The sequence below is a fragment of the Papaver somniferum genome, chromosome 3, assembly GCF_003573695.1.
Source record: "Papaver somniferum cultivar HN1 chromosome 3, ASM357369v1, whole genome shotgun sequence".
Taxonomy (NCBI): domain Eukaryota; kingdom Viridiplantae; phylum Streptophyta; class Magnoliopsida; order Ranunculales; family Papaveraceae; genus Papaver; species Papaver somniferum.
In genome coordinates, this window is record NC_039360.1 from 76339894 (window position 1) to 76404404 (window position 64511).

Sequence of the window (64511 nt, forward strand, 5' to 3'; positions counted from 1 at the left end):
AGGTAACAATCTTGTTAGTTAATTGTTTTCCTGTTTAAGAAAAGCATGAGTTTATATTATATATATATATTTATTGCTTTTGCTTAACAAAATTTCGGTTTAATTGATGTTTATTCCATGATGTGTGTGTGGATGTGTGAGATTCAATTGGTTCCGGTTAAGAAAAACTATTGTTATCTTGCTTTATTGTGTGGTATCAATTCTTTAGGCTTACAAAACTTCGGTGCAATTGCGGTGCTTTTAATGTCTATGTTGTTTCAATTGCTTCCGGTTGAGGTGAATAATTATGCAAGTTGATTTATGTTAGTTTGTATGAATTATTTATGGCTTAACGAAATAAAAGGTGTACGGGATGAGTTGTTTAGTCCAATTCGATTCCGGATAAGAGAAACTAAGTTAATTATGATCTTAGTTAGACTTATCGAAGTGAGGTTTCGGTTATTCAAGTCTAATAGAATGCCTTAACAAGAAATGCTAGTTAACTAACCTAGTACTTGTCTTGTTTAAAATTGAAAGGTCTAAGTTTATGGATAATTAGAACCTGATGAGAAAAATAGAGTTATCTTTATTTTGGTCTTATCGAATTAAGCGGTTGTTTTTGAACAATCGGTTTAGCAAAGGGACTAAGGTGGTTAGTTGATTTTTGTTTTGCTCAACTAAATTTGAAAAATTGTCTCGTACAATTGTTTCCTTGGTAACATATCAAAATAAAACTACTTGTAGTTTCAGTTTTGATATTGGTTATCAGAACATGATGTGTGGAACCCTCGTGCCTAACTCTACAAGTTGCAAGTCTATTTTGAGATTTGTAAGATTCTTTTCGTGTTGTCCTTTATTTTTTTGTTTCTTTGTCATTTTATGACAAAAAGGGGGAGAAATATATGGATTAAACAAGTGATACTGGCATTGATTTTATATTGATTGGTATCGCTAAGGAAAAGAACATTGGTGCTTGAACATTTATCTAACGAAAGAGTGAAAGCACAGACTAAGGGGGAGTAACATGTCATATAAATTGGTATAACAAAGACGTGCGGATTGAATATCTACCTATCTTCCTTAGGGGGAGTATTAGCTTTGTTGTTATAATGTCAACAACGACATTTTCAAGGATTAAATGTAAGCAGTTTACTGTGCTGTTGAATTCGGGAATCAAGCGTATGTGTAATAAATTCTTGTAATTTGTTTATCCATATGATGTAAGAGTTTTATCACTAAAATTGACAAAGGGGGAGATTGTTAGATCATGGCTCGGTTGAACCCACCAAGCGTTGGTATGTCAAGTTTGGTTGTCATATTTTAGTGAATCAAAACTCATGTTAAGAGTCGCTTGATTATGTACTAGAGTCAACTTCGTATAGGTTAACTTGAAAGTATTAGGATATGAGATATTACAAGTATTGCGAAGTCTTGAAGATGTGAAGAAGCAAGGATCTACAACGACAACAATCATCCTTCCACTTGAGGTTAGTGATATTTGACTTGAACTGTTTCATTCCCTAACGTATCTTTCAAGTCATGGATATTGAAAAAAAAAACTGTGAAGCATATTTGAACTCTAGATAGACATAGTATTAAGGAATACAATACGAGGTTTATTGCTTAACCATTAAACTTTGTATATAAGACATCGTCATAATCATTTGAATACTATTGTGATTATGTATAGGTATGAGGTGAGGATTTCATCCTAGGGAACAATGTTTTACATCTGTTCTAAGGAAGTAAGTTCATAAACTTGGTTGTGAACCGAAAAGGAAATTTCTAGGTGTTATTGGTTTTGTTATTCATTGCATATCTTATGAACAACCAATATGTGTGATTGAGTATAACCGCTCACAACTTGTTTGTGTTCTTGGTAGAACTATTCACAAAGGCCTGACTTATGTATTGGTATGACTTTTATTAGTGAAACCGATCTTAAGTAATCACCTGAGATGGTATGATCGGGTTTGTGATTTTATGTCTGACTAAATATGGGAAAGGGGAACCGATCCTAGTAAGAGGTGCAGTACATCACAAAGGGGAACCGATCCTTGTATGGGGTGCAACAAGGTTTATAGCAGAAAGGGGAACCGATCCTATGGACATGTGCAACACATTCTTAGGAAAAGGGGAACCGATCTTATGGACATGTGCAACACATATAAGTTAGATACCATATATATGTGGGGAACCGATCCTAGTACCTAGTCAACCGAATTTTGGAAAGCTAGTGTGACTATACACAGTACTCACATGGAAGGTAGAACCGAAACTTGTTTCGGTAGAACCGTTAAACCCATGATTGTGATTGAATGTTTGTTTGATCAATCACATAGTTCTTGAAAGTCAGATGAACCAATTCTAAACTTGTTTGGAAGTGTAGCAAATCGGTTTCAAGGTTGTAAGTGTGAAAGAGAACTTACAAAGTAAGGATGTTGACATACTTTGAACACGTGCTATGAATGTTTATTTCTTTAATTGTTCAAAGTTATTCCTTAATAGCTAAGGGAAGAGAATCCCAGGATCGAAACATAAGTAAGTTAAGAATCTTTTAATTAAGGTTATTAATTTCATTTTGGAGGGAAATATAAGAATTAGTAATGTGCATTTACTAATTAGATTTTCCGAGAGATTTCGATCATTACTTTTGGACAGAGCATTTCCAGGAATTATGGAAACCGAATTTGTGCTTTAATGAATATCTTGATAATATTTTCAGTTTTGGAAATTCCTTGGTTTTCAAACTTCCTTGTCTATAATCCATTGTTAACAGACTCTGTTCTGTGCGTGATTGATCACAAGGGATTCAGGTTATTGTGTGCATGTTTTTATTGAAGATTTAAGAATATTTAAAGACAAAGAATATATTGAAGATCTGACTTGGGTTTATAATCTTTGGTGTGCACAATACTTGTTTCGGTAAAAAAGGATCCAATTAATAATCAGTTTATCCTTGTGATAGATTGGATTGATTAATTGAGTAGATCGGCATCAACACAATTCTTTGGATTAAGAGTGTTGTTGGCTTAATCTTAAACGATTACTTCGGTAATTGAATATAAGATAGATCTAAGGACCTGACGAAGGAGTTTATGTTAAGATAAACGGAAGAGCCTTTGTCCGACTCATATCACTTGGTTGAACAAAGTTGATACCAAACAGATTTGTTGTTCCTTTACTGTTTGGAATACGAACCAAAGGAATTGTTCCAAGTACATGACTTATTTATAAGTTGGAGGCGTGGAAATACAGACGGAACTAGGTGAACTATAGGTTTAGTTGCTTGGTTTCAACTATACGAAGTTAGATGTAATTTTGTGTAGCGGCTTAATCCCGAGAGTATTCAATTCTGGACAAGGTCCCGGGGTTTTTCTGCGTTTGCGATTTCCTCGTTAAAAAAATCTTGCCGTGTCATTTACTTTATATTTCCGCGTTATAATTGTTTTATTATAATTAAAGTAAATTACACAAACGTTAATTCCTATTTACTTGATAAGTGAATCCTATTATGTTTGGTTAAGTCCGAACCTTTTTATCAAGTAACATACTTCGTTGTTGTATTGTCTCGATCTCGTATTCATAGACGATCACACGAAGTGTGAACCGATTAGTTGTATTGTCTCGACTCCCTCCATAGACAATCACTTTCGGAGAAAGGACTTATAGGTAGGAAAAGTTTTAGCTTGAGTTATATTTGGGTACCCTCGCCTTTTCAATTGGTATCACAACAGGCAAACACGAAAAGAACTAACAATCTGTGTTTGGTGCGATCCAACCTATAAGAAGTGAATCTAATGGTCGATTCAGTTAACGTAGTTGCAGGCTTTGATTACTTTATAAGATCGTGGTGGAAATCACGTATGAAGTATGTAAAACTCTTATTCCTAAACATGTTAGGAGTTATACTTATGTATGTCTCGAGTGACTTACATAATCCTTTGGCAGACATAGGATTGTATTTCATTATGTTGAATAACAATGATACTAAGGCCTATGTAACAGGTTATATCTTGAAAATGCATAAGATTCCTCTTATGATTTGTATGATCCATGGCTATTGTGTTCTTGATAAATCTGGAACCTTAGATATATTTTGGATGACCTTCCAAAGTATATACATGTACATTTTTAGATGCAATTCTGTCAATGTTTCGCCATCTAGGATGCGATTTTGGAAAATACGTATTCCTACAAGGAATAAGTTTTCAGTTAATATTTCTATTAACAATGGATTGCTTTATGCACCTCACAACTGTTTTAATGAAGCAAGTGATCTTTTGAAATATTACATGGTTTATGATTCTGATGATATTTTTAACAAATATCATATTTTGTTCAATTTTATCTCTGTATACTCTAATAATTTCTTGAATAAATTTCAAGTAATATTATCACATTCTGGTAATAAAAGAATACACAGATTATTGGAAAAAAACTTGGAATCAACCCGAAATAAAGATCTAGTCCATAGAAAATCGGTTTTCCAAAAGAAAGACCTAGACACAAAATCAGAATTGTTTCCCCACAAGCCACGGTTTCCGATTTTGAGTGCTTTTCCTAAAACTAGTTATTTCCGGTTTTTGATATCAAGTCTTCCTATAAAAGATAATCTCTTTCTATGTGTTCAAACATATTGGGGAAGATTGCTCAAAACCGTAACTAGGGTTTTTTCATATTTTTGCAAATATGGGAAAGAGGAAAACAAGAGAAGAAATCTCTGGATTAGACAAGTTTGTTTTGAATCCTTTCATCCCTCCCGGGGAAGTTGAGAAAATCAAGTATCCTCACTTGATCAAAGGGAAGCATGCCCTTACAAACTTCGTGGATAACACATGTTATGAAAGATATCAAACTTTGAAGGAAGTAAGCTTCACTGAAGAGAAGAGATTCGATCCAGATGTTTCAGAAACCAATTATGTGAAGTTTGTTCTAGACCGAATCTGGGGAAATATGTTCGGATTTGAAAACTATTCACCTAAAATAGTAAGAATTTTTTATGGTAATATTCACAATACTAATCATGAAAAACTTACGTTTAACACCTTGGTTGGAAGTACTTTTCTTCATGTCAGCAGAAAGATGATATTAGAAATCATCAACTTCAATGAGAAGGGTCATATGATTACTGGTTTTGGAATTGAGCACAATAACATTTCAAAACTCATCACTGGAAAAATTGTTGAATGGAAAAAGGGAAGGATGATAACAAAAGAAGTACCCTTACACTTGAGGATTTTCGGTAAGCTCGCCGTACCTACTGTTGATGGTGGATTTTAGTTCAGGGATAAAATTATAAAACCAAATTTATGCGCTGACATCCTGCAAAGGATAAAGCCACTGATAAGTGATGAATACTTCTCCACTTTACTAATTCACCTAAAATGGAGCATGAAGCAACAATCCCATATACCTTGTGAATTTATAACATTATTAATATATGACCAGCCTTGTATTTCCTGTACTGCTCCATTCTCATTATTGGTGCGGCATGAAGACTGAGTGATCGCTCTCAGCAGAGAAACACGAATCTCCAAGCATTAAATAAGGAGGCATGTACGAAATACCCGTACAGGCTACAACTCTCGGGAGTGTTATACTAGCCCGATCGAGCATCTGGACTGTCCGTATCAGTATAGAAACAATCACGACCATCCAATTTCACCAGCATGATTGGATGGCTTAGATCGAATCCATAACCCTCAAGCAGGTATTGGAATGTTCAACACCGGACCAATGCGGATCCCGCATGGTCGGCCTCCCCAAAAAGGTAGCATGGCTTGCCAATTCGTCCAGCCAAAGCAGCGTGGACGAGAAACCCTAAATTAGGGTTTGCGGCACATTACATGGTCGCAAATTAGTCTCAACCATCCTGTAGATGGTGTATTTTCGACAAAGGCTAAAATCGTAAATCCATAATTGTACGAACCTCTGATCCAGCAATCAGATATGAGTATTGAGACACGGGTCTCTCATCGAATTCTCTAACTGGAGAGTACTTTCTCTCAGAGTACATGTAGATATGTAGTCTCACGACTGGACAACGACATATCTCATGAATACTAAACACTTTCGGTGATTATTTCTATATAGTATCATGAGATGGACGGCTCCTAGACAGCTTGCTCTGCTAGTATAGAGCGATAACGTCTTCAGGAACAAACAACGAGTTTACCCTGACTATATAAAGGATATGACTTACCGACAAGCTCATATCGGGATAATTGATGCTCCTAGACAGCTTGCTCTGCTAGTATAGAGCCACAAAGTTAATTATTCCTAATTAAGATTAATTCTGCCGTGACATTCACTATTGAATTCCCAGAATAATCTATTATTGCTCCTATTCCATGGTTGAATCCACGACTAGTCCCATGGAATGGCAATAACAATTGCTCCTATTCCATGGTCGAATCCACGACTGGTCCCATGGAATGGCAATAAACAATTGTTCTGATTCTATGATCGAATCCACGACTTGATCTCATAGAATAACAATAACTATATTATCTCATTACTCTGATTTCATGATCGAATCCACAATTGGTCTCATAAATGGTAATAGATAAATCTTAATTACTCCGATTCTATGGTCGAATCTACGAACCCATGGAATGGTAATGCTCACTTTATTATTCTGAATTCGTAGTCGAATCCTCAGCTGATCCTATGAATTAATAATAAACATCTTATTACTCAGTTTTGTGAATTATTCTCCACTGAATTCCACAATTAGTAATAAATAATCAACAACCGGGCGTCTGAGCTACCTCTAAGTAAGCCCCAATTCAAATGGTGAAAGTGTATTCAACGACGATGCACTAACATTCATCGCACGAACGAATGTTTCAAAAACGATGAACTTATGCAAAATAGGGAAGAAAATAATAAATAATTAAAAATATTGACCAAGGTGCTGGGAACACGGACACACGACCAACCGACCGTGTCGTGGTCAGTCCCACGCCATTTTTATATTTTTAATACATTTTTATTATTTTCCATGATTTGATGAAAATTCCGTCGTTTGATCAAATCTCCTTCGTCTCGAGGAAACTCCTCGGTTTCATGGTATTTTCATAAATCCGTAAAAAATAATATAAAATTGAGGAAAGGAGTGTGGGGCGTGACCATTGGCCAACCGGCCATGCCTTGGTCCAAGCTGGCCCCACACCTCATGGTTATTTTATTATTATTATTTCTCTAATTTCATAAAAAAAACTCCTTGATTTCATGGTATTTTGCACAAATCATCAAATAATAATAAAATAAAATAAATTATGAAAACTTGTGGGACCGGGCCTTGGCCGGCCGGCGATGCCCTAGCCGGTCCCACACGCCCCTTTGTTTTATTATTTTATTATTAGTTTTCCTTGAATTCATCAAATTCCTTGATTTCATGGTATTTCTCTCAAATTAGGAAAAATTCCCTCAATTCATCAAAATACATGAAAAATACACAAAAAATTAGGGAAACTCGTGGGACCGGGCCCAAGCCGGTCGGCCATGCCTTCCACGGTCCCACACGCCTTTGTTTTTATTATTTTAATATTTTTGCTTCCTTGAACTCATGAAAACTCTTTCAATTCATGGAAACTCCCTAAATTCATCAAATTTCTCAAAATTCATGAATTTTCATAAAATCATCAAAATATTATAAAATTAAGGAAAAGGCACCACGGGACCGTGGTCACGACCAGCCGACCATGCCTTGACCACAACGGTCCCACGCCTCCTCATTCCTTATTTTATAATTATTTCCCATCATCTCATGGTGTTTTCCTCAGTTTCGTCGAAACCCTAATTTTGACATATTTTGTCGAATGGATGCTCAATTGCAAGCCGGAAAATATCAAAATTCTCAGGACTGAGACGCGGACGCCTTGGGGACACAAGCACACTATCTTGACCGACCAAGATTAGCTCTTTGGCTTACAGAAGCCGGTCCCATCAAGTTTCACAGTTTTGACCTAATTTGCACAATTGCACGTATTAGGTCCAAGACTCTTCCAAACACTTTGGATTTTCATAAAGTGATCATCAGGAGGTCACGTGACTACCCAGGGCCGGTTTCATGACCCATGGTCGGTCCCTCACTCCGTCATAATTAATTAGGTTTTCTCACCTAAGGCTCAGACGAGCATTTTCGAATAAATGATTGAACCAGCATTTCATCATTCTTTCACCAACAAATCGTCAACTCTTCAGGAGTTCTTTGTATTTTCTCACGTGAGCATATGGACACTACATGGTTGATCGACGGTCCCATATAGTCGCTCCCTCCTTCGTCCCATGGTTAAACTTCTGACGAACCATGAATTGATCATCAATTGATCAAATTAGGGTTTCTGAATCCAAGGATCATCATTCCAGATTCCGACCTTAATAATTTTACGACGACCTCATGGTCATTAATTTTATTAGTTATTCTCGATTCAACGACCAGTATTCTAATTAATATTTTTGGTACGCTGCCAATAATCTATCAGATGAGCAACACATGCTCAGACGATCAAATATTCAACAATTCATCACATGAGAATCACTTGCTCAGATGATAAATATTTGCTCAAACCAAGGAATATTGGTCCAACAATCAATATTCAACGATCCATCGAATGACCAATACTTGATCACTTCATCGTAAGAACTATACCTCTGTCTCATGACATGTTCAATTCATGAGTTTCAGAACATCATGTTCAACTCAGCAACTACATGGACTCATCGTCCCATCAAACCACGAAGTCATCAATTGACTAACAAACCACGAGACGTCAATCGTGTCACTTTGGGGGGATATCACTTAAGGTTTTGGTCTGGCGGTCTACGGCACGTGTGTTCAAACACACGATGGAATGTGAGCAAGTCGTGCAATCAGTTGAAGGAATTCACGAGGTAGTGGGTGGAGAATCGACCAAGTCTCCACACGTTGAGCAACTGGTTTCAAACATGATCTCCACTTCCCCACTCCTTGATTCCATCAACTGTCACACTTCATGGGGTCATGGTGTCTAAAATTCCAACAATATAAATAAGTCTCTGAATCATGGTTGAATCATGGGCATCAACAGTATCATCAATCTCACGTCAAACTGACAACACGAGATCAACAACTCATCAATTGAGCAATTACTCTCAACTGAGCAATTTCAATCATTCAGAACTTATCGTATTTAGAATACACAACACATCTACAATCTTTGATTACCATTGATTCCACACATTCCTCAGCTTCCCTCCTACATATCAACCCATCATCTCTTGTCACCGAATTTACTCTGGAACGGTCATTGTCTTGATTTAGGCCGGAGTACTACAGATTGATCTCTCGAATCGAAAGAACCCCCTTTGCAGCGGTGCATATGTGTGAGGTTTAATATTTCGCTCGGTTCGAGGAGTCTCCTCCATACGGTCGTCTCCTCAATTCCTTAAAAACCAGAAAATCGTTTTTTCCCCATCTACAGATTGGAGACCACAGTGGGAGATCATTCTCTCAGTTGCAATATCACGATTTCACAAAGATGGTTGATCTTAGGTCAAGCTCAACTACGAATTTCAACGGTGCTAGAACTAGCAACAACAACGACGATCAAGACATCTCGGAAACAATTCCGGTCTCCAACATTGGCGGTGGTGATGTTACTCCCCCTCATGTCAACGCGGAAGGTCATCGTTTATTCCGTCGACACCCTGAGTAAGTCATAGGAAATCCACCACCTACTATTGCCGATCTCATCAAAGTGCAAGAGACTCTTGCAAAGAATCAAACTGATATGGCTACAACACAGAAGGAGTTATTAATGAACTGAAGGCTCTCACTGATATAATGTCAGGGAAGACCCAAGGAAAAGGAAAAGAGAAGGAAAAGTCCTTAGACGCTGATCCTGAGGTAATTCCAAGTCATATAGTAGATGATGATGAAGTCCGCAAAGCTGCAGACGATTCATCAGCGAAGGAATCATTAAATTTCATTACTCGGGAAGATTTGGAACGCATCTTGAAAAACCATGGAAAATACAAGACATCACATGTCCATCATCACCAGCCTCCATACCCTACTGCTACGCAAAGGATTCCTCTTCCAAGAGAGGAACGACGAACATCCCAAATGACTACGTGAAAAGATTCAGAGTCCAGGCCTTAGACTGTCATGATCCAAGCGTCACAGAGCAGCAACTGTAGACTTGTGTATCAATGGCATGATCCCGGTCTACAGAGCTTTATTGGAAAATCTTCATTTCCAGACCTTCTCAGAGCTTCATGAAGCGGCGAAGAGATCGGCAACTACTGCGCCCGCTTTACTGGAAAGAACAAAAGCTATAAAGGCTGAAGAACCACGAGGCGCTCGAGGTAGAAGGCGTCTGATAAACAAACTGTACAACCTCCAGCCTTCCATAAACGCTGTTGCAGAAGGGAGCAAACGAAAAGTCGAACCGCCGTGCAAGCATACCTCAGCTCCTTCAAAAGCACAAAGGAAGGATAACCAAGATGCACAAACCTCGACCTAGCATCAACGAACGGGAAATGATCAAACAGACTCAAACCTCCCTGAAGTGACCGAGTTACCCGAAGTCTGGGTTCAAGATAATACAATCAACTTGATGTTCATCAAACAGAGCCAACTGAAGCAAGATGGAGAATCCCAGGTACTGTCACCTTCATGGATTCATCAATCACCTGACAAGTAACTGCAATATTTTGAAGCACATCTTCAAAGAGAAGGTTGATCTACACAAGATTCAACTGGGGACTGAAGGAGTACACAAATCCTCTCCCAATCAATACCTCGACTCTCTGAACAACCTATCAAAGAGGCAGTTCAATCCTTGGTCGAACGTGGATTGCTATATTTGTCGAAGGCACAAAGGAGAGACATGTTCACAGCACTAAACCACATCGTGTCAAGAAGTTCATTCCGGAAATACTTCTTGAGCCTCCAGCCACAGATCAAGATATGTTCGACTGGGGACCGCTTACCACACTCAATCTCAGAAGAAACGAATTTGGAAGAACGTTGATCGATGCTGACACCACCATCAACAATATTCCACTGAAAACCATCGGATCCACAGGCATCACTCGAAAAGGAGCTACTCATGCTCCCATCTCAATCAGAGATCTAAGGAATGCTCGGAAATACTTATGGCTACATCACTCTCAAGGTGGACATAAGCTTAACCTGTACAGGAACCAAGTTTCACATAATCGGGATGATCCAGAATATGACATGTTCTTCAGACGTGCGTGGATCCATGCCGACAAAGCGTCTTTGGTTGCACATCTCTCCTACGAAGAAATTTCTGATCCAGAAGATTTTACGGCATCCCATCATCAGAGCACTTGGAGGAATTTCGAAATTTGACGAGATTGAAGCAAAAACCTGCAAAAGATGCATACACATTCATCAAGAGGTTCCACACTCAGGCAAGTCTCACTCCTCCCGTGTCTACGTCATTTATTTCCTCACATGCTATCCTAGCATGAGGACTTAATTCTTTTAGCAACTCTGCAAGACGTTATGAATGGTAACTTCACCGCATTAGTATTTTTCCAAGTGGTTGAATCTGACATTTCTCCGAATCGAGCATTGGACGTTCATTGCTGAGATGATGTCCAAACACGACAAAGAACACTTTGGGAGTTTCTACATAGCCTTGCAGGAGTGTCCGTGTGTGCCACAAAATTAGAAAGCTCTGATTTTTGCACAAGTGTTGAATCCCACTGCTACAACGAAAGGAATGTTGAATCAACAGAAGATAGTCGGGCCCAGACGATCAAGCCTAAGACATACTCAAGTGGTATGAAGCTTCAACTCTCAAGCATCTAAGAAGCCTTCAAAATTGTACTCCGAATCAAAGAGTACACCTTTGATAATGGCGCCTCTGGCTTCAACACAAATATCTCAACGCTGATTCAACACTAGCACGATCGACACTATATTTGATAAGTCTTCATTATATCATTATAAGACTTATGAAGCAGATGCAACATCATTCATACATGAATGTCACCAACTCCTTCAATATACAATGGGCAACTTGAGGTGATTCATGAAGCCTCATCAACGGGATTTTTCTACATCACAAGCCCCGCATGATTGAGGAACTTTCTCTCTTCACCAATCACATCCAGTATGAAGACTGCTGATGCTATCTACTACAACAATGTCGACTCACTGACAAAGCCAGTTCGTGGTAAATTTATGCTTTCAGGAGCATTCATGTTGAACTCTCAGTAGACCTTCATCTTACGGACGCTCAACTCATCAACTAGTTCGTAAATGTAAAAGGCTCACTGGATGAAGGAGCAAGGATTATATCTATAATCATGGTTCTAGCCTTTTCGGTTTTTGGAGCAACTTCAACCACGGTATCAACATTAACAATAATCTCTAGAGGAACACCATCCATGATCTCAGCATCGACAAGGATCTCTGGAGCATGATCATTCATGGTCTCAGCACCAACAACGGTCTCAGGAGCAACATCCTCAGGGCTTCATCAACTAATCATTCTCCGAAGTGTTACACATGAAGCGGACTTCTCTAAGAACCAATGATTCATATCAAGATGTGCAGACCTGATAACATGAAATTCATCCCAAAGCTGGCACGTCTTGTGGGCATAACCCAAAGTCTTCCACAAGATGTTCTCATCACCTCTACAAATGAGATACAACACACTCAAGGCCATGGGTCTGCAAAAACGTACCAATGGGTGAGGAATGAGAAAATGCTTCCTTGACAAAAGATGTTTGTCTATGTCTCTTCTACAACATACCAAAAGTGCGCATCAATTGGACATACGAGATGAAAGATACGGCCTTTACCGTCAGGTCTACAAAATCTGAAAAATTTGTACGGGATTACAAATTACAAATGTGCACGCTTCATTGGATGACCTCTACAACTCCAAATTGAGTGATTCTTTTCTCTTGTGATAAATCAGTCTCTTAGCTTCAAAGGTTGGGGTCAAGCATCGAATTCCGACGTCGTATGAGGTTTCTACAGCTTCCAGAGCATACAACGCGCAACCAGAGATTCGTGGACGGGATTCATAACTTCCACGGTCGATCGGTGTCCACCAGGTCTTTTCGCTAAGTCCTTCATCAAGGTACCTCCAATTTCGACCACCTAGGTCTTTACATCAATTTTTCTACCAGGGTCCTCTATCTAGGTATTGACAGAAGAAAGGAAACCGAAAGAGAGAGATTTAACAAAATACTGGGGACTGACGGTCCACTGATCATGACGATCATCTTCACAGTCCAAGACTCGTGGCACCAGAATCTCATGTGCTAATCATTCATCATAAAGTTAATTCTACCACCGGTACATGAAACCATGGTCATTACATCATCCCCTCTCGAGAGCAACCTCGGCTATGGTCCCGTGACCAGGGTTTCAGAAGTGATATTTCTAGGACTGACAGAAGCAAGATGGCACTGCAAGCACCATGCTCATATATAAATCAAGGGGTCCTGATATCAAACGAATCAATGACATTCAAATCCTTCATCAACCGTTCAAGACACAAGCGAATGGTCTAAATACGCAACAAGAGTATTTTACAACATGACGTCTGAGATAATTTTACACTGTCCTGTACAAACCAAAGATCTGGGAGCAATTGGTGAAGAATCTAGGGATGGGTCATATACCGTTATCTTTGTATGGATGTACTCTATAACATATCCAAAATTCACAACAATTGGAGAAACGAGCGAAGAGTTGTGGCCAAAACGTTGTACCACATGCCAGCTGTAAATTTTCTGAAGGTCTCCTGGAAGTTTACTGTTTCGTCGATTTCGGATCCTAAACATGCTCGAAACTCAAAAATATTCTGTGCTAACGCTTGGAAATTTCCTGGGCTTGAGGATGCATATGCAGTTGTCGAAAATCCGACCCCAAACGAGGATTCTACAGCGTTTTACTAAAAGGCTGAAGTCTGAAATTTCCTGGTGACGTATTTCGGCAAAATTACTCGTGTATTCACATGGGTTTTCATTCATTCACTCACAAATCAGAAATTTCATACTTCTATGAAGAGGTCACATGAGATATACTTACTATGGGAGTCTCTAAACCGTTTGAGGGCTCGACAATGTTGGAATCTCCGTTGGCAACTCCATTATCTTCATTCGGTTCGGGATTTCGGGAACTCTCCATATTCTCATATCCCAAAGAAGAGCACGCTTCATCAACATAATGCTTATATACAATGATTTCTTCCTGGGCATCAACAACAATTATTATTATTTCATTCAAGGAGATGCCACGATCACCTGCACGAAAAAGGGTACTTACATCGACTTCTCCATCAGTGATGGATTCATGAATTGTTTACCCGAGAACAAGTTGAAGACCGCCAATCGATGGAGCAAAAGTAGGAAAAGAAGTAACAAACCTTGATCTCATGATCCTAATTGCACGGGCAAAGTCATGACACAAGGAGCGCTAACAACTCACCAAAGAAACAGCTGGGGACTACACGTCATTTGCTAACATCATGTAGTCCTTACTTCTGGGTTCTCCACTCCCGTAGACTTTCTTCCATTTCCATGGAGTCTACATTGATCCAGGATCTCACTACACGATCATTCTATGGTAAAGCTAATGAAATAACCAGGAGTACAACTCAGTATAAAGGATCTCTCACCATCACCGAGAGGTTCCAGAAGTACCATTTCTTACTATGGAAACACTATCTTTGGAAGTATCATTGGGAGTCAGTCATTCTCGCAAAGTGGCTACTTCAGCACATCGTTCATACAAAGTGCAGGCTTCGACAGAACAATGAATCAATGGGATAAATGTGCTCACTTCAGAGTCTACAAAAATGGTAACCATCCAACTCTTACCTATTTACAATTTCACTAGCTATAGTGATTACAATCTCGAGAATTCGTTCGCTCCTTCAAACCTGCAAAGACGAACAAAATTCATTATTCAAAATCATGACTTGATTTTCATAAAACCGTGAACAACCCACGTAAAATTTTACTGAGTGAACATCCACTGGTTTTTCAAAAATTGGACAGGCCATTCTACAATTGTAAAAACCCACAGACATTATTTCACCATGTATAATTGTTTACTTTCAACAGTTGTTCAAAATCAAAACTTGATTTTACAAAATACGTAAATATTGAACGTGAAACTCACGTAAATTTGAAAATATATCTGTATATTTTACTCCCTCACCCGAGCTTCTGTCTTTGAAGCGAGAGTATATTTTCAAAAATTTGTGAACGCTCACATATCAATAAAAATTTCATGAAAGCTCATAGACAAAATTTTATTAACAAAAAAAAAAAAACTTTTCTCTCGTACGAGCATCCACCTTTGAAACGAGAGTTTATTCTACTTTGTGAAATCTCACATATTTAAAAATAAAACTTCGGTTTTTGTGAAAGCTCATAGACAAAGTTTTATATCATTAGACTCATGTCTATTTTGTTTGTTCCTTAAACTAACGAACGAACGAGCATCTATTCCTAAAACTGGGATTTCCTTATCGGGCCCGGCCCACGAATCCTAACCGACCAAGGACTCGTCGTCCAAACCAGCGGTTCAGCACCAATTCATGGTCATCAAGTGATGCTCTAATCATGACATTGAAGCCTTCATCAAGTCATGGTTTGCTCATGCTCTCTAAATCCGGTAACGTCTTAACTTACGACTAAGTTCAATTACTGTATTGTTTATGGCCGGAAAATCACCATTTAATGCTGACTGAGGAACACGGCTTTCCTCAGTAAGCAGGGGACTTAATGTAGATGGTGGATTTTCGACAAGGCTAAAATCGTAAACCTAATTATACGAACTCTGATCCAGCAATCAGACGTGAGTATTGAGACACGGGTCTCTCATCGAATTCTCTAACGGAGAGTACTTTCTCTCAGAGTACATGTAGATATGTAGTCTCACGACTGGACACGGCATATCTCATGAATACTGAACACTTTCAGTGATTATTTCTATATAGTATCACGAGATGGACGGCTCCTAGACAGCTTGCTCTGCTAGTATAGAGCGATAACGTCTTCAGGAACAAACAACGAGTTTACCCTGACTATATAAAGGATATGACTTACCGACAAGCTCATATCGGGATAATTAATGCTCCTAGACAGCTTGCTCTGCTAGTATAGAGCCACAAAGTTAATTATTCCTAATTAAGATTAATTCTGCCGTGACATTCACTACTGAATTCCCAGAATAATCTATTATTGCTCCTATTCCATGGTCGAATCCACGACTGGTCCCATGGAATGGCAATAACAATTGCTCCTATTCCATGGTCGAATCCACGACTGGTCCCATGGAATGGCAATAAACAATTGTTCTGATTCTATGATCGAATCCACGGCTTGATCTCATAGAATAACAATAACTATATTATCTCATTACTCCGATTTCATGATCGAATCCACAATGGTCTCATAAATGGTAATAGATAAATCTTAATTACTATTCTGATTCTATGGTCGAATCTACGATCCCATGGAATGGTAATGCTCACTTTATTATTCTGAATTCGTAGTCGAATCCTCAGTGGTCCTATGAATTAATAAAACATCTTATTACTCAGTTTTGTGAATTATTCTCCATGAATTCCACAATTAGTAATAAATAACACAACCGGGCGTCTGAGCTACCTCTAAGTAAGCCCCATTCAAATGGTGAAAGTGTATTCAACGACGATACACTAACAGTCACGCACGAACGAATGTTTCAAAAACGATGAACCTATGCAAAATAGGGAAGAAAATAATAAATAATTAAAAATATTGACCAAGGTGCTGGGAGCACGGACACACGACCGACCGTGTCGTGGTCAGTCCCACGCCATTTTATATTTTTAATGCATTTTTATTATTTTCCATGATTTGATGAAAATTCCCATTTTATCAAATCTCCTTCGTCTCGAGGAAACTCCTCGGTTTCATGGTATTTTCATAAATCCGTAAAAATAATATAAAATTAGGAAAGGAGTGTGGGGCGTGACCATTGGCCAACCGGCCATGCCTTGGTCCAAGGGCCCACACTCACGGTTTCTTATTATTTTATTATTATTTCTCTAATTTCATGAAAAACTCCTTGATTTCATGGTATTTTGCACAAATCATCAAATAATAATAAAATAAAATAAATTATGAAAACTTGTGGGACCGGGCCTTGGCGGCCGGCCATGCCCTAGCCGGTCCCACACCCCCTTTGTTTTATTATTTTATTATTAGTTTTCCTTGAATTCATCAAATTCCTTGATTTCATGGTATTTCTCTCAAATTAGGAAAAATTCCCTCAATCAATCATCAAATACATGAAAAATAAAAAAAATTAGGGAAACTCGTGGGACCGGCCCAGCCGGCCGGCCATGCCTTCCACGGTCCCACACGCCCTTGTTTTTATTATTTTAATATTTTTGCTTCCTTGAACTCATGAAAACTCCTTCAATTCATGGAAACTCCCTAAATTCATCAAATTTCTCAAAATTCATGAATTTTCATAAAATCATCAAAATTTATAAAATTAAGGAAAAGGCACCGGGACCGTGGTCACGACCGGCCGACCATGCCTTGACCACGGCGGTCCCACGCCTCCTCATTCCTTATTTTATAATTATTTTCATCATCTCATGGTGTTTTCCTCAGTTTCGTCGAAACCCTAATTTTGGCATATTTTCTCGAATGGATGCTCAATTGCACGCCGGAAAATATCAAAATTCTCAGGACTGAGACACGGACGCCTTGGGGACACGAGCACGCTATATTGACCGACCAAGATTAGCTCTTTGGCTTACAGAATCCGGTCCCATCAAGTTTCACAGTTTTGACCTAATTTGCACAATTGCACGTATTAGGTCCAAGACTCTTCCAAACACTTTGGATTTTCATAAAGTGATCATCAGGCGGTCACGTGACTACCCAGGGACGGTTTCATGACCCCATGATCGGTCCCTCACTCCGTCATAATTAATTAGGTTTTGTCACCTAAGGCTCAGACGAGCATTTTCGAATAAATGATTGAACCAGCATTTAATCATTCTTTCACCAACAAATCGTCAACTCTTCAGGAGTTCTTTGTATTTGCTCACGTGAGCATATGGAAACTACATGGTTGATCCACGGTCCCATGTAGTCGCTCCCTCCTTCGTCCCATGGTTAAACTTCTGACGAACCATGAATTGATAATCAATTGATCAAATTAGGGTTTCTGAATCCAAGGATCATCATTCCAGATTCCAACCTTAATAATTTTACGACGACCTCATGGTCATTAACTTTATTAATTATGCTTGGTTCAACGACCAGTATTCTAATTAATATTTTTGTACGCTGCCAATAATCCATCAGATGAGCAACACATGCTCAGACGATCAAATATTCAACAATTCATCACATGAGCAACACTTGCTCAGATGATAAATATTTTCTCATACCAAGGAATATTGGTCCAACAATCAATATTCAACGATCCATCGAATGAGAAATACTTGCTCACTTCATCGTAAGAACTATACCTCTGTCTCATGACATGTTCAATTCATGAGTTTCAGAACATCATGTTCAACTCAGCAACTACATGGACTCATCGTCCCATCAAACCACGAAGTCATCAATTGACTAACAAACCACGAGACGTCAATCGTGTCACTTTGGGGTATATCACTTAGGGTTTTGGTATGGAGGTCTACGGCACGTGTGTTCAAACACATGATGGAATGTGAGCAAGTCGTGCAATCAGTTGAAGGAATTCACGAGGTAGTGGGTGGAAAATCGACCAAGTCTCCACACGTTGAGCAACTGGTTTCAAACACGATCTCCACTTCTCCTTTCCTTGATTCCATCAACTGTCACACTTCATGGGGTCATGGTGTCTAAAATTCCAGCAATATAAATAAGTCTCTGAATCATGATTGAATCATGGGAATCAACAGTATCATCAATCTCACGTCAAACTGACAACACGAGATCAACAACTCATCAATTGAGCAGTCGGTTCGAGGAGTCTCCTCCGTACAGTCGTCTCCTCAATTCCTTAAAAACCAGCAAATCGTTTTTTCCCCATATACACATCCATCTTCGCAGGCATAGATGGAGGGTGTAGATGTAGATTCAAAAGGCCCAGAGCATGTCAACACAAACACCGTGGGCCGGCCTATATACATGACCGATCGGTAAGGACCAAACATGGATGGTCGTCCCAATTCGTGCGCCCAAATAAGGCATGACGCACGGCTGGCAAAACCCTAATTAGGGTTTTCGAAAACGAGCGTCCATTTTCACCTAACGCTCTCCGGTTCCTGCTCGCTCCAGAAGTTGCTCTAACGCTCTACAGGAACTCCTCGCTCCAGAAGCTGTTTCAACGCTCTCAGCGGGACCCACACCACGTTCGAACATACAAGGTTCACATTTGGGCAAAGAAAGCAGCCTTGGTCCCACGAGCAAAGGGAAGACCGATGTTGGTTAGCAAGACCGGTGTTAGTCAGCAAGATGTCACAGCAGCAAGGCCGGTGTCGGTCGAGGCAGCGATGTCTGTCAGCAAGGTCGGAGTTCGTCAAATCAGCAAGGCCGGTGTTGGTCAAGGAGAAAGTATGGTGTTGGGTGAGGCAACAGGTTTGGTGTCTGGTCAAAGCAGGCACGCGGAGGGTCCCACTTGATCAGGCACAGCTAACCCCAGATTGGTCAAAGCAGGCACCGCCGCCCCAAGCAAAACAGGCACGCGGCGGGTCCCACGTTCGGTCAAAGCAAACAAGGCTGGTATTGAGCCACGTCAGCAAACAAGGCCGATGTTGGTCGAATCATCGAAGTCGGAGTTGATCAAGGTCATAAGGCTGGTATTCGAATAAATAGGCGCACACAGCAGGGCCGGTTTTTAGTCGAAGCACAGGGCCGATGTTTGAAGCATGTACACGGTGGACCCGTGTTTAATTGAAGCATGCACATCTTCCATGTTCGAAGCAAGCATGCTTACATCGGGTCCCACGTTCGACTAAATCAGGCATAACAAGCCCACGTTCGATCAAGCAGACGCATGATGAGTCCCACGGTTGAGCGAAGTAGGCGGGCCCACTTTCCTATCAAACAGGTGCAACATGGTAACGTTTGGTCTAAGCATATACATGGTGGGGTCCACATCCGTTCAGGGTTACATGCACGGTTGTCTATGGGAAGAGGAGCATACAAGTTCTATTCACCAAGGTCGTCGTCACACCTGGCGTACTCCCACGAACGAAGCGGGCGAAGCAGTCCGTCGATTAGGCAGATCAAGCCCACGTTCGATCAAGAAGGCGCAATAGCCCCTCGACCGAAGCAGGCATAGCAAGGTCGATCGAAGCAGGCCAGACCAACATCATGCTAGGGGAACACTCGCATGGACGCCTCTTGAACGTGACATGCTCCAAGGACAAGACGACCCGTCTCTCCTGGTAACATCTAACTTTGTCTCATAAGTTTTATCTTTAACCGTCACCATCTCATGCCTACCCCACAATAATGCAACCATTATGCGCTAGGAAGGGGACTTAATGTTGATGGTGGATTTTAGTTCAGGGATAAAATTATAAAACCAAATTTATGCGCTGACATCCTGCAAAGGATAAAGCCACTGATAAGTGATGTATACTTCTCCACTTTACTAATTTACCTAAAATGGAGCATGTAGCAACAATCCCATATACCTTGTGAATTTATGACATTATTAATGTATGACCAGCCTTGTATTTCCTGTACTTCTCCATTCTCATTATTGGTGCGACATGAAGACTGAGTGATCACTCTCAGCAGAGCAACACGAATATTCAAGCATTAAATAAAGAGGCATGTACGAAAAACCCGTACAGGCTACAACTCTCGGAGTGTTATACTAGCCCGATCGAGCATCTGGACTGTCTGTATCAGTCTAGAAACAATCACGACCATCCAACTTCACCAGCATGATTGGATGGCTTAGATCGAATCCATAACCCTCAAGCAGGTATTGGAATGTTCAACACCGGACCAACGCGTACCTCGCACGGTCGGCCTCCCCAAAAGGGTAGCATGGCTTGCCAATTCGTCCAGCCAAAGCAGCGTGGACGAGAAACCCTAAATTAGAGTTTGCAGCACATTACATGTGTCGCAAATCAGTCTCAACCATCCATCTTCGCAGGCATAGATGGAGGGTGTAGATGTAGATTCAAAGGGCCCAGAGCATGTCAACACAAACACCGTGGGCCCGCCTACATACATGACCGATCGGTCAGGACCAAACATGGATGGTCGTCCCAATTCGTGCGCCCAAACAAGGCATGACGCACGGCTGGCAAAACCCTAATTAGGGTTTTCGATCACGAGCGTCCATTTTCACCTGATCGAATGAAGGGTCTAGGAGTCGATTAAGCAGGTCGAGTGAGTATCAACACGATCACTGTGGTCCCACATATCTCCACACCTGATAGGCCAAGGCATATCATGCCAAATCGTCTCGATTCGCACGCCCAAACTAGGCGTGGTCACACCTCCCAATTGCAAACTAATCTCGACCACTCAACTTTGCCGGACAAATTGAGTGGCTCAGATCACGTTTCTATGGGGTATTAAGGTATGGACGTGTACACCAGCCCACCGTCTATATACCAGACTAATCGACCAAGACCGACCAAGCTTGGTCGTCTCGAAATGCGCGCCCGAAGTTGGCATGACGCGCGGCTTTCGCGGCATCGGATTTCTATCGCAAATTGATCTCAACCACTCAACTTCGCCGGAAAAATTGAGTGGCTTAGATCACACTTTCACGAGACAATGAGGTATGGGCTCCTACACCGGCATGCCGTCTACACGCATGCACGATCGGCCCGGCCAAAATTGCGTCCCAAGCTTGGTTTCGACCAAGATGAAGAGTGATGCTTGCGCACCTCTTCATAAAACCTAATTCCACTAACGTTCGCATATGAGTGTCTCAAAGATCATATCGTCTGTTCAACTTCACCTGCTTGGTTATACAACCCTGGTCAGGAGTTAACTGGTCAATGAGGTGTTGTGGTGATTATCATCCGCCACTCTACCACACCAAGTGATCGGTCAAGTCAGAACTTACCTGTACAACCCCAAACGATCACTTGAAGATGGCTAGACATGCATCTATTTTAAGACACTTAATCGTGACTTACTCCATTAAGCCTTAAAACAGCGATGCTTCATACATGCTGAATATATTCGATGCATTACATGCATAAAATTCACGTGATATTTTACAAGTATCAAATTCCAAATAACTTAGTTATTTAACCTAGCATTACATGCTACCTTTTGTGGGTCCCACGATCCACACACTCGAGACATCAATCATGTCACAAATTGGGGGATACATACTGGGGTATTGGTATGGCGGTTTACAGTGTGCAGCGCACAACGCGCCATCACAAGAACGTGTCAGGAAGTCATGGACGGTTAGTGATGATGGGAGAAGTGGGCAAGACTGATCGTGTAACACTAACACCCGCAACTCCACTACTCCACTTTCTCCACTTCCCACGAGATACGTGAGTACGGCTCAATGACTTGTATAAATAGGTTCTCCTCCCTATTTTGACAAGACAAGACAACAGAAACCAAGTGTTGATACAATCGTATTCCAACACCAGAACTGATAGCTTTCATTCTGGAAGCCATTTCAGCTTTCTGATACAAGTCATACATAGCCAACACCTTCACAATCTCAACACCTTCTTCGCTTCCCTCCCTAAGATCAACCCCATCTCCTTCACTTTGTGACCGAAGCAAGTCTGGAACGGCCATTTCTTGGTTTAGGCCAGAATTGTACAGATTGATTTCTCGAATCACAAAGCATTCCCGTGCAGTGCATTTATTTAGGGTTTAGATTCATTCCTCATCCACACACCCCAAATTACCAAATTCGGCAGGAATAGTTTTCACCCATAAACACCTACACTCTTTCCCTGCTCAAGAGATTCCTCTCTATGGAATAGAGAATTTGCTGAAATGATATATTATCTTCTTGAAGGTAAGAAACGGATTGAAATGATTAAAATCATTGAATCCCTCAATGTCACAGGATTCCATAGAAACCTTGGATATCCCTGTGTTATCACCAAGTTGTGTGAAAAAAAATAGGGAACTGCCCTGGAGATAAGAAAGATACCAAAACTGTGTCTCAGGGAATTATTAATCGGATTAGTGGAACTCAAAAGGGATCAAGCATCTCATATGATCAAACCTATGGTAATGGAGATCTCATGTTTCACATTTTACGTCTTGGAAGACAATTGGACTGTATTCAGAAACAGTTGATGTTTGCTTACAGACATGATCCAAAAACTCTTGAACGAATCGTAACAATTAATAATAAGCTCCTTAAAGGAGAACAAGACGAAGACTCCGAGGATTCAAAGGTACAACCAAATGAAGTCTGACTTGACTTCAAGGAAAAAAAATATACATCAATTTTTGATTTCTTTCATTGATTGTATTGGTCTATTATGAATAAAATTATTTGATTTATAATTTTTCTTGTGATAGTTTTCGGTTTACATAGCATGTGCTTGAATGTTTTTATCTTATTCCTATGTATGTTTATGGGATGTTTGATTTCGGTTTTACTACCTTAATATTCGATCTCATATATTGTGAACCCTTGTGGTTTGGTGTACTTTTTGATTTAGCAGGATTAAGTTCTAGCCCATGTTGGTAGGCTTTATCAAAGAATCATGAGGGGTTCTGGTAGAAACAATATGTGAAAAAGTCACAATATGTTGAATCAGTTTTGGTTTAGTATAAAAGCATATGTGTTTCGAAGGTTTTCAACTTTTGCTTGCAATTGTTAAAACCGATTTTCAACCTTTCTCTGGTAAAGGTTGGTTGTTGTTATTCTTTTGTTTTTGCATAAGGATGACAACATGATGATATTTCGATATCAATTCTCCCTGGACGAAGATGCAAACATATTGGAGAAGTGGATGCGAAATTTGAGGTAACAATCTTGTTAGTTAATTGTTTTCTTGTTTAAGAAAAGCCTGAGTTTATATTATATATATTTATTGCTTTTTCTTAACAAAATTTCGGTTCAATTGATGTTTATTCCATGATGTGTGTGTGTGGATGTGTGTGATTCAATTGGTTCCGGTTAAAAAAAATTATTGTTATCTTGCTTTATTGTGTGGATCAATTGTTTAGGATTACAAAACTTCGGTGCAATTGCGGTGCTTTTAATGTCTATGTTGTTTCAATTGCTCCCGGTTGAGGTGAATAATTATGAAAGTTGATTTATGTTGGTTTGTATGAATTATTTATGGCTTAACGAAATAAAAGGTGTACGGGATGAGTTGTTTAGTCCAATTTGATTTCGGATAAGAGAAACTAAGTTAATTCTGATCTTAGTTAGACTTACCGAAGTGAGGTTTCAGTTATTCAAGTCTAATGCCTTAACAAGAAATGCTAGTTAAATAACCTAGTACTTGTCTTGTTTAAAATTGAAAGATCTAAGTTTATGGATAATTAGATCCTGATGAGAGAAATAGAGTTATATTTATTTTGGTCTTATCGAATTAAGCGGTTGTTTTTGAACAATCGGTTTAGGAAAGGGACTAATGTAGGATCAGAATCTCGCAACGATAATGTCTCAGCGAAATTATCAACTACCCAACACAATAGCGTCGCAGAACAATTTCAGAAATGATACGATAAACGACGTCAGCTAGGATCACGAGAAAGATGTGATAGTCCTGCGAAAATTAGAGAGCTTGCGAAATTAACATTTTTAAGGTTGCGAGAATGTCACAGACCATACCCGAAAATAAAGGACAGATTAGCTATCATCCACTATGTATTTCCCTATAAATAGTCGTTCAAGTTGTAAAGAAAGGGAGAGAGATCTTTTTGAGTAAGAAACAAGTAAATAGGAGAGAGAAAGTCTAGAACAGAGGTCATTCTTGATTCCTTTATCTTTTCTTGTAAGAACATTCAAAGATTGATTAATAAAATTAAGAGTGTAAATCTAAAAATGAGTTGAATAATAATGAAATCATATGAGGGGTGTAGTGTAGGATTTCCTACAACTACAACTAAGGTGCTTAGTTGATTTTTGTTTTGCTCAACTAAATTGGAAAAATTGTTTCAGACAATTGTTTCCTTGGTAACATATCAAAATAAAACTACTTGTAGTTTCAGTTTTGATATTGGTTATCAGAACATGATGTGTGGAACCCTCGTGCCTAACTCTACAGGTTGCAAGTCTATTTTGAGATTTGTAAGATTCTTTTCGTGTTGTCCTTTATTTTTTCGTTTCTTTTTCATTTTGTGACAAAAAGGGGGAGAAATATATGGAGTAAACAAGTGATACTGGCATTGATTTTATATTGATTGGTATCGCTAAGGAAAAGAACATTGGTGCTTGAACATTTATCTAATGAAAGAGTGAAAGCACAGACTAAGGGTGAGTAGCATGTCATATAAATTGGTATAACAAAGACGTGCGGATTGAATATCTACCTATCTTCCTTAGGGGGAGTATTAGCTTTGTTATTATAATGTCAACAACGACATTTTCAAGGATTGAATGTAAGCAGTTTACTGTGCTGTTGAATTCGGGAATCAAGCGTATGTGTAATGAATTCTTGTAATTTGTTCATCCATATGTTGTAAGAGTTTTGTCACTAAAATTGACAAAGGGGGAGATTGTTAGAGCGTGGCTCGGTTGAACCCACCAAGCGTTGGTATGTCAAGATTGGTTGTCATATTTTAGTAAATCAAAACTCATGTTAAGAGTCGCTTGATTATGTACTAGAGTCAACTTCGTATAGGTTAACTTGAAAGTATTAGGATATGAAACATTACAAGTATTGCGAAGTCTTGAATATGTGAAGAATCAAGGAGCTACAACGACAACAATCATCCTTCCACTTGAGGTTAGTGATATTTGACTTGAACTGTTTCATTCCCTAACGTATATTTCAATTCGTGCATATTGAAAACAGAACTACGAAGCATATTTGAACTCTAGATAGACATAGTATTAAGGATTACAATACGAGGTTTATTGCTTAACCATTAAACTTTGTAGATAAGACATCTCCATAATCATTTGAATGCTATTGTGATTATGTATGGGTATGAGGTGAGGATTTCATCCTAGGGAACAATGTTTTACATGTGTTCTAAGGAAGTAAGTTCATAAACTTGTTTGTGAACCTAAAAGGAAATTTCCAGGTGTTATTGGTTTTGTTATTCATTGCATATCTTATGAACAACCAATATGTGTGATTGAGTATAACTCACAACTTGTTTGTGTTCTTGGTAGAACTATTCACAAAGGCCTGACTTATGTATTGGTATGACTTTTATTATTGAATCCGATCTTAAGTAATCACCTGAGATGGTATGATCGGGTTTGTGAATTTATGTCTAACCAAATATGGGAAAGGGGAACCGATCCTAGTAAGAGGTGCAGTACATCACAAAGGGGAACCGATCCTTGTATGGGGTGCAACAAGGTTTATAGCAGAAAGGGGAACCGATCCTATGGACATGTGCAACACGTTTTTAGGAAAAGGGGAACCGATCTTATGGACATGTGCAACACATATAAGTTAGATACATATATATGTGGGGAACCGATCCTAGTACCTAGTCAAACGAATTTTCGAAAGCTAGTGTGACTATGCATAGTACTCACATGGAAGGTAGAACCGAAACTTGTTTTGGTAGAACCGTTAAACCCATGATTGTGATTGAATGTTTGTTTGATCAATTGCATAGTTCTTGAAAGTCAGATGAACCAATTCTAAACTTTTTTGGAAGTGTGGAAAATCGGTTTCAAGGTTGTAAGTGTGAAAGAGAACTTACAAAGTAAGGATGTCGACATACTTGAACACGTGCTATGAATGTTTATTTCTTTAATTGTTCAAAGTTATTCCTTAATAGCTAAGGGAAGAGAATCCCAGGATCAAAACATAAGTAAGTTAAGAATCTTTTAATTAAGGTTATTAATTTTATTTTGTAGGGAAATATAAGAATTAGTAATGTGCATTTAATAATTAGATTTTCCGAGAGATTTCGATCATTATTTTTGGACAGAGCATTTCCAGGAATTATGGAAACCGAATTTGTGCTTTAATGAATATCTTGAGAATATTTTCGGTTTTGGAAATTCTTTGGTGTTCAAACTTCCTTGTCTATAAATACTTGAAGTTTGCCTTTATAGCAAACTAATCCTTCGTAACAACAGACTTCCTCTTTTGTTGTTGTTACTGGTGTAGCCGCCTATTTGGAGAGGAGAGTAACCTAATTAGGCGAAATCTCTTACGACCGCTCAGTTTAAAGTTTTCTTTGGGATTGAGAATCTATAGCGTGTACTGTTGGTGGGAAACTAGATAATTGCGGTTTATCTTTTGTTTTCGATTGATTTGATTGACTAACGGTGGTTGAAATCTGATTGCACCTAGTTTGTTTATGCTTGAGAATCTTCTCTTCTGATATAAGATTCACTCAAACTAGATCAGAGTTTCGACAAGAATCTTTAGACTGTTGTTAGTTCTAAAGACGATCTTGTGATAATCTTCTTCTTTTTTTTTTCGGTTTTTTTTTTTCACTTAAACTTTTTATTAGAAAGGAAAAATTGGGAAAGTTACAAGATTAAAAGTAAATCAGAAAAAAGCCAACTTCATAGGCTGAAAAACACAAGCAAAGAATGACTAGCTAAAACTAACAAAATCTGTAGTATTCAATGTTTGGCATTTCAATTCTTGTTAGAAAATTAGGTCTTCCATAGTGCAGTTGCCTTTCCCCTGCTGCTAGTTTGGCACCTCTTTTTGCAGCTGTATCAGCAGAGAAGTTAACTTCTCTGAAACAGTGACAGAATGTTATTGAGTTGAGTTTCTTCACAGCCTTATGCCATCTTATTCTGACAAACCAGGGCATCTTATTCTCAGCAAACTCAGTGATTAATGTTTTAGAATATGAGTTAATGATTATATTCTTCAAATCCCAAGTCACTGCAAGCTCAGCTGCACAGATCACAACATATACTTCAGTTATGTAGTTGGATGCAACACCAATTCCACCAGAGAGGGTTCCCAGTACTTGGAAAAGGTGATCTCTAATTACAATTCCAAAACCAGCAGCCCCTGGATTCCCAAAAGAAGCACCATCACAACAAAAAAGAATAAAACCATCTTTTGGAGGAATCCAATAACAAGTTTTAATGTTCTGAAATCTTATCATCCTTGGACCCAAATTGAAGAATAGAATTATCTGATTGTCATAAGCTTGATCCCATTTATTACCCTTCATTCTAAGTCCTCCTTCACATACAGTTTTCTTGATTCTGCACTTAAAATTCTGAATATTGGGTCTGACTTGTTCAAATATCTTTTTATTATTCCCGAAACCAAAGCTCCTTGATAATTGAACTGGTTGTAGTGATCCAGCATTCTTTAACCAAAGGACTTTGTTTCTAGCACATCTCCACACATCTTCAAAATATTTTGGTTTTGTAAAGTTAAACACAGAGCATGCCCAATTCCAGACCTCAATACTGAATTTGTACTCCCATAAGAGATGGTTCATGTTATCTTGAGATTTTTCAGAAATGCAGCATCTTGAGACCATATCATATCCATTTTTAATCATTTTTAGGTCATCAACAAAAATTCCTTGAACTATTTTCCACAAATTGCTTGCAATGGTTGGATGAAGATAAGAATTCATATAAAATTATGCCCGTGTAACAGTGGTTCTTATTTCTGATAATGTTTATTGCTGAGGAAATTGAAAAAATACCTTTTATATCACCTCTCCAAACAAGATGGTCATGCTCTGCTCCAATTTCTGGCAAATTGTAGGATGAAAGAATTTGACTGATTTCTCCAGATATGCTCCATTATCCATCAAGAATTATATCTGCAACTTTCATATGCATATGCTCTTTAACATAATCTGTGTAACCAATATCCTCAATGAGAAGGGTATCATTGATCCAAGAGTCAAACCATAATGATACTTTTCTTCCATCACCTAAACACCATCTAATATTTTCCTTTAGATGATCCCAAGCCCATTTTAGCCCTGGCCAAATGGAAGATAATTGCCAATTGCTCTTCCATAGTCCATGCTTATCTTGATACTTTGCTTTTATAAATGATGCCCACTCTACATCAGAATTCATGATTCTCCATAATAACTTCATAAGCAGAGCTTTGTTAAGTACTTCCAGCCTTTGAATTCCCAAGCCACCTTCACTATAAGGAGTGCACACTTTCTTCCAAGAAAGAATTGTATATTTTCTAATTTCTCCATCTCCATCTCCAGACCATAAGAAATTTCTTATAATTTTTTCACAGGTCTTAATCACTGAAGAGGGACACTTATAGATTGACATATTGTAGATGGGAACACTACATAACACTGATTTTTATTAACATTAACCTGTCATGAAAAGATAGTAGCTTCCCTTTCCAATAAGCAAGCTTTTTCTGCATTAATTCAACCATGGGCCAAATGGTGGAAATTCTAACTCTCCCAGAATGAAGAATAACTCCCAAATATTTGTAAGGTAAAGTACTTAAATCCATTTGAATCAAATTTTGAATGTACCTCTTCCTTTCTTCAGTAGTGCCATCAATGAATAACTTGCTTTTGCTTTTATTGATAACTTGCCCTGAACTGAGTTGGTAGCTTTCTAGCAGCTTCATCAAATTCTCAATACTCTTCTTTGCTCCATTGCAAAAAATGAAAACATCATCTGCAAAGAACATGTGGGTGGGATGAATTCCATTTGTGATCACCATTGGAGCTATCTTTCCTTCCTAAACCATTTTTCAAATATTCCTACTAAGTACATCCTCCATGAGAACAAACAAAGTTGGAGATAATAGGTCTCCCTGTCTAAGTCCCCTTCCAACTGAAAAGAAGCCATTTGGCCCTCCATTAATCATGATAGATAACTTAGCAGATTCAAACAGAATACACAACCACTTGCACCAAGATTCTGAGAATCCATATTTTAATAATAGTTGACATAAGAAGTCCCAGCTGACAGAATCATATGCTTGGGAAATATCCAGTTTTAGCCCAATATCACCTCCTCTCCTTTTCTTCTTCATTTCATTTACCATCTCAGAAGCTAGAGCAATTTGATCTTGAATGTTTCTTCCTTTAATGTAGGCAACTTGTTGGGGAGAAATAAGTTTATGCATCAAAGTAGACATTCTTGAATTAATGATCTTAGTAAAGATTTTGAAACTTACATTGCTGAGCCCAATTGGTCTGAACTGATTAGGAGATCTAGCACCTTCAACTTTAGGAAGCAGAACAATGAAATTGGAGTTTAAGCCTTTTGGGATGAATCTTCTTCTCCATCAAAATTGAACTGCATTCACTACATCATCTTAAATTATGTGCCAACAAGCTTTGTAAAAACTTCCAGAGTACCCATCAGGTCCTGGAGAGCTATCAGGGTCCATTTCAAATAGAGTTTTCTTGATTTCCTCAGCTGATGGAATAACATCCAACATTTCTTGATCTTCTTCAGTTATAAGCTTTGGTATCACATCAAGTAATGAATCTGTTATCTCCACTTCTTTAAATTTAAACTTCTGCTCAAAATGGTTAATACGAACCTCAACAATTTTTCCTTGTTCAGTTATAATGTTATTGTTACCATCCTCCAATTCTCCAACAAAATTTTTGGCTTGCCTGATTTTAAAATTTGTATGGAAAAACCTGTATTTGCAGATCCCTCCTTTACCCATTTAATCCTAGCCTTCATTTTCATCATTGTATTTAACTGCACTTCCTTGGAGTTTAGCTCATTTTCTGCTTCCACAAGATTGTTTAACAGGTCCTCATTAAAAGGATCTTGATCAGAAGCTTCCATAGAATCTTGCACTCTTTTTTCAGCTTCTTTGATATTCACATGAACATTACCAAAAAAATTCCAGTTCCAGTCAGCTAGAACTTTCTTGAGCTTCTTAAGTTTACTTTGAAACACATAAGCTGGATCTACCAATATTTGTTCATCCCAACAATTAGTTACAACTTCTAAAAAACCAGGATGTTCAATCCAAATTTTCTGAAATTTTTGTGGCACATTTTTTGGTTTAGGAATACTTACATTACCACCCAAAAGAGGAGAGTGATCAGAAGCAATTCTAAGACCAACTTTATAACCCCATCCTTCATATTTTTGAATCCAAAGATTATTGTAAACTGCTCTATCCAAATTGCATAAAATCCTGCTTGTACCATGTTGGCAATTAGACCAAGAATGTTGAAGACTTGTCTTTGGAGCTTGTTGCAATTCACATTTATCTAAACAAGTAGTAAATTCAAGCAGTGTTCTTTTGTTTGCTTGTCTACCTCCAACTTTTTCTTCAATAGATGTGATAGCATTAAAGTCACCAATTGCAAGCCATGGAAGTTTTAATTCACTAACTGCTTCCATCTCAGCCCACACTGTACTGCTCCACCATGAGCATGAATACCAGAAATAAGAGCTCCCCCTATGTTTACAGTTATCATTTGACTTGACATAGAAACCACAAAAGGAGTAGGTAGATTTTTGTTCCAGAATAACCATATGTTGCCTTTTTGATTGTTGAATGAGTTATGAATGACCATATTTTTCATACCAGGAAGATTTAATTTGCTACAGAAACTTGCACTACAATTTTTTTTAGGTTATGCTAGAAAAACTAATGATGGATTAAATTGATTTACCAAAGACCACAAGTTATTTTGAGCCCTAGTCCTTCCAAGGCCCCTTAAGTTCCAAAAAAGTATCTTCATATTTGTGGATGGAGGCCTTTAGTGCCTCCCTTTCCTTGATTTTTCCTGAAATTGTATTTGTTGATAACTTGTAGAATTTTTACCTTTGGTTCTGCTTCTTGTTTTTGTGTTTCAGAAATAGATGCTGCATTTGAAGAAGCTGTTTTTTGAATTATTCTTGACCAAGAGGTTGATCTTGTGATAATCCATTGTTAACAGACTTCGTTCTGTGCGTGATTGATCACAAGAGATTCAAGTGATTGTGTGCATGTTTTTATTGAAGATTTAAGAAGATTTGAAGACAAAGAAGATATTGAAGATCTGACTTGGGTTTATAATCTTTGGTGTGCACAATACTTGTTTCGGTAAAAGAGGATCCAATTAATAATCGGTTTATCCTTGTGATAGATTGGATTGATTAATTGAGTAGATCGGAATCAACACAATTCTTTGTATTAAGAGTGTTGTTGGCTTAATCTTAAACGATTACTTAAGTAATTGAACATAAGATAGATCTAAGGACCTGACGAAGGAGTTTATGTTAAGATAAACGGAAGATCCTTTGTCCGACTCATATCACTTGGTTGAAGAGAGTTGATACCAAACAGATTTGTTGTTCCTTTACAGTTTGGAATACGAACCAAAGGAATTGTTCCAAGTACGTGACTTATTTATAAGTTGGAGGCGTAGGTGAACTATAGGTTTAGTTGTTTTGGTCTCAACTATACGAAGTTAGGTGTAATTTTATGTAGCGGCTTAATCCCGAGAGTATTCAATTCTGGACAAGGTCCCGGAGTTTTTCTGCATTTGCGGTTTCCTCGTTAACAAAATCTTAATGTGTCATTTACTTTATATTTCCGCATTATAATTGTTTTATTATAATTAAAGTAAATTACACAAACGTTAATTCCTATTTACTTGATAAGTGAATCCTATTGTGTTTGGTTAAGTCCGAACCTTTTTATCAAGTAACATACTTCGTTGTTGTATTTTCTCGATCTCGTATCCATAGACGATCACACGAAGTGTGAACCGATTAGTTGTATTGTCTCGACTCAGTCCATAGACAATCAGTTTCAGAGAAAGGACTTATAGATAGGAATTTTTTTAGCTTGAGGTATATTTGGGTCCCCTCGCCTTTTCAAAGAAGTTAAGAGAGGCCATCAACTCAACTCATTTATGTGTGATTCATTTAAATTTTCTTTGGATGAACCCACATCAACTCCTAAACTTTCTGGGTGATAAAATTTTCTCTAACTGTAACACAACAAAATTGCGAGGAAGAAAGAAGGCGGTTATTGTTAGGGGTAAACTAGTCAAACTAGCTTTATTTCTTAAAGAAAATTAGAAAAGAGAAAAATAACTTGGTCAACCGAAATATTTAACGGTCAGTCATTGGTCAAGGTACCAACTGATAATATTTCAAATATTGGGTACCAAAGCTAGGTGTTGGACATTTACTGGTACCAAACGTTAAATAGCCCATTATGGATTTGTAAAATAAAACAACTCTTGATTATTGTTTACATAAGTCGGAAAAATATACTTCAAAGAAAGTATGACATTTTTTTTTGATCATCAAGTAGTTAAGAGAGGCCATAATCGCAAGAGAATTTTAATCATCAAAGAGTTAAGAGCGTGTTTGATAACTATCTAAGAAGTTGGTTTTCAACTTCTAAAAGAAATAAATTATGGATTTGAACCACTTAGGGAAATTCCTACGGGTATTTGGGGATTTTCCAATTTTGATCCCACGCAAATGAGAAAAATGACTAGGAAAATGCGCAAAATAATTGGTTTTCACTTGTTTGCCCATTACGGTCCCATATTAACCGCTCGTCCTTAAGACGCGCGTCTCCCCATATTTTGCTAATGGTCTGGAGAAATCAATAACAGAAAAATGCCAGTGGAGAAAAATGTACCTGGCCACCTTGATGCTTGCTCCGGTGGGTGAAAAATAACTAGTGGTATTCTTATTCCACTGCCAAACGTTGGAGAGATCAATGGCAGGAAATATCTCTTGTTCTTATAGAGAGGTTACAATTTCGTTTTTGTTCTACTTGACCTCCCCATATTGATAACTTTGTGTTTATCCCTGGCCGTAAACATTTTATTTTTGTTAATTTCTATATTCGAGTATTTCCCATATAGTAGGAATTGTTGAGAACAGGACGGGCCCTACAATGCAACAAACCACCTTGATGCTTGTGCCTCATCTTCATCAAATAACTAGTGGTGTTCTTCTTCTACTGCCAAACGTTGGAGAGATCAATGATATAAGATATTTCTTGCTCTTGTATTTATAGGACCCGTCCACAATAACATCTTGAGATTGTACCAAGCTCATATAGGATTTTCATATGTTACAGAAGATTTCTACGGTTTATGGATGGCTTCAACCTCTCTATTCAGGAGACATTAACACTAAATTACCCCAAAAGAATCATGCGAAAGGCTCTCCAACTTAGATTCTATTATATTTTTCTTATTTGGGGTTTCTCTGATTCTTCTTTGAACAACCTGATGAACTACATAAACAATACATAAACAATATGAGAAATTTGAAGACATCGGCAGGATGGTGAAGAATAGTAGAGTCAGAGACTAACTAACCTTATAAGCTAAGACATTATTCGCTATAAGCGATATATATACTCTTTGTTGTCCAGGATACTAAAAGAATTTACTGGTCATTAGAATTTCGTTTTTAACCCCTCTCGGTATAGAGCTCCTTAGTTGGGAAATATAAAATGACACGTCCATAAGGGAGAAATGTGAAATTGGCCCGTCCCATTATGAATGATTCCTACCAAGAAAGAATATGATATAAAAAACAAGGATTTGAAAGGAAAAATCATTGAGTTGATTAAGAATAAAAGATATTATAACCATGTTTGAACCTTTTATCTTTTCAACATTTTTTCTTACTACTGGTGATTGAGGTTCCATCCACACCAGGTACTTAGGTTGCCTAGAGTCAGTAGGTAGAGTATATTTGCCACATATCATACACATGCATTTGATGGAAACCTTAAAAAGAAGTTCCACTGAAGGGTGTTACCTGTACTTATTGGTGAGATGAAAAACTGTTAGATAATTGTTTATAATTGTTTGGCGGTTTATTTTTAGATTTTCTTCATAATTGTTGATGTTAACTAACTAGTATAATTATTCTTTTTACAGGTTTGGTTTGCTGAGCATTCACTAACAATAACACCCAGGTGGAGAAAACAATAGAAGAGAAACTCTACCATCCAAGATTTGGAAGGTGGAACATCAATACCATTTGCAAACACTTGGAAATGAATATTGAAGATTATGGAAAGGTTAAAAAAAAACTTGAAGATGTTATTGTTATAAAAGCCGTAGTTTATTCCACAAAATTCTAAATGTTCGATAATGATGCAATTGGGAGTTCATTCCACAGAATGAACTCTGACTATTAATACAGATGCATATGAAGTTGGAGTTCATTATGTAGAATGATTCTAATCATAAATTCCCCATAATAAATGTTTAATAAGGATGCAATTCGGAGTTCATTGTGTGAAGTGAACTCTGATTGTTAATATAAATACTTATGGCTTTAAAAAAGTTGATAATGTCTGACTGCTTGTATTTGAAGTGTACAACTATCACGAAGATTCTTGGAAGAACATATTGATGCTGAAAATAAGCTACTCCAGCAATAAAATTCCAAAACGAAAGATGAATTGCTTGGAAAAAAAAATCATGAATATGACCAATCAGATAGAAAATTTGAAAGCTATAAACAACCTAAGAGATAAACATGCTCGATAGATCAAATATTCGACAGACAAACGTGCTACAGAGACGGGGAATCTTTTGTTGAAGCAAGAAGAACTAGAATTTTCACTTGCAAAAGCAACATGTGCAAGGAAAACTTTTGACTCAAATATGGAATGGCATGTTATATACTTGGCTTCAAAGCAAACTGAAGTTGATGAATTGTTAGAAAATGGAAGAAATGTGGCAAAATACATGACAAAAATGACGTCAGAATTCTTGCACACTGCTTTTATCTCTGAGTACAACAGTTCATTATTGGGTGACCAAATAAACAATATATTAAATGATGCAAAGGAAGATACTGAAATGCACTATGTTGAAAATCAAGCTGCTGAAATACCAGATGATGTGAATGAAGGAACGAGAGCTGATGAAATGGAAGCTGGTGAAGGTCCTGATTAGTTTGGGAATATTTTCTCCGTCTTATTACTTAAACTTTCTACTGGAATTGTTGTAAGTGTTGTTCAAACTAAGCTCCTAGATTTGATGAATGAAGAACAAGTTCTGTTTTTTTCGACAACCAGCACTACAAACGGAGTTCCTTTTGAAAATTATTAATGTGTGGATCTAGGTAAAAATTCAAAACATTTTTATTTCCTTCCGTAAATTCATTTATAGTAATTTTTTTATCCTTTAGAGTTTATTATGTGAAATGAACTCCGGCTGTTAATGTAGATGCTTCTAAAGTTGGAGTTTATTCTGTAGAATGAGCTATGACTGTTCATTTTATATATGCTTATGAACTCTGACTATAAAAATGTTGATAAGTTTATCATTTTATTTTCGTCTTCAATTATTTTTAACATCAAGTAACAAAGATGATAGATTCATGGATGAAGAGCATGTGAGTCTGCATCTTATACATCTCAAAAATCAGAACACTGATGATTTAAATGACAGTGAAGCTGATAAAATTATCAAGACTACAATAAACAAAATTAACTGTAGTAACCCTAATTTTGAAATTGGCATGTCAGAGTATCTAACCCCATCCGTGCCAGTAGAGAGAATTAGAGTGACTACAAGAGCAAAAAAAAAAACAAAGAAAACTGTTGTAAATGTAGAGACGACTTCACAAATAATTGTTGAACTGAACGAAAAGGTTTTTGTTCGTCATTGGAGTAGATTCAACACAAAATTGTACCATAAAAAGGAATTGGGTGACTACAAGAGCAAACAAAACAGTGAAACCAATAAGAAATGATTATACAAGTGGATCAAGTTCCAGTTTGATAAAATGATAAAAACAAGAATCGGATTGAAGTTGAACAAGGACAAAAAGGTAATGTCAAAACGGTCACCTACACCTAATATGATTTCAATGTATTCCTAAAATTCTTTGCAGATGAAAATACACCAAAGTTCAATGTCTCTGATGCTATGTTAAAACATAGATCTTTACGATTTTCTCCTTAAACAAAAACCCACCATCAACAATATTCTATAAGATAAACTACCCTAGCATCAAATGACAACAGGTAGCTGGTTTATGATTCCCGACCTTCTTACAATTTGAACACTTCATAGGCCTTCTAGCCTTCTCCAAAGTATTGCGAATACGATTTTTAGTAGGTCTTCCTAGAGGTGGCCTTGGAATACCATGACGAATTCCGTCTCCAGGATCATACATTTCATGCATGCCGTGATTGGGGATTAGTCGAATTGCAGGAGCATAAGACTGCTGGTAGTGATGTATACCAAAATAATGCTCAACATACTTCAACATCTCATCACCCTTGCAAGGAATAGTAGTAGTGGTATGAGCAGAAGGGAAACCGAACACTCGTTATATTTGACAAGTACACTTTATCTTCACCAAACTAAAAACATGAGAAGTGATCGTTGTCATAGGCGTCAAAAATAAATTACACTTTCTTACTAATCAAAATATATTATGAAGCAAGGGCAAGAAAGGATCGTTCCCACAAAGAGGTCTTAGGTTGTCAATATGTTTCGGTTTCTTATGTAAAGCCAGGGGGATTTTCTGATTTTTATATACTAAAATAAAATAATAGCAAAACAAATAAATAAAGCAAAATCAATAAGATTATAATATTGGTCAAGGATTGGTTTTCATTCACAAACATGTATTTGAAACAATAACTAGAATTGATATTTAATCTCAATTTATTAAAAGTCCTAGGATACATTGATCGCAAGAATATCCCGCTAATTTCCTCTTGTCATCAACAAACACATTAAAAGATGCGAATGTGAATTCTACCTAGAAAGCAACCTAAAGTGTAAAAACACAATTAAGTTTAACTCCCTAAGAGCACTAAGTTCTATGAAATAAGACTAATCAATGCAAACGAACGTGTAAAGGCACTAATCCGTTTTAACAAAGGTTATGATCCACTTGTGACTACTAGGATGTATCACTACAAGCAATACTCACAATTATGCTACTTGCAATCATGAATTATTACTTTTGCGTATAATAACCCTAATCTAGCAATAGAGATGAAAACTAATTCAATCGATTCGCGACTCGACTAAACTTGCATTCAAATCATATACCAATATTAAAAGTGAATCATAAGCAACAAAATATGGAGACAAAACTAATTCATTGCATAAATATCATGGATGGAACTCCAACTTATTCCTTAACCAAAAGAGAATTATCTAAACATGTGAGTGGAGTTCATAACAAAAAGGAAAAGAAAACCTATCATGTTTATAAATCCTAAAACACAAAAGTAGAAGTAAAGATAAGATTTTTTTTTAATAGAATAGAACTCTTCCTTTTTATAGCCCTGCCTTCACGATTTCCAAATGTAGGAATTACCAATAGGTACTATTATGGTAGTCTTAGTTAGTAGCAGGTCCACCCACTAAAGCCCAGTAACCAGAGGTCCATAATAAAAAGAAAAAGAGGAAATTGGACCAAATTTTTTATCCCCTGGTCCGTTACACGTGCGGGATGTCATAATCCACTTTTAAAAATACCCAGACTACCCATTCCATGATAATACATATATGTTTCTTAAAAAAAATCACCATTTTTTACAGATCCGAGTTCCGCTCTCCTCCTCTCTTTCTTCATCTTCTCAAATTTTGCTCCTGCTTTTGAATTACGAGGTAGAGTTTTTATAAAGATCTCTTTGAAGATTTACAGGTATGTTATGTAATATCTCTTTCTGCTGTTTTTTTTTTCAACTGAATCTGTGAAGATCGGATCGTTTTGATTACGTTTTCACCTTCTTCTTTCGATTTTTGTTTGTTTTTTGCATTTATTTTTGTTTTGGTTTGATTTTTATGAATCTTGATCGTAATTATTTAGTTTTTTGGCTATATTATGATGTTTTTAACATATTTGAACTTTTGATTTGATTATCTTGTTGTTTTCGCTTCTTCATTTTATCAAAATCGTGTTTATTTGTTGTTTCATGGGTATTATCCAACAGTACATATGTTGAATACTGATACAAATTGCTTTTGATTCTGTTTTGTTCTTAGTTTTATCACTTGTTGTTGTTTGATTCATAAGTACATATCTTCGATACTGAAATAAGACTCTCTCGATTTATGGTCTTCTTCAATATCTCTCGCTTCTACAAAATCAGATGAAAATTTCTTTGTTGCAATGTTTATATTAGGGTTTTCACGATCTAATCGTGGTTGTATTTGATTTAGTCTTTTATCTCCGTGTCTAATTTGTTGATTATTTTGCTAGATCTAGATGAATAATCAGATTGTTTGTTCATTTCGTTATTAGATCTGATTATACCAGTTCCATTTTTGTTGGTTTTAGATTTATTTCAGTTTGTTGTTGTGTATGAACCAGCAGTACGTATATCCCGTACTGACAGAAACCTAGTTTACTTTTAAGAAGAAGAAGAACAAGATGGTGCATCATTATGATTTACGAGGAGAATATTTGTTTTCTGTTTCCAGGTATGCTTTCTAATCATCTTGTTCGGTTTTTATTCTTTTGACTTGTTTTTTTATTGTATTATGATAATCAAATCGATTTGATTGACGCTTTTATGGTTTTTAGGTTTGTTACGGTTGTTTTTCGTGTATGAATTGACAGTACATATATGGCGTACTGATACAAAACTCTTCTAATTTTGTTTTATTTGAAGTTTTTCCAATTTTTTTGGTTCAATCCATGAGTATGTATGTATAATACTGATAGGAAGTGCTATTTGCTGTGTTTTTGCTCCTTTTTTAGTCTTACCCTTCAGTACTTATGTGAAATACTGTAATATGTCTTTCGATTCTCTTATTTTTCATAGATCTGTCACCTATTGTTGTCATACTGTTGATTTGTAGTTCATGAATCTTCAGTACATATATCGCATACTGATAGGAAGTGCTCCTTGTTATGTTTAAGGAGAAGTGAAGAAGATGCAGGCATACAGTGGAGCTGCAATAATGGGTGTTGCTGTACAACAACCCAATCTTTTTACTAAAGGTTCTTCAACTTTTTTTCCCAAGTTGGGTACTACTACTGCGGATAGATTACCTTCTCAAGTTAGGCATACCCTGAAGTACGTTCAATAATTGATAGTGAGAAGAATCGTCAGTTTAACAGCTTGGAGCTCATTGCTTCAGAGAATTTTACATCTCGCGCAGTGATGGAAGCTGTGGGTTCTTGTCTCACAAACAAGTATTCAGAAGGGCTTCATGGTAAAAGGTAAAGATGGTGCTTAATGTTGTATTTTTCCCTGTATTTGTATTGAAATGCATTTGATCATTTCATTCTGCAATGTAGGTACTATGGTCGCAATGAGTACATTGATGAGCTAGAGACACTTTGTCAACAAAGGGATTTGGCTGCATTTCACTTAGACCCAAAGAAATGGGGAGTTAATGTCCAACCTCTGTCTGGTTCTCCTGCTAACTTTGAAGTTTACACTGCACTTCTCAACCCACATGACCGTATTATGGTAAGTTGAGACCTCTTTCTCTTTCTCTCCAATTTTTTGAAATCAGTTTTGAACCCCTAAGGGATGTAATCAACTCTCCTTTCAAAATATGGGGCTGTATTAATTTGTTCATGTAACTGGCACAGGGTCTGGATCTTCCTCATGGAGGTCACTTGTCACATGGATTTATGACTCCTAAAAGACGGGTATCTGGGACTTCGATTTATTTTGAATCGATGCCCTACCGTCTTGATGAATCAACAGGTGCTTCTCTGCATTCTTATATTGTGTAATGACTATGTGGTCTATTGTTGTTCATTTATAATTCGTTGATAATTTGCATTCATTACCAAATTCACTTGCAGGCCTTATTGATTATGATATGCTTGAGAAAACTGCCACCCTCCTTCGACCAAAACTCATCATTGTTGGTGTTAGTGCTTATCCTCGTGATTTCGATTATCCTCGAATGAGAAAGGTATACACATATCTTTTGATTGTCAACAGTTGTGATTCTTAGTGATCAGAGAATCAGACTAGTTAACCCATTACACACACCTAATTCCCTTTCCTGCTATGTTTCTTGAAGATTGCAGATTCTGTTGGGGCTTTTCTCATGATGGATATGGCTCACATAAGTGGTCTCGTTGCTGCATCTGTACTTTCCGACCCATTTGAATACTGTGATGTTGTAACAACCACCACTCACAAGGTACACCTAGTCCCATTCATGGAGTCTGTAAGACTGCAACTACTGACACCAACACAAGCAGCATTTGTTTTTATTGGTTTAGGTTCAAGGGTCATGTTGTTTACTATGTCTTTTGTTTCAATTTGCAGTCATTACGAGGTCCCAGAGGTGGCATGATTTTCTTCAAGAAAGATCCTGTTCTTTGGGTTGATATGGAATCTGCGATTAACAATGCTGTTTTCCCAGGGTTACAGGTAACTAAAACTGCAGCGGTTATTTGTTATTTATCATTGGTTCAACATTGTAACATTTTTAGGTTTGTTACAGTTGTTTTTCGTGTATGAATTGACAATACATATATGGCGTACTGATACAAAACTCTTCTAATTTTGTTTTATTTGAAGTTTTTCCAATTTTTTTGGTTCGATCCATGAGTATGTATGTATAATACTGATAGGAAGTGCTATTTGATGTGTTTTTGCTCCTTTTTTAGTCTTACCCTTCAGTACTTATGTGAAATACTGTAATATGTCTTTCGATTCTCTTATGTTTCATAGATCTGTCACCTGTTGTTGTCATACTGTTGATTTGTAGTTCATGAATCTTCAGTACATATATCGCATACTGATAGGAAGTGCTCCTTGTTATGTTTGATTTAGTACGTATATGAAATACTGAAATAGATGCTCTTTGTTACGTTTGATTCAATACTGGAATTGGATTTGGAGATGATCTGGAGCTGCAGTTCAGAACTTATTGCAAGAAATGATAGATTTTGAATGATAGGAACATGAGTTGTTGTTGATTCAGATTTGCAAGCTTGTGAAATTGGTGGTGGTCTTGATGAAGTTACAAATTGGTTGTGACGTGTGTTTGAAAGAAGGTGTGCTGCAAATGGATTTGGAGGAACATAGAAGGTTGGGTTGCTACATTGTATGATCCTACAATGTATGTGATGTAATACGTTTTCTAATTTATTTATCATTGATTCTTACAGATTTGTACTCTACTTGGAAGCAGTGCAGCAAATATGTACTCGAATTTGTAAGCATTCAGATATATAATCGGATTTGTAAGCACTACGACAGATATGTACTCAGACAGATATGTACTCAAATTTGTAAGCAGTGTAACAAATATGTACTCGAATTTTTAAGCAGTGTACCAGATATGTACTCAAATTTGTAAGCAGTGTAGACACACACGTTTGGTAGTAATGGGCATTATGGACATTTCCATGTTTTAATTAATTTTGGACCTCCGGATAAAAAAAAATTCCGGTTGGACCCTACTATAAATAACTATATGGGCCTAGGACCAAACAAAAATTTTTCCTTTCCAAATATGAGCCATCTCCAACCGCATAGGCTCCTGTTGCTTCTGCTACCTAAGAGCCCAAATATCAGAGCCCAAGTCCATCTGAGTAAGCAACTGAATCGGTGAGTCGACTCGGTTGACTCCGATTCAGCAAGGGTTATGTCTGTTCTGCCATGTTTCCGGCACATTCAGGCCATTAGTTCTTCCCTGCAATTTTGATTCATTCACAGTCCTAACATACACCTATTGCAGCACTTCCATTCTCTTCTTAAAGCCACCACCAGATCAACTTCACATTCACCAGCTCAATTAAGCTCAACTTCTCTTTGTCTGAAGTCTGAACTTGACAACATCCTTTCTTTCTCTATTCACCGCTTGTGTTTCAGCCATATCCTCATTGCAAGCAACATACAATCTCAGCTCATTCTTCCCTGTAAAGCAGCAACGAACAATCACAAATGCCAGACGCTGCACCCTTTTACAGCTCAATGCATTTCAAACATTCTAACACCACAGACCAGCACCTATTTGATTCAGTTCATTTGTACCATATGCAACTCAAATAATTTCCATTCACTGACCACCCATGAATCTCCACCATTAACCTCCGCAAGACATAACCAAAGCAGTGAACTCATTAATTCAAAACCCATCTCAATTGCAGCAGCAACTTGCCACTTCTACTGCACCAATTCTTCATTCCCATACTCCTACTCATCTCACAAACCTTGTTCATCTGTCACCATCGGCTTCAGCCAAGACCTATTCAACCACCAAACCAGAAGCAGTACTTGCACACAACACCAACAAAATCATCTCAATTCCACAGACCCATTAACTCAATCAATCTCTACAATTTCATACATAACACATTCCATTCTGTTTCATTTCCACTTGCAACCATAGCTTTAACCACCTGAAGCAATATTTCTTGCAGCACGCTTCCACTGCTCTATAACTCCCCTTGGCAGGAACCACCAGTACCAGCTGCAACCAACCACTGCAAAACCTAGGCATACATCTATTCAATTCAGACAGCAGCATCATTCCTTAATCACATTCTTCCCTGCAACTTCAGTTCAACAAACACAACTCATCTAACATCATGCCTGCACACTCCATCTTCTTCTACCTGTATCCATGATTCATAAGCGCACAGTTTCCTTCTTTGCTCACAGTACTCGAATCATTCTCCCAACTGCAATTGCTCCTGCATCTTCTTGTAAACAATCATGTACTGCAGCTGCAACATCAACCAATGCACCTGCAACAGCTGCTTGCAATCCAACACTCAACTGCACTAGCTCCAATTCCAGACTTCATTTGTAGCTCTGTCACAGCCATTCCATTTCAGCAGCACAACAACCATTCTAGACCTGCAAATTGCATTTCAGCTCCATTAACTCAGATTTCTGTAACATGACTAGAACTTCAATCCTGCAATTGCTAGCCTTGCCAAGTTCCATGTAACCTCAAATTACACAGCTAACTCATTCCATGCACTTCATACATACTGCTTCTAGATTCTTCATCTCTTTACAGTCTCTGTAGTACCATGGCAACCAACACCACAGCATCTCCCTGAACTCAACAAATCCTGCAATCTGCAAGACCCTTGTACAACCACAGTAAATCAAACTCTAGTTCTTCTTAGCTTCATTCCTCTGTGCTATTCACCGTCTCTTCTTGTAATCTTGGCTTCAAAATCATCTGCAGCAAACCCTAAATAATCCATTTCCAACTTCAATTTCTTCTCTTAACTCGAATTAAATCCAAATTCAACCAAAACCCATTCATATGAACACTTCCTGACTTCTAATAGACAGAGATCTTCTCCATTCATCTCCGATTTCTACCATTGATAAGTCAATTTCTATTCCCAGTTCTTCTCGACAGATCCCTGGTTTCATCATCTTTTTGCCAGTAGCAGCATCAATCTCTTCACCCGATCCTTGAGTTGCTCTCTTGACAACGCCTCCATAATCTCTCTCAATCACCATCATTTTCTCTGAGGAACTGCGCCTCTATTTCCTTCCATCTCTAAATTTCATACAGACAGAATAATGAGAAGAGAAGATATTATTTCTCTGGGTTCTAGGGCTGTAATGAGTGAAATAATTATAGACGCCCAACAATCGGATAAGGGCCACCAAATAGTCTTCTTGTACTGTCAGTTCCCTAGAAATGACAAGTTCAATCATTGGCTTTCGCTCATAATTTCCTCATGCAACGTCGATATGACCTCGCTCTTTCACCGTTAGCTTCGTCTTCTTGTTCTCCACAAGATAATGAGAATAAATCCTGGATTTGAGCTAGTTCCACTTTCTTTTTGCTCCAGTGACTCCATTGCACTTAATAAACTCAAAAGCAAACATAAGAGATGCAACTTAAAAGGATAATAGCAAAGAAAGCATAAATACTAGATAAAAAATTAGGTGTTTTACAACACCTATCAAGAAGTAGGATATGGTACTTCATATATGTCATCATATGACTCGGTAACATCCCATGTACTACCTATATCGATATGCTCCTTAACCGCAGCTTAAAAGATAATAGGAGAACCATGTGAAAAAGTTTTACCAAGATCACGCCTTTCTGCATTCATTCTCATAACCTTTATCCTAATATCATCAACAAGAGCGTATGAAGGTATATTCCTTTTATGCCGAATCCAACTATCGAAAGATTCAGCAATACTTGATGAGCGTTGCCTATACATGCATCCCACAAAGTAAGCATTTTCCCAATGCTTGGGATTGATTTCTCTAAGATACTTGGCAACAAACCCACATCCAATAATATGCATCTCATTCAAAGAAGACTCGTATTTAGCAACGCTATAACAATGCACAACTTTATGAAACAAATCATTAACTTGTTTGAATTTCTCATGACCTTTGTTGATAGGGAGGTTATTCTTTAAATGATAAAGGCAATAACCTTGATGGAAATCAGGAAATACCTTAGGAATGCCTTGCTTCAGCCTTTCATGACGATCAATAATAAAAGTAATAGGGCGAGCGTCAGTACTATTCTATGGAATGAACTCTGACTATAATATAAAAGTTGGAGTCCCGTCACAAGTGCGAATTCTTTTACCCTTAACTTCAAGGTATGGCTTCCAACCTCGAAGTTCATTCAAAATGGATCATCATCGTCTTGTTTCACAATTTTTCGTGAGAATAGATAATACACAATTTTAGTATTGTTTCGGACAGCAGGCATTTCTAGAAAGTGGACAACTGCCACTGAAGTAAATATTGCTTTAGCCTTATCGCGTAAACGACCCCTAATCGTGGTCACCAGTTTCAAGCTTGAGTGATTTGTTACTCTCGGTTATTTATCCCGATACTTTTGTAGGTTGAAAAACTTGCTACACACATGTGATGCTTCAAGTTAGTTTCTACAAGAGATATGCAACAACTACAATATTTTGAATGGAAGGAGGATTCTTTGACATGGTTATTCTCAAACCATCTCACAATTTCAACACCAATTTAGTAGAACACAAATAGTAATGAATCTAAATGACTAAAATAATTTTTGACAATATGTTCAGGGTTCATTATCAACAAAGGAACTTCAAATTCATTACCGTTTAGTTTTTATAACATAGAATAATCATATTAATGAATCTTTTCTCTTTAAAGTTTTATCTATAAACAATAATCTGCGAGAAAACACTTTTGGAGAACAAATAAAACAAACATACTATGGTTTGGTTCCTGATGAATTACATGCCGACGATTCAACAACTGCAGAAGTTGTCTCTAAATATTCTTTAGACTTGACATCATCTTGGATGTTAGTATGTATTGCACCTCCATTTGTACAAGTAGACATCTTTTTCTAACACCATGGGGAAATGATCAATTTAGGCTCTACACGAAATGTTATAAAATCCGGTCCAAAATTTCTTTTCATTTTGCTCTCTTACTCTTCTGAGGTACGATAACTTCGGAAGGCGCTGGAATATCCTTACTTTGGTGAGTTGGAGCAGAAAGCTCATCATTGTTATCAGTCTCAACAGGTTTTGGACTGTATAACAATGATTTTCAGTGGGTTGGTGTTGATAAATACACATACTTAAGTTTGTAAAAAATTCTACACCTAAAGGTGTCAAAAGACTTGATCTGTATATAAAATATTTAATCTTTTTTATTGTGAGGCTTCCTAACAAACCATCTAACTACAAACTACTCAATTACTAAATTAATAAGTGAAATCCCTGTTCACGAGACGACACCTAAAAGTAAAAAAAAAAAGATAAAAAAGAGTAGAAAAGAATCAACGCCTTGTTTCGTCCAATCGACTGATTTTAAACCAAGCCACAAAACTTATCTAAGACCTCAGAACAAGCCTGAGGTCAGCTCGCCTCGCCTTGCCTCACTTTTTTCAGCATGACACATCGCAGGATTCAAACCGCTATGCGTAGGTTTCATCTCATGGTAATACGGGGCCTTTGGAAGCAGTCACGGTGGTTGTAATTTATAATGAACATTTCCCCCCTCAGGATGGAAGCTATTAGACTTGCATATCTATTCTATTTTCACAGGTGATGTCAAACTTGAAATTTGAAGAAACTCTCCAGCCAATTCTTTTTTTTTCTTTTTTGAAGCATATAAAATTTGTTGTTAAGTGCTAGGTTTAGTGACATAGTTGACAACACATAATATATCAATTACAAAAATTACAAAAATTCTTTACAAACAACGAAAAAAACCGGAAAAAAAAACCCCGCCTCCGCCCGTCTTCTCTTACAAATACCGGCCCCCATGTTGTCCTCTGCGGGTACACCGGAACCCACAAGGAAAAATTAAGTCTGGCGGTTTTGTCGTAGTCAATTTTCTCGGTCCGTAAAGAATTACTGTATCAATTAAGTAATCCACCGAGAGCATTAAGGTTAGGTAAACCTAAACTCATTGTCTCAGTCAGTCCCTCTCTTAAATGCAGTTTAGACATAACCATGTAAAATACTTTTTCCGAGGAAGTTGTCACTTGACATTGATATCTTTTTTTCTTCAATCAAATCGATATTTTTTTCAATATAAATAACAGGTGTTTTCACCAGCCACAAAGTCTTCCATCTTAAACCCTCACGTACGTTTCTCTAGAGACGACGACGGTCAGAGAGACAAGAGAATCCCGATCCAGCTTTTCGTACCGTACGTTTCTTTTGACCTTCTATACTTTCACATGGAGGTTATTTCGGTCACTCGAAAAATGTCACTATCTAGTTATTAGATGTAGAAACTCTCTTAGGCAGATAAATTTATTGTATGACGTTAAAATTTTCCAGATTAAAACAAACCGGTGTTCTTGTAAAATCCAACCACTTACTCTCTCTATCTGTCCATCATCAAAACCAATTTTCTCGTTCCTTCTAGACATTCTAAAGTTCATGATTCGGAATTAGTCTGTATATTCACATATAGATCTCGGATTGATCTCACGGATTGAATTTCAAGCTCAATCATGGTATTTTTTTCCTGTAAATTTCATAGATTTCGTGATGAATTTTTCATAAAACAACATCACAGAGTTTCAGATTTGTAGAGATTCTTCAATTTACAGATTTTTTTTTAAATTTTCTTACAGAGAGTTTACAGGATTTCATTTGAGGTATAGATTGGAAATATTATATTGATTGATGTTGTTGTCTGAGGGTTTGGATTTAACAGAGTGATGATGAATTTTGGAGTAACACAAAAAGGAGGTGGTTCAGGGTTTCCTGTAATGCCTAAATCACTTACATCAATTGTAGTTTCAGTTGGTGGATTAGCTTTGTTTGTCATTTTTGCTTCATGGCTTTTGATATCTAACCCTGCTAGTACTCCTGTTAATGGTTCTTCTTTATTTAGCATTAGTAATAATTCAACTAAATCTGGTTTCGATTCGTCGCCTTTGGTAGGTCTTGACAATAACAATGAGACTGTAACTTTGCTTACTCAGAAACCACCTTCAGATAGTGTTGATGATGAGAAATTACCCTCGATTAGTTCTGATAAGATAGATTCAGATGCAAGTGGTGAGATTAAAGAAAAGGGTGTTGAAACAGGACCAATTGATAACAAATCACCTGATGTTTCTTCTGATAAGCCAGAGGAGATACTTCCCAAGGATTCTGACAAGATTGATTTAGGAGAAAAAGGAAAACAAGAGATAACTTCTAACATTCCAGATGAGATTTCAGTTCCATCACCTCCATTAGCTGATGTTACTAATAAAATTGATTCAGGAGAAAAGGGTTTTGAAACGGGAGGCCATGACAAGATAACTGATTCTGAATTGCCTTCGAATACAAAAGAGGAAATTACAGTTCCTTCTCCTCCATTGGCGAAGGATTTTGGAGAAGAGGGAGTAAAACAGGAGATATCGGATTCTACTTCTTATACACCAGAGGAAATTTCAGTTCCTTCACCTCCAGTATCTATTGTATCTAACGAAACTGATTCAGGAAACAAGGGGTTTGAAAAAGAAATTGATACAGGAAATAAGGGTTTTGAAACCGAAGGCAATGGCGGGGTATCTGATTCAAGTTCGCCTTCTAAAACAGAAGAGGAAATTCCAACTCCTTCTCCTCCATTATCAAAGGACTCTAGCAAGACCACTTCAGGTAACTTTCTCTCATTAAGTATGAATTGTTATTTAATAGTTCCTGATTTTATTTATGACATTTTGCAACCTAAAACCAGATAGTTAGGGAAGCAATTGAACATTGGTATCACATTTAGGATGACTCTTTATCATAAAAGGTAACCTCATTATTGAAGTCATGCTGAATTGTGTCTAGTAACTGAAGACATGCTTGGTGACAGCAAAGGAATGTAGCAGGGGATCAGCTTAAGTTTTAGGGTGACCAAAGTGACAAAACAATGCAGTCCGGGTCAGAAGCCGATATCTGCTGGATAGAGACACTCTTTTCCTTGTGAAATAGGTCCGTAAATTGATAAATAAAACTACTTAAGAGAACTGACTGATCACCAACTTATATTCTCAACTTTTTAGCATTGTTCTCTGCTCAAAAGATTATATTAACAGAAAAACTGAAGATTCGTTACACTGAATATAATTCTGATCAAAACTAGAACTGAAAAGCTAATTATCCCAGTATGATATTTTTTGGTCCCTCAGTTTTTCTTTGAGATCCAGGCATTAAACACAGTGGCGGAGCCACCTTAGGACTAGGGAGGACAGTTGTCCTCCCTAGAATCCCAAATTCATATAATCAGCCTTTGTTTTTAGGTGTTTTTAAGATTTGTCCCCCCTTAGGTTTAAGCAAAATGAAGTAATATAAGCCTAGATTGTAAATTTACAAACACAAGTCTTACAAAATGTCTCAAAGAAGGTAGTGATAGATGTGATTGGTATTAAAATTTGCTTATGGGTATCAAATTTAGTGATGATATATGATGAATATAGGAAATCTAGTAACAAAAACGTCCAAAAATTTTGGGCAGCCTTCGGCCGCATACATTTGTCCCCCCAATCAATATTTCTTGGCTTCGCCACTGATTAAACACTTTGGGTTAACAATATGTTGTTAGTTTATGCTGGTACCTTCGTTGTGGGGCTGACGAGTTCGCTCATCGGTTGTCTGTTTATTTCATACTCATCAAGTGGTTTTGGCATTAGAGGCTGGTCAGTGATAGCTTCTGTTATCCTAGCTAATTAGGCTGACCTTATACAATGTTAGGCCTAATCCTCTCTAGGACGCCTTTTTGCAACAGAATTCCTCGTGCTGTAAGCATAAGATCCTTCTGATTTTGTCTTTTTAGTGTAAAAGACTAGAAGCATTAGATGCAACTTCGAGTAAAATCACAAAGCAGCTTATATGTCTACTTCAGCCTTTCATTACTATGAATTTGTGTTTTAGTTAAGAAAATCACATGCCTCCTTTTGCACTATTTGATAGAGCCCATTGTTACTTTAGTTCTTCTCGATAATCTATGTGGTAGCCTAACCTCTATGTAGTTTTACTTTTCTTTGGGGTATAACCTTCAATCTAATTGAAATCCAACTATAGTTCTACTTATGAAGGGAAAATTAGTAAGTGCTGAATGCAAGTTAAATAATGTACTATGTCCACAAGCTTTCTGGTCTAGATGGGTACAAGTACAGGGAAGTGGAACATTGAGATCTTGTGATGAAATGAATGTGACATTCTGAAGCCTTCACTATTGTACGTATCTGAAAATGATGAAGTCTATGAATACAAATAAGTACGTAAATACTCTTCAATCATTTGATAGGAATTCCGAGAGTTATAAGACTAGATGTTGGAGTATGTTCATACTACATATGATACAAATTTTTGTATATTAATGGAAATGGTTAAAGATTATAAACTAGAAACAGCACTAAACAAATTTGTGTCTTCTGCCGGACTGTAATGTAAGCTGCATCATTTCATATTTTATCTTATTTTTTGATTCGTGTACTATGCTGCATCAGTCACCAACTTTGTTGTGTAGATAAAACGTTGCAGATTCAATTGAATCGTCACCACTAGAAAAATATGTGGAATGTTACATATCACAATGTAATTTGCTGAATTTTACTCTTTACATATCATTTACAAGATCCCTTCTAATGTAAGTTCCTGGAGATCAACTTTTATGTGGAGCATCATATAATAAGGTCCTTTGTTGATTTTCGGTGTAGGTGACTGTGATCTCTTCCATGGAAAATGGTTTTATGATCCAGAAGGCCCTCTTTATACAAACAACTCATGTCCAGTCATAACACAGATGCAGAATTGCCAGGGAAATGGTAGGCCTGACAAGGAATATGAAAGTTGGCGATGGAAGCCATCACAGTGCGACCTCCCACGATTTGATGGCAAAAAATTCTTAGAATTGATGAGAGGGAAGACACTTGCTTTCATTGGCGACTCAGTTGCGCGGAACCAGATGGAATCTATGCTATGCCTTCTTTGGCAGGTAACAGTTCTTTTTCCTTTTTCTCGGATTACACTAGAACCTTTTTTCTTTTTGTGAAACGTTAATTATGAAATCAGTGAAAAATTTTAAGCAATGATATTCCCGTAGCATTATATTATCTTCCAATCAATACTTTTTTCTCAGAATTACATTATTAAACTTTATCAAAGGAAAATGAAGAACACATCCACTTTCATTATATATATGCTGAACATACATCGTGCATCCAATGGCTCACCAATTTCTTTTTTCTTCTTGTACAGAGGGCAATGTACTTATTGACCTTTTTCTTTCCTAAAATATGTAGATGTTATTTCTGCTTTTGCAGTTGGACATATTTTTTCAGAAGACCAGCATTATGCTTTGTAAGAATTCAAAGTAATAGGCTCTGCCTGTTTTTGCCTTTTAAGAATAAAATTTTTGCCTTTTAGGAACAAACTTCCGTAGTTGAAAATTCAATCAATGCTGTAATGTAAGGTAAAAAAAATGGAAACTAAAAACACAATTGGCTTTTAGTGCCGGTGTGCCACTCTTATACCTAGAAACCTCTTGACAATCATGGTAGGTTTGTAGTCATAAAATAACTCTTTAAACTGCATCAATATTTCTGTATCTTGGAAGCCAGTTTGCTCGTCAGAATGGGGTCCCAAACCCTGCTTGTCTATAAATCGTGTCTCCTTACTGATCAATAGTTAAACTGAAATTCACTGTTTGTTTTTATAGAGCTGTAGATCTTTACATGTTTTCTTCTTGGTTCATTTTTAGGTGGAAGTTCCAAAGAATCGTGGGAACAAGCATATGCAACGTTGGTACTTCAGGTCAACCTCTGTCATGATTGTCCGAATATGGTCATCTTGGCTCGTTGGTAGGTCAGCAGAGCCCGTCAATGTTGCCCCTGCTTCAGTTGTCAAACTCCACCTAGATTCTCCAGATGAAGACTTTTTCCAATACCTCCCAAGTTTTGACGTGGTTGTCCTCTCATCTGGCCATTGGTTTGCGAAGCAATCTGTCTACATGCTCAATAATGAAGTTGTTGGTGGGCAGCTATGGTGGCCTGACAAAAGGCGCCCAATGAAAGTCAACAATATAGAAGCATTTGGTATCTCTACAGAGACAATTCTCATAGCTATGTCAACTTATCCCAACTACACTGGCTTAACAATAGTCCGTGCATTTTCACCTGATCATTATGAAGGTGGGGCTTGGAACACAGGTGGATCTTGCACTGGGAAGGTGAAACCTGCAACCGAATTGGTAGAAAACGGGTTTACAAATATAATGCATGAGAAACAGGTGACGGGATTTAAACGAGCAGTTGAAAAGTCGAAAAATGGGTCAAAGTTGAGGTTAATGGACATCACAGAAGCTTTTGGTTACCGACATGATGGCCATCCAGGACCATACAGGAGTCCTGACCCAAACAAGAAAACAAAACGTGGCCCAAATGGAGAGCCGCCGCCACAGGATTGCTTGCACTGGTGCATGCCAGGTCCAGTTGATACATGGAATGAGATTGTTCTTGAGATCATACGCAGAGAATTTGAGGACAATGTTACTTCCCCTGCATAAGATGCATGTCCATGTAACTTCGTCAATCTGCATCTTGTTGTTGTAATTTAAAAGGGAAAATTTGTTTAATTCTTGATCACAGGTATATTTAATTGTTGAGCAACTTGCGCTGGACCTGCTAATCTTTCGTCGAGAGACGGATACCATTGGCAGCAAAAGATTGTAGTCTTAACATCAGGCATGGCAGGTAGATATTAGATCTTTGTTGTTGTTTAGTAAATTTTTTTGGTGAAATCAGTGAAATATATATGTTTTTGAGTTTTGAGTACCTTTAGTTGCTATGTGAAAACTTAGTCCGTCTTTCCGAAGCTCAAGGCACTAGCATATCTCCCTTTTTTTTCTCTTTTTTTTTTTTTTTGCTTTATTGAAAATGAAATGTAGAAACAAAATTTGCACATGAATACAATTTGAAAAGAAAAGTTATTTGCATTGGTGTTAATTTACAGGAAACCGGAAAAAAAAATGGAAAAATAAAGAAAAGGAAACAAAAAGAAGTTTCTAAACTAGCGCCCCTTCTAAATTTGAAATCCCTGGAATCTATAAATATGGGTACAACTCAAGTTCTCTAACATATCTGTGCTTCCTTCTAGACTCTAGCCCAGAAGTTCCAGCGAGTTGTTTTTGAGATGACCGAGTTGTTAGGAGATGATGATGGGGTTCTATTCGTTGAGATGGAAACTAAGAAAATGAGTAAGAGGTTTCCTTCAGATATACCAATTTGTAGTGCTCGTGGATGTGGTATTCTTGTCAAGTACACCTACAGATGTGCATGCGGGAAGATGTATTTAGTTCACAACACCCGCGACAAGCAACCCGGCGGCGGTCCTAGGGTGTATGTAACTTGTTGCCCATGTGGTGCCCGAGATCGAATCATATTTCGGGACCACTGAATTTATTTTACCATTAAATAAATCCTAAATAAAGAAGGCTGTTATTGGGGCATCACACTCCTTTAGAGGGGCGTCACCTAATAAGATAAAAACGGGTCACCTATAAGTAATATCAAAAACCCCTTATCTTATATAATTTTGTGATGACCAAAGTCCAAACAACTCTTGTTTGGCTAATTTTAATTTAGGGTGTTAGTCCTCAAGAGAGTTGGGGGAGTTGGGTGTAGTTTGGTTTTTTCCTGTTAGTCGTGGGGGAGTTCAAAGGAGTCTCTCGAAATCTCTGTTAGTCGTGGGAGAATTTAGAAGAGTCTCCCAAACTCCCTAGAAAACCCTGTTAGTCGTGGGGGAGTTTGAAAGAAACTCTCAAACTCCCTGTTAGTCGTTAAAATTAGAATGCTAGGGAGTTGGTGTTTTTGGGGGAGTTCTGGGGAGTTCTAGAGAGTTTATAGTGTATTTTTCCTCACTCCAAATCTCTCAAAAAAGTAGAGATTTCTGGAGAGTCTCTCAAACTCCCCACACTCAAAACACCAAACTCTCTCAAACTCCCCACACTCTCTTACACTCCCTCAAAATCCCCAAGATTCAAAATACATTAAACTCCCCCAAACTCACTCGTGGACTAACCCCCTATAATAGGCTAGTTTAATTAATTACGCCTAGGTTGGACATATATCAAACCTAGGCGTAAAATTGGAGTTACGCCTGAAAATCAACTAAACCTAGGCGTAAAATTGGAATTACGCCTGGATATCAACTAAACCTAGGCGTAAATTGGAATTACGCCTGGAAATCAACTAAACCTAGACGTGAACGACATGCAAATCAAAGTTTACGCTTGAATTGAACTAAACCTAGGCGTAAGTTCTTCAAAAACTAAATTACGATTGAAAAATCTAGTACCGTACCCAGGCGTAACACTAGCAGAAAGTAAATAAAATCCTAATTTTACTTTGATTTCATTCGATTTAAGCACAAAAACGAGTACAAAAAGATGGGTTTGTTCGATTATTACCTTTATACACCATGGGTTGTTGTTGAGGAGTTTGAAAAATTCGTTCTTCAATTGATTGAATCGGTGGAATGAGTTGAGGATGAAGTTGAGGTTGATTTGAGATGTTGATTACCATCACTAGGATCAGTATGCTTCTTCCTCATCTGTTTTTATTAGTTTTAATTGAAGAGTCATTTTGGACAAATTGTTATTGAATCAAAAGTATCCCTTAACCAGATTTTTGGTCACCAGATATCCAAGTGACGCCCTTCTAAAGGAGTGTGACGCCCCAATAACAGCCTTCAAAATAAAAGAGGAGGTTGTCTATTTATTTTACTTTTCTTCATCTGCCAATTTGAGTAAATTTTTTTCCTGTGTATGTATTTATTCTAAGCTCAATGAAAAGTGTTTGTCATTTGATGTCTCCTCCTCTTCTTTCTGTTTTACATACCAGCCTAAATCACCCTTGGTTCCCTCATGAAACTGGAGAAATACAGAAACAGAACAAAGAGTTTTCTTAACATAAACAGAAAAAATAGCTTGTCAGGAAAAAAAACAAACTACCGAACTGGAATAGTGATCGGGTGTTAACTTCTCAGCTCAGTTCTAGTGTTTTTGGACCTCAATAGTTTTTACAAAGACTAAACAAGTATAATGATAGCCTACAGAAGTACAAAATTTACTTGAAACAATTCTTACATGTTTATCAACTGTGAAGACGATACTTTGGAATGGCACATAGATGATTGGCTCTCGGCATCACCACACCAAACACTTCGTTTGTATCTAAATCAGCCGGCGACATATTATTTGGAAGCTCCCAATCGAAGCAATGTACCAATTGCGCCACAACCAATCGAACCACTAAAAAGCCTAGCGTCAATCCAGGGCAACGTCAACGACCTGATCCAAATGGAAGGAGTTCAAAATCATATCCTCGAACATCTACATTGCTCCCCAGGAACCTCTCAGGGATGAATTTTTCTGGATCAGTCCAGGTTTGTGGATCACGTCCAATTGCCCAACTGTTGATTATTACTCTAGATTTTTTGGGTATGAAGAAGCCGTTAACTTGACAGTCTTCAATGGATTCATGAGGGAGTAGAAGTGGTCCAACTGGATGAAGCCTGAAGCTCTCCTTAATGACCATATCCAAATACTCTAGTTTCGGCAGATCTGATTCTTTGACCAGACGGTCCAAACCGGCCTCTCTCTCCAGCTCATCCTGGATTTTTCGCATCACTCTTGGATTCTTGATTAATTCTGTCAGGGTCCATTCAATTGCAGTTGCTGAAGTGTCCATTGCTCCTAGGAGTATGCCCTGCAACAGATAAACAAAATGAATGACTCTAAAAGAATTGTGAAAATTGGAGAACTGACACTATTAAAATTACATTTTCTGCTATGCCACATTATTAAAAATGGAAGTTAAAAAGATTCTGCACTTACCAAAGCAATGGCTTTGATATTGGATCGATCGATTGGAAAGTCTGTATCATTAGATTCCATACAGTCCAACAAGACATCGATGAAGTCCTTAAGATTATCCTTATCAAATACCTCTAAATGTTCATCAATAACGTTATCTAACATTTTATCAAAAACTTCACTAACTGCCTTCATCCCTTTCACCAGACCTTGAAGATCAAATTGACCAATAAAAGGAATATGCTCAGCCAAATTAGGAACTGCAGCAAGCCTCATTCCTTCTAGCACGACTTCATGAAACGACTTTTTATCATGGTCGCTTTCCACGCGCTTCTTTCCGAACACCATCAAGCACGACATATCTTTATTCAGAGCAAATACCTTACTAGTAATATCTACCACTTCATGTAAATTTGCAGCATCTTGCAGTGACCTAATCAATAACCCAATCTCCGAACTTCTCATGGACTCAAAAGACTCAATTTTCTTTTGATTAAGCAGTTTTAACGAACTTAATTTACGAAGATTTAGCCAATATGGACCGTATTCAGTGAAAAAGCTTTTACGATCATAAGTTATATACTTGGCAGCTGCAGTAAAAGGTCTACTAGCAAAATTGAGATCATGTGTTTTGAGAAAAAGTGCTGCAGCTTCAGCGGAAGAGACAACAATAACTGGGACAGAACCAAGACGCAGATACATAATCGGACCATATTGGGTCGACAATCGGTGGAGATCTCTATGAACGGCTTTACCTGACATAAAAAAGTTGCCTACAATTGGAAGGCCTTTTGGACCAGGAGGTAAGCGTTTAAGTTTGTTACTGGATTTTGATATAAAAATGTGGATGGGATAATAAGCTAGCAGGAGAAATAAGAGAAGAGTGGAAATCCAATTAACAGCTATGGAAGAAGACATTGAAAGATATCTTAGCATAAATTTCAACTGTTATGGGTTTTAATTCTTGTTTTCTGTACAGTGCAATGACAAGGATAAAAATAGAAGAAATGTATTTCTGCTTGTACTAATCAAAGGTGAATACTACGATATGCAATTCAATGTAACAAATTATGAACTTGCAGTAACTCAAATCTCAGACAGATAAACAAAGAATCCCTAGGAGAAGAATATAAAAGAATTTTTTCTGACCTGATTGAAATCAAATCTCAATTCACCTGCTAGGAGGAGTTAGAGTTCCAAGCATAAAGTTGTTTAAAGAATTCATGACGCTTTACCAGTACTCTTGACAAGTTTTTCGTAACTTGAAACCCTATTTCAGATTCTTTTTCATTGCCGCTTGTTTTTGATGCTTTTCTGCTCTCAGATGTCATTGTTGGGGAAAGATAGAATCTTGCCAACACGAGTTTGGTTAGTTAGAGGCTGAGTTTGGTTAGTTAGGGCAATTCGTTACGGTAATGTGCAAGCCAAAATTTTTGTTGAGCCAGATGGTTTCTCCACTATTGGAATAAAAGTGGGCGGTTGACCATTAAACGCCAGGACTGGGATATTCGCCCGTGTATAGGTCGGTGCGTGAAGGATAGACTCGACGTTTGAAGCCCAAACGCGGGCGTGAGAAGCAAAAATGCCAATGATCAAATATCCACGTCCATATTTCCAACGGTATAATTTTTAAAACTTAGAAATTCCTTCAATTCAATTCATTTTCACTCAAACTACGACTGTCCATTCTTCTAAAATTCTTCTTCTTCTTCACTAATTTTCAAAACCTATAAATTTCCTTCTTCTAAACCAATTTTTTTGATACAATATGAGCAACTTCATAAGAAAAGCGGTCAATAATATAAAGAAGAAAAGAGATCAAAGACATGACCCGGTACCTGCCACATATGTAAAATATACTCAAAATCGAGAAGCAGAGTTTGCTTCGCCGAGTGTCGTTGCTGCTCCATTTTTTGTCCAAGATCATGTGTCGGGGCATCAAGAGCGGTCTGAGAGTTTTTATAGAATGAGAGGTGGATTTTATGAATGAAAGGGTATTCATGATGGTCTACCCTTGCAGTCCGAGAAAGAGTTGACAGATCCCTTGCGTGCGCTTTATAATGTGAAGCCTAGAATACACAACAATCAAATTCCGACAGTATTGGTAGAAAGGTGATGGCCGACGACGCACGCGTTCCATTTTATGGATTTTGAAATTGGTAAGTTTGTTTAACTTAACCTAAATTTTATTTTTCAAATAATTATTAAATAATCAAAAGAATTAATCATAGTTGATATCATTCTTGTAATAGAAATTAGGTCCCTTAATTTGTATTTTATTTGTGGGATCCCAAGTGGAGTGGGAGATCCTGTACCATACTACCAAAAAGAATGGATATCAAATAATAAATGGCAGACGCTTCTTCCATCGTTTATGGAATCACATATACGTGAAGATCATAAATATTTGAAAGGAGGTGGTGTATTATGTTCAGCGTTGAAGTTTCACCTTAACCAAAACAGATACCCAGAAAATGTTAATGACTATCCTGAATTCGAAAGGGTGTTTATCTTATGGGTACTGCGTCAGACGTTCTTTACAACCTCAAGTTCTGTTTCTCATGTTGGTTGGCTTGAAGCGTTAGATTATCTGACAAAACACCAGATTATGACTGGGCCCTGCAATTTTAGCAGAAATGTACCGTGGGCTGTATCAAGCATCGATTGTTATAGCTAACTTCACTGGTTTCTGAGGCATTATAAAGGTAAATATCAAAATTATTATTTTTAAATTTAAATAATTTTGTTAACAAATGTGGATTAAGTCAAAATACTAAAATTATGGAGTAATTTGTATTATTGGTGGTATACCTCTTCAGTGTTGGTAAACAATCCTTAAAGACGATATCCATATATTTCCAATCTTGGACATGTACCTCTCGACCAACTGGACGAAGGACACTGGCAGCGACGTCTCGGGTTCCAGTTTTGTTCATACAGATGACTCAGAGCCATAATAATGTTGTTGTTCACCCTTACCTTGATTTTCCTGAGTATGGTGGTAATGATGTAGAACGTATTCCCGATTATTCTCTATGTAGAGTTGTTTTTTACACTACAAAACTGGATATAGGTGTTTGGTACCTCAGATAAAGACTGTTGCACCACTTACAAGGTATATATGCAATTGCATTTAACCCGCCACCACAGATGCAAACCTCAGCATCAGCTTTTGAACGGCTGAGAATAATCTAGTGGGAGAGGTATGAACTAAATACAAAGAGGAATATTGATGAAGCACAGTATGTTACCTGGTACAGGTCGATTTCGAAGCCTGTAATTGGGAGATACAACATGCACATATATGGGTTTGATTTCCCAGGGTTATCAAGCCCATCTCATGATGCAAATATTGTTCCTGCGCTGCCTCCAAAAGATCCATGATGTATGACTTACCCCGCCACAGGTGCAAGTTCTTCATCATCTTCGTCAAATATGCTCAAAATTCGTTGGGAGATGCCAAGTATTACTTCACAAGGTGAGCCAACGACGATCCCCATTGTTTCCAAAGCTATGGAACATGATTATCTTTACTACAATGTGGCTGCCAGTAACGAAGACTTGAAGAGACAACTGAACGAAATGTATTGGCTGAATCGGCAAATGGAGGCCATACACTTAGGTGTGTGTCGGAAATGGTAGACGGACACAATGTTTAGATTGAGTCCAACTGTAAATGCTGATTCACAATATTCCGATTTTACCAGCAATAGATCATGGCACAAGAGTGATACATGTTAGTATATGCACAAACTACAAATACCATTTGAAAAGGCGAGGGTACCCAAATATATTTTCCTACCTATAAGTCCTTTCTCCGAAAGTGATTGTCTATGGACAGAGTCGAGATAATACAACAAGTCGGTTCACACTTCGTGTGATCTTCTATGGATACGAGATCAAAACAATACAACAACGAAGTATGCTTACTTTATAAAAAGGTTCGTACTTAACCAAACACAGTAGGATTACTTATCAAGTAAATAGGAATTAACGTTTGTGTATTTTGCTTCTAATTATAATAAAAATAATTATAATTGCGGAAATAGAAAAGTAAAAGACACAACAAGATTTCGTTAACGAGGAAACCACAAATGCATAAAAATCCCGGGACCTTGTCCAGAATTGAATACTCTCAGGATTAAGCTGCTATAAAAAATTAAACCAACTTCGTATAGTTGAGACCAAGAAACTATAACTATAGTTCACCTAGTTCCGTCTTTATTCCCACGCCTCCAACTTATGAATAAGTCACGTACTTGGAACAATTCCTTTGGTTCGTATTCGAAACAGAAAAGGATCAACAAATCTGTTTGGTAGCAACTCTCTTCAACCAAGTGATATGAGTTCGACAAAGGCTATTCTGTTTACCTCAATAAACTCATTCTCTAGGTTCTTAGATTTATCTTATTCTCAACTACCGAAGTAATTGTTAAGATTTTTCAATCAATACTTTTAATCACAAAGAATTGTATTTATGCCGATCTACACAGCTAATCAATATAATCTACCATAAGGATAAACCGATTATAGTTGGATCCTCTATACCGAAACAAGTATTGTGCACACCAAAGATTATGAACCCAAATCAGAAATCCTCAATATCTTCTTTGTCTTCAAATCTTCTTAAATCTTCAATAAACACCTGCACACAACAACTCGAATCTCTTGAGGTCAATCACGCACATAACGGAGTCTGTTAACAATGGATTATCACAAGACGTCTTTAGATCTACAAACAGTCTAAAGATACCTGTCGAAACCTCGATCTAGTTTGAGTGCATCTAATATCAGAAGAGAAGATTCTCAAGCATAAACAAACTAGGTGCAATCAAAGTTCAACCACCGTTAGTCAATCAAATCAATCGAAAACGAAAGATAAACCGCAATTATCTAGTTTCCCACCAACGGTACTAATAGAGCTTCTCAATACCAAAGAACACTTTACACTGAGCGGCTGTAAGAGATTTCGCCTAATTAGGTTACTCTCCTCTCCGAATAGGCGAATTCACCAGTAACAACACAACTGAGGATGTTTGCTGAAAAGGCGAGGGTACCCAAATATACCTCAAGCTAAAGCTTTTCCTACCTATAAGTCCTTTCTCCGAAAGTGATTGTCTATGGACTGAGTCGATACAATGCAACTAATAGGTTCACACTTTGTGTGATCGTTTATGGATACGAGATCGAGAGAATACAAGAACGAAGTATGTTTACTTGATAAAAAGGTTAGGACTTAACCAAACACAATAGGATTGATTATCAAGTAAATAGGAATTAACGTTTGTGTAATTTATTTTAATTATAATAAAACAATTATAATGCGGAAATATAAAGTAAATGACATAGAAAGATTTTGTTAACGAGGAAACCGCAAATACAGAAAAAACCGTGGGACCTTGTCCAGAATTGAATACTCTCAGGATTAAGCCACTGCACAAAATTAAACCAACTTCGTATAGTTGAGACCAAGTAACTAAACCTATAGTTCCGTCTGTATTCCCACGCCTCCAAATTATGAATAAGTCACGACTTGGAACAATTCATTTGGTTCGTATTCCAAACAGTAAAGGAACAACAAATCTGTTTGGTATCAACTCTATTCAACCAAGTGATGTGAGTCGGACAAAGGCTCTTCTGTTTATCTTAACATAAACTCCTTCGCCAGGTTCTTAGATCTATCTTATGTTCAATCACCAAAGGTAATTGTTAAATTTTTCAATCAATACTTTTAATCACAAAGAATTGTATTGATGCCTATCTACACAACTAATCAATCCAATCTACTGCAAGGATAAACATATTATACTTGGATCCTCTTATACCGAAACAAGTATTGTGCACACTAAAGATTATAAACCCCAAATCAGAAATCTTCAATATCTTCTTTGTCTTCAAATCTTCTCAGATCTTCAATAAACACCTGCACACAACAACTTGAATCTCTTGTGATCAATCACGCAGATTCTGTTAACAATGGATTATCACAAGATTGTCTTTAGCACTAACAACACTCTAAAGATCCCTGTCGAAACTTCGATCTAGTTTGAGTGAATCTTATATCAGAAGAGAAGATTCTCAAGCATAAACAAACTAGGTGCAATCAAAGTTCAACCACCGTTAGTCAATAAAATCAATCGAAAACACAAGATAAACCGCAATTATCTAGTTTCCCACCAAAGGTACTCGTAGAGCTTCTAAATCCCAAAGAAGACTTTAAACTGCGCGGTCGTAATAGATTTCTCCTAATTAGGTTACTCTCCTTTCCGAATAGGCGGCTACACCAGTAACAACACAACCGAGGAAGTTTGCTGTCACGAAGGATTAGTTTGCTAGAAATGCAAACTTCAAGTATTTATAGACAAGGAAGTTTGGACACCACGGAATTTCCAAAACCGAAAATATTCTCAATGATATTCAATATATTCCAAATTTGGTTTTCATAATTCCTGGAAATGCTCTGTCCAAAATATTGACCGAAAATCTCTTTGGGAAATATCAACTAGTAAATGCACATTACTAATTCTCATTTTCCTAAAATAAAATTAACAACCTTAATTAAAAGATTCTTAACATATTTATATTTCGATCCTGGGATTTTCTTCCTGTAGCTATTAAGGAATAACTTTGAACAATAAAAGATAAACATTATTGTACGTGTTCAAAGTATGCCGACATCCTTACTTTGTAAGTCCTCTTTCATACTTAGAACCTTGAAACCGATTTCCACACTTCCATACAATTTTAAAATTGGTTCACCTGACTTTCAAGAACAATGCGATTGATTAAGAAACACTCAATCACAAATCATGGGTTTAACGGTTCTACTAAAACAAGTTTCGGTTCTACCTCCATGTGAGTACTGTGCATAGTCACACTAGATTCCCAAAATTCGGTTGACTAGGTACTAGGATTGGTTCCCTACATATATATGGTATCCAACTCATATGTGTTGCACATGTCCATAGGATCGGTTCCCCTTTTCCTAAAAACGTGTTGCACATGTCCATAGGATCGGTTCCCCTTTCTACTACAAACTTGCTGCACCTCATACAAGGATCGATTCCCTTTGTGATGTATTGCACCTCTTCATAAGATCGGTTCCCCTTTACCCAGATTCGGTTCAACAAAACAAAAACTCGATCATACCATCTCAAGTGATTACTTAAGATCGGTTTCACTAATAAAAGTCATACCAATACATAAGTCAGGCTTTGGTGAATAGTTTTACCAAGAACACAAACAAGTCCTGAGCGGTTATACTAAATCACACATATTGGATGTTCACAAGATATGCAATGGATAACAATCCCAATAATGCCTGGTGATTTCCTTTTCGATTCATAATCAAGTTTATGAACTTACTTCTTTAAAACACATGTAAAACATTGTTTCCTAGGTATGAAATCCTCACCTCATACCCATACATAGTCACAATAGCATTTAAACGATTATGTCGATGTTTTATATACAAAGTTTAATGGTTAAGCAATAAACTTCATATTGTATTCCTTAATACTATGTCTATCTAGAGTGTTCATGCTTCGCAGTTTCGTTTTCAATATGCACGACTTGAAAGATACGTTAGGGAATGAAACAGTTCAAGTCAAATTTCACTAACCTTAAGTGGAAGAATGATGTTCTCGTTGTAGCTTCTTACTTCTTCACTTCTTAAAGTCTTCGCAATACTTGTAATGTCTCATATCCTAATACTTTCAAGCTAACCTATACGAAGTTGACTCTAGTACATAATCAAGCGACTCTTAAAATGAGTTTTGATTCACTAAAATATGACAACCAAACTTGACATACCAACGCTTGGTGTGTTCAACCGAGCTATGCTCTAACATTTGTTGTCACGGAGGATTAGTTTGCCAGAAATGCAAACTTTAAGTATTTATAGACAAGGAAGTTTGGACTCCAAGGAATTTCCAAAACCGAAAATATTCTCAAGATATGCAATATATTCCAAATTCGGTTTCCATAATTCCTGGAAATGCTCTGTCCAAAATATTGACCGAAAATCTCTTTGGAAAATCTCAACTAGTAAATGCACATTAATAATTATCATTTTCCTAAAATAAAATTAACAACCTTAATTAAAAGATTCTTAGCTTATTTATATTTCAATCCTGGGATTTTCTTCATGTAACTATTAAGGAATAACTTTGAACAATAAAAGATAAACATTACTGTACGTGTTCAAAGTATGCCGACATCCTTACTTTGCAAGTCCTCTTTCAT

General features: G+C 37.4%; 4 protein-coding genes and 1 long non-coding RNA gene across 6 annotated transcripts; 2 read left to right on the forward strand and 3 right to left on the reverse strand.

The window, feature by feature from the left end:
* Positions 1 to 27687: 27687 nt before the first annotated feature.
* Positions 27688 to 28614, reverse strand: LOC113359634. The gene has a single exon (XM_026603231.1). The coding sequence runs from the start codon at positions 28612 to 28614 to the stop codon at positions 27688 to 27690; it is 927 nt and encodes a 308-aa protein (XP_026459016.1).
* A 250-nt stretch (positions 28615 to 28864) lies between these two features.
* LOC113359635 lies at positions 28865 to 29771 on the reverse strand. Its single transcript, XM_026603233.1, has 2 exons — positions 29410 to 29771; positions 28865 to 29306 (listed from the first exon to the last, which is right to left on the reverse strand). The coding sequence occupies exons 1-2, from the start codon at positions 29769 to 29771 to the stop codon at positions 28865 to 28867; spliced, it is 804 nt and encodes a 267-aa protein (XP_026459018.1).
* Positions 29772 to 40340: 10569 nt separating this feature from the next.
* LOC113361377 lies at positions 40341 to 40842 on the forward strand. The gene is made up of 3 exons (XR_003365101.1): positions 40341 to 40457; positions 40583 to 40700; positions 40802 to 40842. It is a non-coding gene; the product is annotated as an uncharacterized LOC113361377 (long non-coding RNA).
* A 6767-nt stretch (positions 40843 to 47609) lies between these two features.
* LOC113356544 (protein YLS7-like) lies at positions 47610 to 53226 on the forward strand. Of its 2 annotated transcripts, XM_026599708.1 has the most exons (4): positions 47610 to 47925; positions 48046 to 49063; positions 51112 to 51389; positions 52155 to 53226. In XM_026599708.1, the coding sequence occupies exons 2-4, from the start codon at positions 48133 to 48135 to the stop codon at positions 52956 to 52958; spliced, it is 2013 nt and encodes a 670-aa protein (XP_026455493.1). In that variant the 5' UTR covers positions 47610 to 47925; positions 48046 to 48132; the 3' UTR covers positions 52959 to 53226. The 2 variants fall into 2 exon arrangements, with proteins under 2 accessions (XP_026455493.1, XP_026455492.1); XM_026599707.1 differs by having other exon boundaries at positions 47610 to 49063.
* A 2105-nt stretch (positions 53227 to 55331) lies between these two features.
* Positions 55332 to 57615, reverse strand: LOC113356545 (cytochrome P450 CYP736A12-like). The gene is made up of 2 exons (XM_026599709.1): positions 56289 to 57615; positions 55332 to 56160 (listed from the first exon to the last, which is right to left on the reverse strand). Exons 1-2 carry the CDS (start codon positions 57201 to 57203, stop codon positions 55735 to 55737), a joined length of 1341 nt encoding a protein of 446 aa, XP_026455494.1. The 5' UTR covers positions 57204 to 57615; the 3' UTR covers positions 55332 to 55734.
* Between the last annotated feature and the right edge of the window lie 6896 nt (positions 57616 to 64511).

Bases quoted from the DNA above. Each gene is read 5' to 3' on its own strand.
- LOC113359634 (XM_026603231.1), bottom strand. From the start codon at position 28,614: ATGATTAAAAATGGATATGATATGGTCTCAAGATGCTGCATTTCTGAA.
- LOC113359635 (XM_026603233.1), bottom strand. From the start codon at position 29,771: ATGGTGATCACAAATGGAATTCATCCCACCCACATGTTCTTTGCAGAT. The intron at 29,307-29,409 runs GTTAATGTTAAT...AAAAATTATAAG, and splicing joins CTACTATCTTTTCATGACAG to AAATTTCTTATGGTCTGGAG.
- LOC113356544 (XM_026599707.1), top strand. From the start codon at position 48,133: ATGATGAATTTTGGAGTAACACAAAAAGGAGGTGGTTCAGGGTTTCCT. The intron at 49,064-51,111 runs GTAACTTTCTCT...TTTTCGGTGTAG, and splicing joins CTCTAGCAAGACCACTTCAG to GTGACTGTGATCTCTTCCAT. The intron at 51,390-52,154 runs GTAACAGTTCTT...GTTCATTTTTAG, and splicing joins TGCTATGCCTTCTTTGGCAG to GTGGAAGTTCCAAAGAATCG.
- LOC113356545 (XM_026599709.1), bottom strand. From the start codon at position 57,203: ATGCTAAGATATCTTTCAATGTCTTCTTCCATAGCTGTTAATTGGATT. The intron at 56,161-56,288 runs GTAAGTGCAGAA...TATCTGTTGCAG, and splicing joins ATATCAAAGCCATTGCTTTG to GGCATACTCCTAGGAGCAAT.